This window comes from Peromyscus californicus, unplaced genomic scaffold (genome assembly GCF_007827085.1).
Source record: "Peromyscus californicus insignis strain IS unplaced genomic scaffold, ASM782708v3 Scaffold_1__1_contigs__length_55948999, whole genome shotgun sequence".
Taxonomy (NCBI): domain Eukaryota; kingdom Metazoa; phylum Chordata; class Mammalia; order Rodentia; family Cricetidae; genus Peromyscus; species Peromyscus californicus.
Window position 1 is genome coordinate 51,475,360 of NW_026294492.1, and position 51,245 is coordinate 51,526,604.

The 51,245-nt window shown below is 41.9% G+C and overlaps 1 protein-coding gene across 1 annotated transcript; it reads left to right on the forward strand.

Annotated features, from left to right (window-relative positions):
- Positions 1-1,199: 1,199 nt before the first annotated feature.
- On the forward strand, positions 1,200-20,596 carry LOC128115840 (zinc finger protein 260-like). Its single transcript, XM_052746934.1, has 4 exons — positions 1,200-1,327; positions 16,753-16,879; positions 17,086-17,146; positions 17,698-20,596. Exons 1-4 carry the CDS (start codon positions 1,325-1,327, stop codon positions 19,892-19,894), a joined length of 2,388 nt encoding a protein of 795 aa, XP_052602894.1. The 5' UTR covers positions 1,200-1,324; the 3' UTR covers positions 19,895-20,596.
- Positions 20,597-51,245: the final 30,649 nt, after the last annotated feature.

The following is a 51,245-nucleotide window of genomic DNA, read 5'->3' on the forward strand; positions in this document are numbered from 1 at the left end:
TGGAAGGCCTGCAGGCAGGACACAGGATAAAATTCCTCTACAGAGCAGTGGAGCACAGCAGTAAAGCAGCTGGACAGGAATTCTTCATGCCATTGCCACTGCTGCTGTCTGCTGCTTCAGCACCATCACAGGTTCCAGACAGGGTGTCAAAAAGTGGACAGTGGACTTGGGGCAAAGGCCAGGGTGCCATTGTCCCATATGGACTCCAGGACAAAGACTGACACTAATGGTCTGAAATGCTCGGGTGGCAGAGGCTGTATATGCTTTGTTATTTGCTCTTTGAGATAGGGTCTTGCTCATAACCTATACTTGCCTATATGTCACAGTGGTCTCCCTGCAACAGTGTTCTTAGTGCAGAGTACAGTTGTGTGCCACACCTAGCTTTTATTTATTTCATTAGTAGATGAGCAGAATTAATAGAAGTCAGGCATGGTTGTGCAGGCCTTTAATCTTAGTACTCTGTAGCAGAGGCAAACTGACCTTTAAGATTTTTCATCTATCCTGTTGTACATAGTGAGTCCTTGTCCAGCAGGGCTGCAGAGTGAGACCCTGACAAAGAAAATGAAGCAATAGGAGCATGATGTAAAACTACATATTCTTAATGTGGCTCGCTTATTTTCCCTAATGATGCAGAATTGACATAAAACCAAATCTGTAGACTCCTATGTCAAGTGTGCAGTAAAATATGTATAATTTAGTCATCAGAGTACTGAGGCTCTGTAGTAAATATGGAGTGATAAGTAAAAAGCTCACTCTGATCCTGTATTTACATTGATAGACCTTTCTTACAGGATAATAGTTTAAAGAACTGCATACTTCGGCTGCATTTTTTAAAGCATAATTTCTCTTTATCAAAATGAAAATCATAGCACATTTTCCATAGCGCGTCTAAGGTATTGCTAGCCCAGACCTGTTAGGTTTCCTTTGTCCTTTCTCAGTTTCATAGCAAAACCTCATTAGTGCCCCAGAAAAGATTCCTACTGAGTGCAGGAATAGTTCAGGGAAGACTTTGCAGTCCAGCCCCAAGTTCTGCTGCAAAGCCAATCTCTTCAGGTCTGGGGCAGTTCTGTACCTGGGGTGGAAGCCGCCTGCCAATCATTGTGCTTCCTCACTTAGGGACAGCACTCTGTCCCTAAGGGAGCTGCTTATATGACTGAGGTCTCAGTAGCCAATCAGGACTGCCAGTCAGATGGGGAGGGCACTTCCGGTCTGCAATGCTCCCCGCTAAGCGGCTCTGCGACTGAGTGAGTGGGTACTGTTCTGTGTCCTACCCTGTGACCGGCTGCAGGAACTGTGAGGAGAGCGGGTGAGCTCCATATCCGCCATGGTGAGTGAGGGGCCACCGTCCCCATGTAGGGAGGAGTCACGGGAGCCGGTGCGGGGTTGTGGGAACTGGTTGCTGAATGCTGGATGCTGTTGCTTTGGTTCCCTGAGGTCCCTGCACCTCCCAGGCAGAAGCGGGACCTCTAAATGACTTTGCTCTGCACCAAGCACCTGCGGCAGAGTACGAGGGCTTCTCAGCCCTTGTGGGAAACATCCTTGTCACCTTGCAGCGCATGCACATGCGCTGTTTTTACTGTCGTCAGGGAAGGCACATTTGCTACCTCGCAGAGCCCTGGTCACTTTAGTATCTTCCAGAGGTTCTGCATTTGGCACTGAACATTCTTAGAAGGGTTATGGAAGGTTATATATTAAGGAGGCCTGTAATACAGCCAGAGGAGTTGGCTCCCCTTATTTGAAGGAAATAATTTTTCTCTGTCTTACCCTCTTTCCTTTCTCTGTTTGCCTTAATATCATTCACACCTTTCCTTTAAAGCTCTTTCTTCTTAGATTGTATTCCTGTCATGGTTTATATTTGCTCACAGCTCAGGCTCTAAGGTTTGGTCCCCAATTAGGGGGAGTAATTGTGTAAAATAAGGAGGTATGCCCTTGTGGGAGTAGGTGTGTCAATGTGGGTTGGCTTTGAGGTTTCAAAAGCCCAGTGCAAGGCAAGTGTTTCTTTCTGCCTGCGTATATATCAGGATGTAACACTCAGCCCCATGCCTGCCCACTCTGATTCTTCCTTTCAAGATGATAACGGACTAACCCTCTGTCACTATAATCAATCCACGAATTAAAAGCCTTCCATTATAAGAATTGCCTTGGTCATAGTGCGTCCTCACAGCAAGAGAAGAGTCTGTAAGACAGGTTGTGTAGTAATTTGTTGTATTATATGGTTTGGATTCTCTGTATGTCCTGAGAAATCAAATAAGGCTAAATGAAAGAGTAATGGACTGATCTTACTTTGGGGGATTCTTGGTTTCAAGAAACAGTTATTTCTTTATAGATTTTTATTTATTTTATGCACATGAGTGCTCTATCTGCATGTATGCCTTTATTCTAGACCGGGGCATCAGATCTCACTACAGATGATTGTGAATCACCATGTGGTTGCTGGGAATGGCACTCAGGATCTCTGGAAGAGCTGCCAGTGCTCTTAACTGTTGAGCCATCTCTCCAGCTCCATGGACTGATTCCTTGAGAAAGCTTTCAGTCTTTGGAATGGTTATAACGAGAGAGTCTTTTATTTCTTGATCCATTCTTCATCATTAGAGAGATGTTCAGAGTTTGTAAGCTTTATGATGCTTCTGCTGTTGTTGATGTCCTGCTTTAATCTGTGGTGGTCTGATAGGATGCAGGGAGTTATTTCAATTTTCTTGTATCTGTTGAGATTTTGTGTCTGAGTGTGTGGTCAATTATGGAGAAAGTTCTGTGAGGTGCTTGTTGTGGGGTATTCACCAGAGAAGACTGCTTAGACATGGGTTTAAGCCAATAGAAAGTCTTTATTATCTGCCTACAAGTACACTGGATGTTCTGGATCCCAGTGTAGCCCTGAGCCTATTTCACAATGAGCTTTTTTTTTTTTTTTTTTTGGAGCTGAGGCTTGAACCCAGGGCCTTGTGCTTGCTAGGCAAGCTCTCTACCACTGAGCTAAATCCTCAACCAAGATTTTTTTTTGGGGTTTTTTTTTTTTTGAGACAGGGTTTCTCTGTGTAGCTTTGTGCCTTTCCTGGATCTCGCTCTGTATCTCAGGCTGGCCTCGAACTCAGAGATCCGCCTGGCTCTGCCTCCTGAGTGCTGGGATTAAAGGCACGCGCCACCACTGCCCGGCTCACAATGAGCTTTTAAGTGTGTTCTGGGTTGACATACTTCAGATAAAAAAAAAAAAAAAACAGTTTGCCAGATGCAGAACTACAGTCTAAAAAGCAAGGTTAGTACCTTTAGAGACTTCCTTTTAATATGCACTTGATGGATTAGATATTATTTTCCTTTTAGCTGGTGGTACTTTCTACATGCTGAGTTTTACCATCCTGAATGGCACTTCCATCTTGGAGTCAGCTGTGCTAAGGTCTGGGGTCCTACTAAAGACTTGAGCCTGTTACATTCCCCCTGGACTTAGTGAATGAGTCACATCATGGGCTCATGCTGTTTTAGTTAAGATGCAGGGCCCCACCATTAATCCAATCAGAATGAGAATTAATGGCCCAGTCAGTGCTGATAGCAGAGTAGTTAGGTAGTGGGACAAGGAGAACAGAAACTGGAATCAATTATTTCCCCAACCATGACAATAATTTTTTAAAAATTACTCCTGATAAATTAGCATATGACCAACAAGTTTTTTCCCAAAGCCATACATAGTTTCTTTTATCTCATGAGAAGTAAGTCTGAGCCTTTTCAGTTTTGTAGGACATTTTTATAAGGGAATCTAATTGTTTTAATTCAGAAATGGAACATTTTATTACCATCAGGTCCTGATCAACCTGTCTGCCTAGTTTGGAAAGCATCAGAAGAGACACATTTAGTCAAACCATTGTTACATGTCCACCACATAGTCTCAGGGATTCAGAAATATTATTATTCTGATGAATTAACCCATAAAGCAGAACATTAATTTGGGCTGACCCCTAGTCACAGCAAGTTTTGTCAGTCAATAGGCTGACAGTCTGGTTAGTATAGTATGACAGGGGGCAGGTGTTTAAACATAACCAGCAATCCTGGCCTATTTCTGGCTGGGAATAATTAAGTTCATCCTCAGTGTTCCTTCCTGTAGCATAGGGTCTGATTCTGCAAGTATTTCCTATTTCCCATAGACCAGAATCTTTTTAATGAAGTTTTCTAGGAAACCTCAGTTTCACAAACCCAGTTTTTGTAATGTAAACTCCCTTGTTCCCGGCAACCAGGGGGCCCAGCCACAGGGTATACAGAGAATTGTAAACTCTGTATTTCTATATCAAAAGATAAATCTCCATACCTTTCCTGTCTCTAATACAATCAGACATTTAAAGTGGGCATCAGTGAGCAGATGTCAAGATGAATATGGGTTGCTGCTCTGTACTTACATTAGGTAATACCTTCCCTGTATCTGTCCTGCTTAGTTCCCAGGTCCAGGCCTAAGGGCAGTGGGGGTTGCAGCATGACCCTGTATTCATACCAAATGTAAGGCTCAGGAGGAGGTAGAGGGAGAGCGAGTGGAAGGGCTTGGGGATCAATGAAACCTAATTTTAATGGGTCCATAGTCCAGAGACAGTCCCATTTCGCAGCAAATGTGGCTTCTGCTTTCTTGATCTGGGTATTGTGGATCCAGAGTGTACTGCTAGCTACCTTCACTGCTTTAAGAGTAGAGAGAGTCACCATTTAGGGTTCATTCTAGGGTGGTTCCCGTGTCCCTTGGCTACTTTTTTGACCCAGACAGTATCATTGGACTGGTAGAAAAGGAAACAGGTATTGGACTTGGAGGTCAGCTGGATTTCTAAGATAGTCAAATGAGTAGCCATTATGAAGAACTGGAGTGTCTGGAGTGACTTGAAAAAGTAGTGATTAGACTATTCTGCAAACTGTTGATCGTTGAGCATGGGAATCAGTGGGGGAGGTTTTTCAAACACAATCACATAATGGAGTAAATCTCTCCTTATGTTTTGTCCAGCTGCAATCAAAGCAAAGGAAAGAGGTCTGTCCATTCTTTGGTAGACTTTTTTGAGCATTTTGTTAAAGTTTTTTTTTTTTATGTCCTGTTTATTCTTTTTTACTTGTCCAGAACGCTGAGGTTTGTATGCACAATGAAGTTTTCAATGTGTGTGTAAAGTTTTGTCTATTGAGAGATTTTTGGCAATGAAAGCCAGGGCATTGTTGGTCCCCATTGCTAGGAGGGCCCAAATCATGGGACCAGTTCCTGGAGGAGGTTTTTAAGCTACTGCTGGAGTTGTTATAGTCTGGGTGGGAAACACTTTTACTGACCAGGAAGGGGTATCTATAAAAACTAGCAAGTACTGTTATCTTCCCTGGGCAGGGTGGATCTTGGTGAAGTCATTTTCCCAGCATTCTTGCTCTGTTATTTGGATGCTTTCCTTTGTAAGGGCTCTCTGTTTTAGATTGACTTGAGTACAAACCTGGCATCTGGCTGAGACATCCCTTGCTAGGCTGTCCCATCTAGGTATAATATACCTTGGTCTGATTCAACTCTGAAAGTTTTGTGAACCCACATAAGTAGCCTTTGAAGTTAGTTACCAACAGTCCAGTCAGTTGTTTTGGGGAGAATGATCTTTCCCTCTGGTGTCCTCCATCATCCTGTGGTTTTGAACTTGAACTGTCCATTTCATTTTACCATGGAGTGTCAGGCAGTAAAGGGTCACGGTATATCATCAGAATATCATACCCTCCCCCAATGCCCCATTCCAGAATATTAAGTACCTCCAACTGGTTTGTTAGGCAGCCAGGTCAGAAGCCCAGTAGTTGAGGACAGCAATTTGTAGGGGAAGCCAAATAGCTTCTAGGATGGCCAAGATTTTTTAAAGTCCCTTTTTCCATGTGATGAAAAGCCCTCTTTCTCTACAGATCATACTGTAGACATGCCTGACAGTATAAACATAGTGACTGTCATGTGTATGGTGGAGGACTTTCCTTTTTTCCCACTTGAGACCCTAGGTCAGATCAATCAGTTCTGCTGTCTGGGCTGAGGTACCCGATGTGGGTCCTAATGTTTTCAATTAATGGAACTGCTACAGCTCCCATGTACCTGGTTTCATCTTTCATCTCTTGACAGTCATGGATGAGCACCTGTGTCAACACAGAAAAGGGTAGCCTCAACCATGTCATGGCATAAGGGTAGCCTCAACCATGTCATGGCATACCACGAATATAAGATCTTGACCCAAAGATAACTTGTTTGTTTTCTTTCATTAAACTAGCATTAGCCTGGATTCCCATTAGACAGATGGGACAACCTGTAGCTACAGGGTCCCACCATGTAGAGAGGTACATCACAGGACATTTCCATGGCTCCAAAGCTTGGGTCGAAACCCATTTTGTCTTGTGTTTTGTGGACAAACAGTTGAAATTTTTTTGAGACATCTGGAAATTCTATGGCTGGAGCAGAAATCATAGCTGTTTTTAAAGCCTTAAATGGTTTTTGTTCAGTCTCAGTCCATATTAGGGGCTCAGGGTCCCCTTTGTGCTAGTGTATAGAGGGCTTGCCATTTCCAGAAACACTGGTATCCAGTGATATCAATATCCAGCTGCACCCAGGAACTCTTGAACCTGTCTCTTAGTCTTTTGTGTTGGGATCTGAAGGATAGCAGCAATCCTACTCTGCGACAGGCTTCTTTTGCCTCCCTTCAGCTAGTAGTTAAGATAGGTAGGCTTCTACACAGGTGGACTTTCTTAGCCCACAGTTTGTGGCCAAAGGTCTGTAAACTTCCAGGGGACCATCAGTGGTCCTTTTATAATCTGTTTTCTCAGGAAACCTGTGAAGGAAGGGCAGGAACTCTACATTTAATGTCTTTGACTCCTGGGGCAACCTGGTCCAGGTTAGTTGCCCACTGTAACCCCCTATTGGGTCTGTCCATTTAAAAGCAAAGGTGGTTGACTCACCACTGTCAGTGGGAGACTGAAGAATGCACTTTCAGATCCAAGACAGTGCACACCTGTTTCTCTGGGAGAACCAGACTCATGAGAATTAGAGGTCCCGGGTTTCTTCACAGGCAGGAGAGGCATATTCCAGGGTGACTGGCAGGGCACCAGGATGCCTGTCTCATTAAGCCAGGCAATATGAACTTCATCCCCCCCCCCTTTCCCAAGGGTCGTTTGGTATTATTTATTTTTCATTGGAGGAATAACTTCCATATATTCTTCTGATAGAGGGTAAAATACCAAAATTTTTCTGTGTATCTGTAAGTCTGTGTCTCATTATCAGAGAAGATGAAGATGGATTTGAGTTTGTGCAGAAGTTCTTGTCCCAATCAGTTTTTTGTTGTTAGCAAACACCTTTTTAACTACCTTCAGCAACTGGAAACTTCTTTTACCATTAAAATATTTTAAACTTTTATAACATTTTTCTAATACCATGGCTGACTGGATGACAAATGAAATCTTTTTAGCTGCTGTCTTTAATCTTTCTAAAAAGTACTTAGTGAAATTCCTTAAAGTGCCCTTGGTCAGTGGTGGACAGAAGGGAATGTCTGTTCCTTCCTGGCTGCGTTTCCTGGCAGCAGTTCCCTTGCCCAGCCCAGGGGCAGCGTTTTCACTTTTTGCAAAGAGAAGGGTGGGTTTTACAGATCATTGTTGAAAAGAGACACAAATTATGAAAGAGAAAGTAGTGAAACTTTCTCTTTTTCTTACAACTCAGTCTAGGGGATCTTTTCCATTTCCCTGGAACTGCTTAGAGCAGGCAAAAGTAGAGGGAATGCTCACCTAAGGAAATTATTTCTCCTTGGCTTGTGTGCATTTTGCCTAGATGGCCTTGGGGTTCGGGCCTGGACTAGAGGCCTGCCTGCAAGGGTTGCAGCTCTGGAGGGAAAGATTTTCTGACTTTCCAGAAAGTCAGGCTATACCTGCAGCTGTGAAGGGAAAGCATCCTGGATACTTACAGCTGTGAGGAGAAAGATATCCTGACTTCTCAGGGAAGTCAAGCTATACCTGAAGCTGGGGTCCAGTGGGTTATGGTCTCCTTTCAGCATGTAGCAATCCTGCTCCTCTCAGAGAGAGCCTGCTGAGTTCTGCTCCCAAGGGAGTTTTCCATCAGAGGTATCCATTTCTTTTTCTATCTGCTCCCCTAAGGGAGCTTCCCAGCAGAGGTATCCATTTATTCTTAGCTACTACCTCTTTTGATTCACTCTGATGAGGGGAAAACCCTACAGAAATTTATCAATCTGCTCTGGTTCCAGCTAAAAGTTGTTACTTCTGGTCCACTCCACTGGGAGTTTCCCAGCAGAGGTATCTGTTTCTTCTTCTGCTGTGCCCCCTAAGGGAACTTCCTAACAGAGACTCTGCTCCTTGCCAGTGAAAGATCTTCACCCAGAACTCTTTCAAGAAAGAGATGTATTTGGGAAGGAGGAATCCAGGAGAGTGGCTGCCTCTGTCAGGGTGGAGAAGGACAGCTGATAACTGAGCAGGTAGAGGGGCTTATAGGCTTCTTAGGGGCAGAGTTTTCCAGGGAGAAGATTTTCAGGGAGGCAATTGGTCAGATTTTGATCCCCTTGAGCTTGGACAAGCTCAGATTGCCTAGATTTTGTGCTCAGGTTGTTTTTCTGTTCAACGATTGGTTGGTTTTCCTGCTCAGGGATTGGTTGATTTTGTGTTCAGTTGGTCGGGGCAGATTTGGCTCTGGTTTTAGGGCCAAAGTGGTTTTAGAGACCTGTGGGAGCCCATTTTCAGGTTCCTCGTGGCTTTACCCAGCAGGTCCTCATAGGGAGGATGATTAGGACCATGGGTCTGAGTGCAGGTGTCTGAGATGGTCTGCACTTGGCTGGGCTCGGGGGAAGTCTTTTGCTTCACCCCTTGGCATTTCTATAAATATCCTAGGACAGAGACAGTCAGGGCTCATTGGAATAGGTTCCAGGCCCTCTTGAGGCAATCCTTTATTTTCTATCTTTTTATCTCCACAATCTAAATCCTTCTATCTAATATTTCCTGCTGCTCACACTCAAGAAAACTCTGGGGAACTGTGGGGTTGGTGGGTAAACACCCCGCAAATGGCGCCACGAACAGGGAATAAAAAAAAAAGGGGGATGGGCTAAAGACAAATGAACAGGGACTAAAGACAAAGTAATAGGAACCAAAGACAAAGGAAAATAATAGTTTTATTGCAGAGTTTTTGGCGAAAGTGTGTTGTCAGGTCCTGCCAGTGGGGAAAAAAAGGGGGACATGTCTGGTGTTGTAATGGAATATGAATATTAATAAGGGCAGGGGTTTTATCCTCAAGAGAAAAGGAAAAAATGGACTGGAAGGATGTCCGATGCTGCAGCGCAAAAATCTCTTCTATCAAATTTTCTATCTTCTATCTCTTTATCAATTTCTATCTGTGAAAAATAAGTATAAGGTATAGTGTAGTAATATAGTGTAGGAAAAACTTAGAAGTGTAAGATTGTGTAGAAAAAATTTAAAATAACTAAAAGCAACTAGACAGGAAAACTCTTCAGTTTTCTAACTTTGGGGGCTATGAATGCAAACTGGGGGGGGATCTTTCTTTGAGCTTTACAGGTAGTAAGAAAGCTCTTCTTTGAGCTTATTGGGCAGAAAAAAGTTTCCTATGGAAGCTTTTGGCCTGGGGACAGCTGAAATGCTAAGTCCAAGTGGCAGGAGAAAGTGTTTTCTCCCTGAGGCAAAAATGGTGTAAGAAGCAAAAAAGTTTAAAGTTCAGAAGTTTTGGGAAAAGTTGATCTTTCTCTCTTGGGAAAAAAAAAAATCTTTCTCTTAAACTAAAAAGCTTTTCTTGAAAAATTTTGGGGGAAAATATCTCTGAAAAGCCTTAATCTTTCTCTCTCAAACTAAAAGCTCTCTTAAACTCAAAAAGTAAAGGCTTTAACTTTCTCTCTCAGAAGGACAAAAATTAGAATCACCTGAAGATGTTAGTAGGGGAATCACCTGTGATTAGCTCTAAGAGAAAACAAACCTCTTAAGACAGCAAAACCTAAGTTCTTTTTTTCAAGCTTTAAAAATCCTCCCTGCAATGCAGGAGGCAGTGATGGAGTTCCTAAAAACCTCTTCTAAGCTCTGTTTCTTCAAGCTAGTAAAAGACAGTGGGTCAAAGTCCCCTGAGGGAAATGCTTGGGAGAGTAAATGAGAGAAAGATCTATCAGGGGGAGAAAAATTTCTCTGAAGGAGCTGTGGGAAAGCTCTGTTGTAAATGCTTTTGTTTTTCACTGACTGGCTAAGGCAAACAAAAGCCCAAAGGAAAGTTGCTGTAAGAAATGCCAGGCTCAATGTGCGCTAACAGGCAGGTGCAGTTCTGATTCCGGGCTGGTGTCCGATAGAGCAGAGACACCTGTTGAAGCCAGCTCAGAACAGAAATTTCCTAATGTCCTATAATTGAAAACATAAAACACTTGGTTCAAACCTCCTGGCAAGAACTTTGAAAGCCCAGTAAAAGAGAACCAGAAGTTGACTCTCAGACCCGAAAAGAACTATGGGAAATGAAGTCCATAAGGTAACTTACAACAAAGGACTGATATAAGAGAAATGCATTCTGGGAAAGGTAGTTTTTCCACTAAAGATGACAACAGTGCCTGAAAAACACTTTTCAGCTCAAAAAGACATCCATAGTAAACTTTAAAGTACAGCTTTGAAAATGAAAAGGAAAATCATCTAAGAGTTTGTGAATGTCAGTTCCAATGAAAAATTGAAAGGATACAGAACTAGGAGCTTTGCAGTTTGGGGCTCCATTGATAAAATACTTATTTTCCCTAATAGCTGTACAAAGTTTTTGCGGTAGTTGGATGTCAAAAAACTACCTATAAGAGCAAACAAGCCACTTTAAAATCCTCAAGAAAGCAAGAGAAAGCAGTTTATAGACTGAACATTGTCTTAGATATGAAGAAACTTATGGGAAAATAGAAAAAGTTCTTTGCCTCTTAAACAAACAACCTGCAATGAATGATTCCTTTGCAAATCTAATCAGTGGATAAGAAAACAGACATTTAAAAAGAAATGACTGCTTTATAGATGGGAAACAAACTTCAGAAAATCTGTCTTAAAAAAAGAGTTGCTTCACACCTGAAAGTTCCTTATAAGAAATCCATGCTAAATATCACAGCTCCTAACATCAGGGGTTAAAGCTAATGAAGTGAAAATACTAAATCCTGAAAATGCTTTTCCTCAGAGTAAGCTAATGAAGGATGTGTTTCATGAAAGAACATCTATGTTCTTGACTCCTTTGAATAGTAACAGTTTTGGTGAAAATATTGGGTTAATAAAAATCTATCAGAAACATCAGCATGGTTAAAGAAGTCATGGCAAATACAGCTTTAAAAAATTAATAAGGGGGGAATTGTATCAGAGTTTGAGTGTAAAAAGCAGCTAAATCAATTTTCATGCTATTAAGGTTCCATCTTGCAGTCTGGGGATAGTAGAATAAAGAGGCTTCCAGACTGCTGAGGAGTTTTATACAATTGTAACTAAGTTTCAGCAATGTTTTCAGACCTGCTGAAAGCGGCAGGTCTGGAACCCCACTCCAATTTAGATAACTGTCTTCTCCTGTTGGAAAATTGTCTGTTGGAACAGAATATTCCTTACAAGGTTTTTCTTCTCTTCTCTTTTCTTTCTTTTTGGGTTTGCTGTAAACTGAGATAGCTCTTAATAGAGTTGTTATAAAACATCTGAATTGTTTAACAACACTCACTAAATCTCAGAGTTAAGAAAGCCATTAAAGAAATAGATTCTCGTTTCAAAAGAACTCTCAGAACTATCAAAGCTGATTGTGAGCTCTGAACTTTGGAAATACTTTGCATACTTCCTGTCTAGTTAAGAGAATCTTTCTAATAGAGATAGTGATAATAATTAAGAGTAAGAAGTAGAAAATTGGGGCTGGAGAGATGGCTCAGTGTTTAAGAGCACCGACTGCTCTTCCAGAGGTCCTGAGTTCAATTCCCAGCAACCACATGGTGGCTCACAACCACTTGTAATAAGATCTGGTGCCCTATTCTGGCCTGCAGGGACATATGCAGGCAGAATACTGTACACATAATAAATAAATCTTAAAAAAACAAAAACAAACAAAAAAAGAAGTAGAAAATTATTCTGTCTTGTTAAAAAATGTTAAATATCCTCTAAGTGTTAAAAAAATCTTTAGGTATTTGCTAATGGTAGCCCTATATAAGTTTGTAAAATACATCTATAGAGTTTCTATAAGAATATAAGCTTGCAAGAAGTATCTAAGGTAGTCTTAAGACATGTAGTAATAAGCTTGTAAGAAGTAAAGATGCTAGTTGTAGATGTAAGTTTAAATAAGAAATAAGAAGTAAATAAGAAATAGATTTGCTAAAGTAGTTCTATAGTTTCCTTAAGGAGTATAAAAAAGTAGATGTTAATATGTTATCTGTGAGTTTGTAAAAAGTGTAAATGTTGAATGTGAGTCTAAATGCTTTGTAAGATATGTTATATGTGAGTTTGTAAAAAAAAGTGTAAATGTTAAGCATGAGTATATTCTTAATGTATATGGTGAAAAACCTGAAACACAGAAGATACTGTCATAGTTAGGCTGCAAAGCAGGCAGTCTGAGTTATTTTCAAAAGCTCCAGAAGCCGCTAAGAAGCTACGAATGGTGGACACCCGAACCAACATGAGGCATCCGCAGCTGAGATCCATGGAAAAATGAACACAACACAGAAAAACCTGAGCTAACATAAAAAACGGTACAGTTTAAAATATTACTGTAACTAAAAAGGTCTCTGATTTGAGAATGAAAATTGCAGAGACACTTGTTTGAACTAAAATGGTTAACTGCAAAAAGTTTTGGTTGTCAAACATCTTTTCATGTTTGGAAGTGAAAATCTGATACCAGAATTTAATTTCTTTGAACTTCTTGAACTTAAAGAGATAAAACTACAAAAAGGTTTTGGTTATGGATTTATTCATATTTGGAAGGCTAGTACCAGAATTATTTGAATTTTGGGACTTAAGAAATGAACAATAGTGATTTCATTGCAATGGGACAATTTTGAATTTACCTATAGTAATGACCTAGAAACTGTTTTCTGGAATTATTTGTGTTAAAAATGAAACTGTTTAAATGAAGAAATTTATTGTAGGTAGAACTAGACCCAAGATGCAGTTTTGTGTATGCGTATATGCTGGTGATTCATGACTTGTTTTGTGTTAAAACAGAACTGTTTTATGGAACTGTTTATGAAAAAATGGAATCACTTATGTAACTGGTTTTGTGTTACAAATGGAACTGTTTAAACGGAAAAGTTTGGGTTTTCTAACTAGGCTTGAGATTTTGCTTAAAAAAAATAAAGAAAAGGGAGAGTTAATATTCCTTAGTCTATTTAATTTAAAAATATTTTCTTGTTATTTGAGTGGATTAATGTTATGTTTTGTTAGTTAAGAACACCAAGAGATTCCTTTAAAGTGTAAAGAGTTTTATTAAGAAACTGCTTTTGGATGTTTTGTTAAAAGTTTTCCAAGTATTAATGGTTAGATTGAGAATATTGCTTTTCAATATGGGTTTGTAGGAATTTAAATTTCGGTTTTTCTAACTAGGTTTGAGGTTTTGTTTAAAAAAGTTTATAAAGAAAAGGAGGAATTATGAATGAATTAAGGTTGAATGTGTGTTTCCAGAAATTATGTTAACCTGCTGATAGTAATGCACCCTGGTTTTGTGAAGTTAAGGAAAGATTTAAGTTTGATGTGAAAACATCAGAAGTTTTTCCTATGTTTTGTTAGCAAGAAAATTCAAATGGTTCTATTAAGACTTAAAATTCTAAGATGGAGAAAATTATTAACTATATATAGCACCATTTATGTTAATTCAAATGGTTCTGTTAAGAGTTTGCTTTGAGTTGTAAGATTGAGAGAATTGTGACTATGTATAGCAATATTTATGTTAACCTGTTAATGGTAATGATGAAGCTAAGGGATTCTTTAAGTTTGCAATTACATTAAGTTTTTTGGTTTAGAAAGGGCTTGATGCAGCTAAAGACTGCTATAGTCAGTCACCTTGGACCTAATCCAAAAGAGAAATGTCATCTTTATCATCTTCTACTCCCATACTGGGAAGTTTAATGGCTATGGAGATTGCTGTAAGCTATTAATAATGAGTTAATTTTTATATATTAAGAATGGGGGACCTGTGGGAGCCCATTTTCAGATTCTTCGTGGCTTTACCCAACAGGTCTGCATAGAGAGGATGATTAGGACCACGGGCCTGAGTGCAGGTGTCTGAGATGGTCTGCACTTGGCTGGGCTGGGGGGGAAGTCTTTTGCTTCACCCCTTGGCATTTCTATAAATACCCTAGGGCAGAGACAGTCAGAGCTCATTGGAATAGGTTCCAGGCCCTCTCGAGGCAATCCTTTATTTTCTATCTTTTTGTCTCCACAATCTAAATCCTTCTATCTAATATTTCCTGCTTCTTGCACTCAAGAAAACTCTGGGGAACTGTGGGGCTGGTGGGTAAATGCCCCTCAGGGACCAACACTGAATGTGAGCAGGAATCAAGCACAATTCAAGCAAGTGCTTCTGCTCCTAAAGTTGAACAGGTGGAGGATATTTTTTCACCTCTGGGAAATAGGGTTGAGCCAAAAGCATTTGGGTCCACAACATGGGGGAGCACATGGGTAGAGGAGTGTTTCACATCAGACAAAGCTACTGGTCAATACAGGGAAACAATACTTATAGAAACACATAGAAAGACATGTAGAGACACATATACAGAGAGGCATACATACAATAAAATCAACCAAGGTGGGCATCACGTATTCATACACCTGAACAGAGATATCCAGTTGTGTATGATATAGTTCTCAGACACTGGATCAGAATCCATGTCTGACCTCTGCTATGTGTCTAAACAGAAGGCACCTCAAAAAGGCTTACCTCCAGAAGTGACAGGACAGGTGACTTTGTAATATTTTCCTTTGGGATTGGAGGTGTCAGATTCCCTCTGAAGCACTAGGCAGTAAGTGGTCAAAGGTAGCCCTGATGAGGTTTGAATAGGAATGGCCCCATAGACTCATGTGTTTGAAGACTTGGCCTATGGGAAGGGCACTATTAGGAGTTATGGTCTTGTTGGAATATATGTGGCCTTTTGAAGGAAGTGAGTCCTGTGGCTGTGGGCTTTGCATTCTCAAATGCTCAAGCTAGGACAAGTGTACCTCAGTCTCCTTCTGCTGCCTGCTGGTCAAGATGTAGAACTCTCAGCTTCTCCAGTCTTACCTCTGACTACTGGCTGCCATGCTTCTTCCCATGATGATCATGGACTAAAACATTATCATTAGATGTTTGGTGTTTGCCCTGCATGGTTTCAGACTTGCCTTGGTCCAATCTTTCCTTAATTCCTTGAAAGGGAAATGTATATTCTGTGCCATTGTGTTTGGGTTGATATGACTCATGATTTGTTATTTATTACATGAGGTCATAGTCAAGAGACCTCCTTGCATGTTAGAAGAAACTGTGAACATTCAAACAGTATTGGGACCATTACATAAAATGGGAATCTTTGAAATCAGACTAAATACATTTTGCATCATGATTTGACTGTGAGCCTGTCATGACCTGGGTCAAAATGTTGAGGGTTGAATGAAAAATCTTCCAGGTAGTGTGCTGAGTTGGAGCATTTGTCTTTGATGTGAGCCTTCATTGGTGACTTACAAAACCCTTAGGAGGAAGAAGTTTTCTGGAGGAATATAGTCTCACTACATTTCTTTGTTTTGTTGAAAGTGAACAGCCCCTTTCCTTCTCATGTAGGCATGCCATCACCACCAGTAGAGACTCCAAATAATGTAAGGTATAGTAAAAACAAGAATGCATACATTCATTATATTAATAGTGATCTCCTGAATCACTTAATTGCAGGTGTGTAATATTGTCACTACCTTTGTGTTTTTACATTTTTTGTTTATATTGTTTTTAAATGTCTGAAAAATTTGACTCTGTGTGTGTGTGTGTGTGTGTGTGTGTGTGTGTGTGTGTGTGTGTGTACCACTTTTCTTCCTGTCCCTTACTGAAGCCAGAAGAGAGCATTGGATTCTCTTGACCTGGAATTGGTAATAGTTGCTAACCTCCAGTCAATGTTGGGAACTGATCTAGAACCTCTTCAAAAGCAACAAGTGATTTTTTTATTTGATTTTTAGAGACAGGGTTTCTCTGAGTAATAGTCCTAGCTGTCCTGGAACTCGCTCTGTAGACCAGGCTGGCCGTGAACTCACAGAGATCCACCTACCTGCCTCTGTCTCCTAAGTGCTGTGATTAAAAGCATGCACTACCACCAGACACAACAGATGATCTTGTCTGTTGACCCATCTTCACATACTCCCTCCCTTTTGTTATTGGTGTTTGTCTTACTGTTTTAGGATCAGCATTTACTTTACTAATGTTCTTGAGAAATCATTGATCTGTCAGTCAGTAACTTCTTAAAAATGCTTTCCTTCCTGGGAATTATTAGCCTTACAGTTCAATAGGGGTCACTCCAGTTTATGATAGACAGATGCAGAATTGGAGTGAATGTTTAACTCTATGAAGGAATTTTGAGTGAGCCCTGAATGCTTTCCATTCTTTTGTTAGAGACAGGGTCTCACTATGTACCTTCTGCACAGGAATAGAAGGTGTCATCCTCTTTTTCTGTTTCCTCTTAAAATGAGTTGGTGACTGCATTTGATATTTACTGACCTATGTCATAGAATGTTTTGAACACAGAATTGTATAAATATATTCTCAATGAAGTGTATATTTGGAATTCAGTCACTTTCATGATTTCAATTATGAACATATATGGGACATTTTAGGATGCAGTGACCTATGAGGATGTGCATGTGAACTTCACTCATGAAGAGTGGGCTTTGCTGGATCCTTCCCAGAAGAGTCTCTACAAAGATGTGATGCTGGAAACCTACTGGAACCTCACTTGTATAGGTAAGAATATGAGCTTTCTGTCACTTGTTAACTTAAGGGGACAAGCTTTTCTTGGAGATTGGTGCTCTTCTCTGACTTTGAGTATGAAAGGGGAAGAATCTGGTGAATAAATTAGGCATTGTACTAAGCTTCATGAAAGATAGTGATTTCAAGTGTGCCTAATTTCCAGTAATATACCATGTATATTTTCTGCTACTGTATTTTAGGGTACAAATGGGAAGACTGTAATATTGAAGAACATTGTCAGAGCTCTAGAAGAAATGGAAGGTAATTTTCATGTGCAAGCTGATATATTTGTATGTTTAAAGAAATGTTAATGTACTCTGAACTTTTAATGAAATGCAACTGTGTAAAAAGCATAGCTTTGTGATGATTATTAAATTTACAGAACACCATGTTCTCCAATGTGAGGTAGCTGATCACTGTTTGCAAAGCATTCCATTAAGGACAAGACAAGGAAACAATGCCATGATAGATATCATAGTTTCAATCATAGCCATGTGTGAGGCATGTTGTAGGACCGTCCATCCACTTACTGTCATGCTTTCCATTTATCATATAAGGTATACACATTGATGAGGGGATTAGAGAATGTCCAAGACCTTTTATAAGCAAAGCTTCCATACTAAAGCTCGTGTTCTCCATATATGTGAAATGAGTGATTTATTTAGCATAGTTTAGTAAGAGGAGCATTTTATGAGAGACCAGGAGGTTGTCTTGGTGTAGAAACATGAAGCCCTATTCCACATCTGTATGACACACGTTCAACTATGGGAATGCAATGTGAAAACCCTTTATTTGTTATCTTCCTTTACCAGGTGTGTCATCTGTCACTCTGAATACAAGTCATGTGACCATAAGGGACATGGAAAGAAGCATTGTAGTTCTGTCTCTCTCAGAGCAACTGGAAGATATATGGTAGTCCCCACTATGAGAAGACATGATGACTGTGATACAAGTTTACAATTAATTGGTTTTCCAACTTCAGTGGGAATTCATCAGCAAACTCACGTTGGAGAAAAACCTTATGAGTACCAGGAATATGGAAATTCATCTCTTTCAGTTGGTTCACTGTGCACGTGTAGTGTGCCTCACAGTATAAGAAAATGTTATAAATGCAATCAGTGTGGTCAAACTCTCAGTTCTTCAAGTTCTCTTCAAAGATGTGGAAAAGTTCATGTGGGAAGAAAATATAATAAATGTGAGTCATCTACTAAAAGCTTTAGCCATTACAAGCATCATCAAACACATCAAACACCCAATAATGAAGAGGCTCTTTATGAATGTAATCAACATCATAAAGCCTTTACATATGATTCCTCAATAAAAGGACACCAAAGAACTCATTTAGAAGGAAAACCCTATGAGTCTAATCAGAGTTATAAAGTCTTTGCATGTCACAATCTTCATCAAGTACATAGAATACAAACTAGACAGAAAAGGTATGAATATCATCAATGTGATAAAGCATTTGCATGTCCCACTTATCTTCAGATACATAATAGAAATAATACTGTAGAGAAACCCTATGAATGTAAGCAATGTGGCAAAGCCTTTGCATATAACAGTTATCTTCTCATTCATCTAAGAAGTCATACTTTAGAGAAACCCTATGAATGTAATGAATGTGGTAAAGCCTTTGCACAGAAGAGAAGTCTTCACAGTCATGAAAGAAGTCACAGTGGAGAGAAATCCTATGATTGTAATCAGTGTGGCAAAACCTTTACACGTAACAGTCATCTTCTCACACATCTAAGATGTCACACTGGAGAGAAACCCTATGGATGTAATCAGTGTGGTAGAGCCTTTGCTCAGAAGAGTAGTCTCCATAGTCATGAAAGAAGTCATAGTGGAGAGAAACCCTATGAATGTAATCAATGTGATAAAGCCTTTGCACGGAAGAATAATCTTCTCAGTCATGAAAGAATTCATACTGGAGAGAAACCCTATAAATGTAATGAATGTGGTAAAGCCTTTGCAGAGAAATATAAGCTATTCATTCATGAAAGAATTCATACAGGAGAGAGACCCTATGAATGTAATGAATGTGGTAAAGCTTTTGCAGAGAAGAGTCATCTTCTTGGTCATGAAAGAATTCATACTGGAGAGAAACCCTATGAATGTAATGAATGTGGTAAAGCCTTTGCAAGGAAGTGTCATCTTCTCAGTCATGAAAGAATTCATACTGGAGAGAAACCCTATGAATGTAATGAATGTGGTAAAGCCTTTGCACAGAAGAGTCATCTTCTCACTCATGAAAGAAGTCACAATGGAGAGAAACCCTATGAATGCAATGAATGTGGTAAAGCCTTTGCACAGAAGAGGAATCTTCTCAATCATGAAAGAAGTCATAATGGAGAGAAACCCTATAAATGTAATGAATGTGGTAAAGCTTTTACAGGGAAAAGTACTCTTCACAGTCATAAAAGAAGTCATAGTGGAGAGAAACCCTATGAATGTAATCAATGTGGTAAAGCCTTTGCACTGAGGAAGAATCTTCTCAGTCATGAAAGAATTCATGCTGGAGAGAAACCCTATGAATGTAAACAATGTGGTAAAGCCTTTACACGGAAGAGTCATCTTGAAAGTCATGAAAGAAGTCACAATGGTGAGAAACCTTATGAATGTAATGAATGTGGTAAAGCCTTTGCACAGAAGAAGTATCTTCTCAGTCATGAAAGAATTCATACTGGAGAGAAACCTTATGAATGTATTCAATGTGGTAAAACCTTTACACAAAAGAGTAGTCTTCATATTCATGAAAGAGTTCATAGTGGAGAGAAACCCTATGAATGTAATCAATGTGGCAAAGCCTTTACACAGAAGGGTAGTCTTCATAGTCATGAAAGAATTCATGCTGGACAGAAACCCTATGAATGTAGGCAGTGTGGCAAAGCCTTTGCAATGAAGAATCATCATCATAATCATGAAAGAATTAATTCTGGACAGTACCATAAGGATGTAATCAGTGTGGTAGTTTCAGATGTGAGTGGCCATGTGGGTGCTGGAAACTGAACTGTGTTTTCTACAAGAGGTACTTGCTGGAGTTCAGCTTTATAGGTATTCAGATCCCAGAGTGATTGAGTTATCAGCAAAGGAAGGAGACTGCTGTGATCTGAGGGTGAATGAGGATAGCTGTTGCTTTATTGAAAAAGGACTATACCCTTTATACTCTATAACTGAACATTAGTTTAAACTCAAGCAAAATTGAAAACGTACTTAAAGATTCTTTGATGAAAGCAGCCATCAACCTCATCACAGCAATTTTCCTGAGACAAAAAGCGATAAATTCAGCAAGTATCAAAATGCCTTTTTGAATGTGAGCCCATTGTTTCCTTTATCCTTGGGACCAGGTGTATCCAGTTAGTACATTTTTAAGTTCTTTATTCTTGGTGTAATCAGGAGACACAATGGGGATTCTTGTGTGGGATTAGGCATAATTATCACACTATGTAATTCCACGGTGTTGAAGATTTTTTCCAAGAATTTTGTTTAAAGAGACTGCCATTGTATACATCCTCATCCTCCACTGAACCCACAAATTATTTCCCACAGGAAAAAGCATAAGGAAACTTCAAAACATGTAGTGAGAATTATTAACACTGTAAATAAAAAGATGCTGGAGAATTAAGATCTACAATGTCGAAAAGCTAGAACTTTGTCGATCAGCAGTAGTCATGGTGCAGTCCATGCCAGGTACTAAACTGCTAAACCATCTCTCGTCCCTTTGTATTTTTTTTTAAAGATTTAATTTATTATCCTTGTGTTTGTGAGTACACATGCATAGCAGAGCTTGAAATCAGATGACAGCCTGTAGGACCCTTCCTCCCTTTTTACCATTTGGGTCCTGAAGATCCAATCATCTGTCTTGGCTTTAAGCACCTTTACCTGCTGAACCATGCCATGAGGACCACTGAGCCATGATTTTTTTTTATTAATCTTTTTTTGTGTGTTTTTTTTTTTTTAAACAGGCTCATGAAATTCAGGCTGATCTTGAACTCATGACCTTTCTGCTTCCACCTCCAATTCCTGGGATGACAAGTTTCACTACCATGCCCTGTTTATGCAGAGCTTGTATATGTTGAGACAACATTCTATCCAAAGAGAGCCATCTGATATGAAAACATTGATGTATCCAGGTTGTTCATACACAGGTCCACACTGAGACCCTGTCCCAAAAGTAAACAAAAAGTGCAGACAAAAACTCTTGTTAAAAGAAAAATTGTGTGTGTTTTGCGACAGAGTCTGTCTCAGTTGCCTAGACTGGTCTAGAACTCACACTGTAGCCCTTGAATCTTGCCCCTTGGCCTTAGTACCTGGGGAACTGGGCTTGACTAGTGATTGAGGAAGCCGGAGCACAGAGAGTCTTAACTATGTGTCTGGGGACATACACCTAATAGCCAGAGGTGCATAAGAAGATCATAATGTTCCTGGGGTCAGGTTGGAGTCCAGAACCTTCGTTGAGGTAGAATGCCATCAGTTCAGCATGGAAGGATGGAACAAGGCCCAGGATCTAATCTGCTTTGGAGTCTAAATGTCCTGAGAGTCTTACATGGGCTAGGGTAACAAATTCAGTATGAGGCATTGTTTATGAAGAGATATATAGTACCAAGGCCCCTCTGTTCATGGCTCAACTGCAGTTTCAGTGGCCTCATATAGAGGGCAAGTGAGCACACCAGGGTCAGAGCTGTGCCCAGGAGTCCCTGGAATAGGACATGGAGAATGACAAAAAAGAGGCTTCCCTGTTCACTGTGGAGGCACACTAAGCTGAGATTACACAAAACCAAAGAACCTCTTAGAAGGCAAGATTTTGCAAAGACCTTCCACTTCTCACATGGGAATCTGAGGCACAGACAAGAAAGACCATCTTGGCCAGAAGAATTCTGGATGTTGATGCTCCATCTGGTTATTGTATCCATGGTAACAAGTGTAGTGCATTTACATCTCTCTAAATAACAGGCACAGGGAGGTGAAGCCACTCAGAAAGTCACCAGGCAGTAAATGGATCATAAGCCAGGATTCCCATGTGTACCCTTATAAACTTTTTAAGATTCCATGTATTTGTTAATGTAGGGGTGACGGCATGCATGTGTGGAGGTGAGAGGACAACTTACCTGAATCCATTTTCTCCTTCAACCATGTGGGTCCCAGGGATGGAACTCAGGTTAAAAAAACAAAAACAAAAACAAAAAAAAAAAAACAGGCTTGGTAGCATGTGTCTTTACCACCAGAATCATCTCACTGGCCCCTAGTTGTATCATTTTGTGTGTGTACTCTGTGTGAATGTGCATGTATGGAGCTCATAGGTCAGAGTTGGGCATCCCATAAATTGATATAATCCAAGTTGACTTTATGGGTTATCGAGCATGGCAAGGCAACTCCAGACTCTAGTGTTCTCCAAGATGTACCAACAGAGACCTAAGGACAGGGCAGGCATGGTGGCTTTCTGTGAATGGCCAAATAGACAAAATATTTGCTGACCTATAGGCCAGACAGTGTCTTGTTTCTCTGTGCTGTGAGTAGATAGGGCCTTGAGTCTTTAAAACATAATCTGTGTTTTTCATTGCTGCAACAAATCACATCCCCATAAATTCATCATTATATAATCCACACACTGCTTTAATTTTCCTGTTTGTCATTCTGGCCCTATACACTTGTCCCCCTTTGCAGTTTATTTTACCTGAGATCAAGTTTGAATCCCTAGAAGCTGAATATTTCCCTCCTCAAGAGTCCAACCTGGATGTCAAGATTTGATGAACATCAAAATATGATCTGAAATCCTTTCAAGGGTCACAAAATAATTCTATCTTTGAATTTTTTTTCTTTCCAAACATTTTAATTTCTGAGGAACATTTTCAGCACCTGTGATATACACATACAAATTCTGAGTCGGGTCAGCTCCTGTCCTGAATCTAAGACCTGTACCAAGTGAAGAGGTCCTCCTGGTTTCTCCCTGGCTCAGGATGGCTGGTCATGAATTCCCTGCCCCCTCCAGATTACAGAACTTGCCAAAGAAGTCTTTATGTCAAAGGTGTAACCTTCAAAAGGTGCAGCAGGCTATTTTGGCTAGCTCTTGGAGGAGGAGGCACTGAGAAGCCAAATGACAGTCTTGCTGCAGAGAATCTAGTTACTATTGGCTCTGTGGAACATGGTCAAGTGATGGGACATAGAGCAGGTACTGTACAGAGAGGGATAGCTTGCTGGATCCAGTGTCGGCATGGTGGCTCAGGGACATGTCCCTGCTTCAGCCATCTATGACCACAGAAGGTGTAGTTTGGTTTAGGTGCAGAGGTGTGTGGTTGTGTCTTGCTATAGATGCAGCTGATGTAAGCCCTCGGCTGTTGAGGACAGCGCAGCCATTCAGTCTCCATCATTCACCTCTGCAAGCTGAAGCCTCAGGGACTACCTTCCCTAGCCTGTAGGATGCTGACCTGGACTCACCATACACTGAGAAACCAGCCTGGGATGTTACCAATGGTGCTCAGCCAACCCCATCACACCATGACTCCCTACACTCTTCCTGTGATTCCCATTACTCTGCAGCACCTCACATGTTACAACTTCTGATATGCCGCCTACATAACAAGTATCCACCAGGGAGTGTAAGCTCACTGTGAAAGGGAAACATAACTAGTGTAGAACAAGGGATGATTGGAGGAATGGGGCAGATGGGCTCAATATAGGTTGAGCTTCTGGACCCAAAATTAAGTTATGGCAATAAACACGAGTACAATGCAATATTTAAATAATCCCAGGAATGTGGCTCAGGGGTATAGCCCCTGCATAGAAAAGCCCATGTTTTTTTCTGGAGATAGTTCAAAAATAAGGTCTCAGCCTTCTGGAGTATGCAGAAGGTGTGGCCAAGGCTAGGATTGAACTGATGAATGCAGATTATCAAGGGACAGACAAGGTAACACTTTGTCACTGGGAAATGCCCTGAGTGGCCCTGCCTGAGGCCCCAATATCAAATTCAATACAGTCATTCCCTGTCAGCATCAAGACCCCCAGAGTTAGATTACACAATGCTTTATTAATTTAAATTTTAAATGCTAATGAGAATGAATAATAACTGCAGAGAGACATTGTATAGTACAAAAAACTCCTGAATTAAATCAGTTTGTATATTTTAAATGTGTTAACCTCAGAATGGAAACCAGGATATGTGTTCCATTGGGGAAGAGATTTTTGCCTCTGTTTTCACAGGAGAAGAAAAGCAGTGGATACCAATGAGATTGATAAAAGATTACATTTGAACAGGAGGGACCTGCTTAATAAGGAGAGGTGATCGTTCATCAGACAGCTTGGCCATTCAATCCAAACCTATAAACACAAACAAATGTCTTTCAATTGATCTGGCAAGAAAAAAAGATAGTAAAAATTTTCTAATAATTTACCAAAGGCACACTTGCCTTGCTGGCACGGAATGAAACGTTGGTTTTCTTATACCACAAGTCTTAATTCCACTTTCCAGTGTTAGACTGTAGACTGTCACGTGGCCTACAACATTTTGGACACCAGCTTTTGAGTTTTCTTCTTAAATAAAAAGGATATTTTTATTGTTTGCTGTTAAAATCACAGTTAAGAGATTTAAATTTTTAAAAGTTAACTCAAGTGGTTACTACAGTTCAAACTTGTTTTCTAAATCTGTAAGAATTGGAGTGACTTGGAACAGAGTGGTTGTAGCCCATACTTTTCATCCCTGCTGAGACAGACTTCCATAACTTTCTAAATTCTATATGTGGTGGTGGTTCACACCTTTAATCCCATTACCCAGGGACAAAACACAGATACCGCTCCTAATTGGTATGTTTGTACACTAGAGAAACCAGATACCATATTTACAGAATATTGTAATAAACCCTCTGTAGAATTACTAGAAAAGCAGCTAATTTCCAGTGGGGACAGGAGGAACAGCAGCTTTTGCACCAGCCATTAAGCTCTTCTCTGTGCATGCAACTCTGACCATTATTGAACCAGATGATGTCCTAATGATAGATATCATATTTATTGGTGAATTGGCATCTAGGGACTCCTCATAAAGCCTATATTTACCTTTTGGATTCTATTGCAAATACTTTCCATATAAGTAGAGTAAATATCCTTTCTTTGAGAAACAAATCTGGACATTTTATGAGGCATGGAGAACCTGATAGTGAAGGCCAACTTTCCTATGGTCATCTGGGCACCCCTTACAATGATGGATTGGATCTCTTCAAAGGCAGAGTCCTTAGCATGGATGGAAAGGCATTGCATTGGAAATGGTATATATCAGAATTCCTTAGTGACTGGGATATGGAGCACCAAGGGGTCTGTGTCTTCCCGCAGTGAAGAAATATTTCCATTGCCTAAAGTGCTCACCCCTCCTCCAAGAGAAGCAACTATTGAACTGCAGGGACCAACAGAATGGTCACATCACTTGGCTAAGTCATGGTTTACTGATGGTTCATCAATCATTGAGGGATCCCAAACTAGTGGAAAAATGGCAGCCTCTAGTCTTGGGATGGAATGGCCAAGTCTGAGGAATGCACCACAAAATTAGTGAACCACAATTGGATATAAGACTAACAGCTGAGGAAGATAAAAGGGACATTTATCTTCTCCAATTCATGGTGCATGTGCAGTATATGGTAATAAAAACGGAAAACCACTAACTGGCAGATAAATGGCAAAGCGATCAGGTCATAGGAGGCAGAATGGAAATGGCAACACCCAGCAAAACTTAGCAAAGACATGAAATTTTATGTATCCCATGTAGGTAAGACAGATAAAACATCTGAAAGTAATGAAATAGTGGACAAATTGGCATAATGTTTAATTAAGACTAGAAAATTAAAATTTGCCAGGTAACAAATTCAGAATAAATAATCAAAAATGATAGATTACACATTTGAAAAAATTTGAACATTTACCCTTAACATTAAAATATAAGGAAAATGTAGGACCAAATTAAGCCAGTACAGCCCTATGAGAATAACTATTATAAGAAATCCATAGTGAGGTGGTGATTTACAACTTTAATCCCAACACTTGGGAGGCAAAGGCAGGCACATAAGAATTAAAGTGATTTAAATGTAGAAGCTGCTTGCAAAATGCAGGCTGAAATTCAAAGTGAATGTTGTTGCAGAATATTCCTTTACTGTGAAGATGTGTCACCATGACTGGTTTAATAAAGCGCTTAATGGTCCTTAGATAGAAAGGAAGAAGTTAGCCAGGATGTCTGGGACAGAGAGGTCTCTAGGAAAAAGAAAGGTGGGATCACCAGCCTGTCAAAGAGAGAGCAAGACATGCAGGAGGAGAGGTAAAAGCCAGAAGTGGTGTGGTAGCAACACACAGATGAATAAATATGGGTTAAGGTAAGCTATAAGAGTTAGTTAGAAGCCTAAGGAGTCTCTATGTCAGTTTTTGTGAGCTAGTGGCCCAACAGAATATCTGACAACTGAACATCTTTTGTGATCTAAAAATAAATACACTTAAACTTTGAATTCATATAAAAAGAGAGATGGGAATATAGCCAGGTATATTTATCCACACATACTAAGGTATATTAATTTCAAAAATATTTTCAGTTGAAAGATAATACTTTTTTTTTTTTTTTGCCTGAAACCATTTTGCCCTAGGAACGATATAAGCTGCTGAAAAGGGAATCCCCCAGAGTTAGATTTGGGGCATGGCTTTGCTTTTATCTTTCCAGGAGAAGAAAAGCATCCAACTAGGAAAACCAGAGACCACTAGACAAGTGAAACATCTGAAGAAAAGATGTCCCATGCAAAAGAGTCAATTGTCCAAGTGATGGATGGACCAGGTACCCTTTCCACCATGAGGCAGATGGATAACTCCGCATACACAGTAATGGTCTGTGCATGCTAGAGAGAATGTTCTCAGGAGGAAGAAGCTGAAGTGTCTACTGAGTGCAGGAAAACTGCAGGGCTAACTTTTGGAGGCCAGGTACAAGATCTAGCACAATGCTAATCCCTGCAGGTCTGGGAGAGTCCTGTGGCTGGGGTGGAAGTGCTGTGTCCCTTCACAGCACTCTTGTCTCTAAGGAAGCTGCTCCTGTCACTTAGGTCTCACTAGCCAAGTAGAGCTTCCTGTCAGAATGTTGGAGGGCAATTTTGACCTGACATGCTGTAGTCTGGGATCTCTGGATGAGGTGGGCACTAGTGGTCCTTTGTGCAGCTCTATAACCACTGCAGGGAGCTGGAAGTATGGTTTCTTTTGCTGCAATGAAACTTGTAACCAAAAGCAAGTTGGGGAGGAAATGCTTTATTTGGCTTATACTTCCATATCACTGTTCCTCATCAAAAGAATCAGAACATGAGCTCAAATAGGGCAGGAACCTACAGAGGGAGCTGATGCAGAGGCCATAGAGGGATACTTCTTACTGTACTGCTCCCCATGGTCTACAAAGCCTACTTTCATACAGAACCCAGGACCACTGACCCTGGGATGGCCCCACTCGAATGGACTGAGTCTTCCCCCACCATTCACTAATGATGAAAATGTCTTCTAATCCTGCTTACAACCTGATCATATACAAGCATTTTTCTCTATTGAGATTTCCTCTTCTCAGATGATTTCAGCCTGTATCAAGTTGACACCAAACAACCCAGCCCACTAGACTGGACATGCTTTATACTAAGTTATTGAGAATTGCTTTGAACACCTAAAACTGCCTGTGCCACTCAGTGCTGGGAACATAGGAATGCAGGTCAGCAAGGAGAATGAGACAAGGGAATGAATGTCCTCATAAAGCCCTGACTTTCGTTGTAAAGTTGCAAATGCATAGGGACTTGTGTAAAAATCAGAGTCCACTGTCTACTTGCAAGCTGGTAGAGTCAAGAAAATTAATTTTTGATGAAAAACTTCAAAATGATCTAATTTTATTGATTTTATTTTTTGGCTTAACTCCTTTTGACATCCCAGGAGATTTAAGACACACAGAATTATGCTTTCATTTTTTGACCCTCATATTAGCCAGAAGAACTTTCTTGATTCCTATTTAGTCCTATTTTTGAAATCCATCCTAAACCTGTTTATGTTGTTATTATTAATTTTTGGTTATGTTTTAAAAAATATAAATTTAAAAACTATGTTTTATTAACAAAAGACATGATAAAATTTCTTTTTCTTAAATATTTATTTAGATAACATTTGTTATTTTGGTAATGATCCTATGAATTATTGGATAGATGCATAATTTGATTAAGCAGTCAACTGTTAAGTATACTTGATTTTAGGTAACCTTTTTGTGTTTTTAGTTAATTGCTTTAGGCTTAATTTTGACAGCATATATAGAAAGGCAAAACTTGTCTTTTAAAAATGAATCACAGTTGTATTCAGGATGACTGCAAACTTAATTTTGAGCATATTAGAGAATTTGATCATTTATATTGTAGAGAAAAGGGGCTGGCTAAAGAACCCCACCCTGACCCTGGAGCCCAGAACTAGGAAAGATGGCTCAGATCAGGGCTGAAAGAAACACAGTTTGGCTCAGTCAGATCAGAGCCATCTCTGCCCCTGGCCAACTGACTTGTGAAACCAACCAATCACAGAGCAGGACAGTAGAACCCTGGGCCCCAAGTCAATCCTTGCTTGACTCCACCCCCAAGACTTCCTGTGAAAACTGCCCTGCCTGGTCAGTTAGAAAAAAGGCTGTTCTCTCCACCCTGGTAGAGGCAGCTGCTCTCCTGTACTCCTCCTTCCCAAATAAATCTCTTTCTCAAAAGAGATTTGGGTATGAAGATCTTCATTCACTGGCGTAGAGATCCTTGCTGAGACATCTCAGTGGACAAAACAAAGGAGAGCTAAAAGAACAGAGCAAGGAGGAACTGAACAGAAGATCTTTGCTGAGACATCCCTCAGTGAACAGAACAAGAGGGAGCTGAAAAAGTAACACTTTTTCTCCGGAGCCAGAGGAGATTGCTACATTTCTTCAGGCGATTCCCTTTTTGCAGAGTGAAGCAAAAGAAGCAACATCTTAGGCTGGAGAAGCAGAGCTCTGCTAGCCCCTTAAGTGGGGGCTGAACAGAGCTCAACTGTAGCAGCTCTCCAGAAGAGGAGCAGGATTGCTATATCCTGCAGGAGACCATCCCCCATCACACCAGGTATACCTTGACTTTTCCAAACAGTCAGGATACCCTTCCCTGCTGAAGCAGTTCCATGCCTGACTTTCTCAAGAAGTCAGAAAAATTTCCCTTCCTGGTTTGGGCTGCTTCTTTGCAGTTCTAGCCATCAAAGCTGTGCTAAACAGCTCCAGGTGTCTGGGACACCTTCAGGGCAGAGCTGTTGTTCTGAGTAGCTGGAGGTGTCCAGGATACCTAGCCCTCCAGGGCTGAACTGTGTCCTTGCAGCTTCAGCCATCAAGAGCTGTCCCCAGAGTTGTTGCAACAAGTTTACTTACATTGTTGGTGCTGAAACCCAGGACCAAATCCACAGAATTGCAACCAATTTACTTACATATATCATGATTGGCCATTAATTTACATGTCTTAATTATCTTTAACAATTTACAACAAGCTAGTAGCTTTTAAAAGATTAGGATTTTACAATTGTAGACATACAGCTCTAAGTTAATTTTTGTTAGCTTGAGTATAACTTTGTATCATTAGGAATTTACCTTTGTACAAAAATCCATTCTAATCTAAAATATTTTGGAGATTTGCTGTTGCTTCTAAAGCTTGAAAAGAAGATACAATAATAAACAGAGGATTCATTAGGACTAAGAAATGTCACAGGTACCACCCTTTACCAATAACAGTCATAGCTGCTCCTGGCTTTTCTCCTGTATAGGTTTCTCCTGCTAGTGTTTTCTGGAGATTGAGGTACCAGTGGTTTTATTGTCATGCTTCAATAAGGTTGGATTTATTTATTTATCTATCTATCTATCGATTTATTTATTTATTTGTTATTGTTTTGAAAGCAAGGAAATGAGATGAAGGAGTGCATTAGGTCTCTTTTCCATTTCTTGTGAGTTATTCTTATTAGGGGAAAATAAAAATCATTTCCCATTAAGGGACCTTTAATATTGAGTTATTCCCACTATGAGGGCAAAACAACAGCAAACATTTAAACAAATATTCAGTGAACATACAAAAAAAAATTCGAAGTTCTGGACCATTTGAACTACTATTATTCCTCTAATTGAGAATAAGACCACTACCTCAATTTAAAGCCAAATTTGAAGTAAGCTTAATTTTTATAGGGGTGCACCCAAGAGCTGGCCAGTGACTGTCTGCTAAGTTGAGTTAAAGAGAGCAGTCATGAATCCACCTCTCAGGCCCCCTTTGAGTAGTTTTACAGAAGGGAGACAACGGGGCAATAGGGAAATTTAAAAAAAAAAAAAACTTTAAAAAAATCATGTGGTCACCCACCATGTGATTATTGAGGGCTCAGGGAGCGTCTGGGAAAGTCAGGGTGTTCTGATGGAAGCTCCACCTCAGCTCCCACCATCCATATACCCAAACAGTCTGGAATGTTTTTGTGGAAACTCCACCTCAACACCCCTCTTTCATCTCTCTCTCCACAAACCTTACCTCATCTCAGAAAGCCCTCCAAACACAGCTCCTCCCCCAGAGATGCTCAAGACCACTCCCACAGGATATTTAACCTGCCCCCCCCCCCCCCCCCCCAGAAAACAGACATGTGGTTTTTTCAGTCTCTCTTCCCCATCTCTTCTCTGGGGGGCCAGAAAATCATCCTGGAACATTTCGCCCATTAAACCTGGGCTTTTCCTTAATTTTGTTTGATTCAGTCTGATTTGGATTGCTGCATCGTGAAGAGGTTCATCAGGGGGTGGGAGCTTTTCATACAGTATTCTTAAAAACAAATCAAGGTCATGGGTTGGGGAAGGTCAGGTTCCAAGAAACAGAAAGCAATTCAACTCTCATTCAAATGGAGTCAGGCAGGTTCCTCACTAAGCTCATGCTGCAGCAGTGGGGCCCTCTATGCTCTGGTGGCCCTGGCAGAAAGGGGTGACAGGCAGCTCACAGCCTGAGAGCTCTGAGTTCCAGTCAGATCCTATGTGAGGGCAAGTCCCAAACATACATGACTGGCCTGGAAGCCTAAAGGCTCTGGAGTCCATTCTGCCAGCAGAAAATTCTCTCTCTTTATTAAGAAAAAGCTATTTGACAGGAACTTTATCGCCAGAGTCCAGTTTCAGCAGAGTTCTGTTCCAAAGAGGTGAATCAGATGGCTGCTGCTTTATAATAGAAGGGTACACATTTTATACTCTACCACTGCACAAAGGAGTGAATGTGAGTGTGAGAAAGGGGGCTTGTGCACAGGGGTGGGGCCTGTGAGCAGAGATTGAGGGAGCCAGCATTGACAAGTTAATAGGCACCGCAGTCATATGTTAATAGAAGGGCCTCAGTCATATGTTAATGGAGGGGCCACAAGCTCTTCTTTCCAGAGATAAGGAGAATGATTGCCTTTTTAGCAAGCAGGAAGCTTCTCAAAGCCCTTGTGGAAATGGGGGCTATTGTTTAAATAAATGATCATGGGAAAAGAACTTTTTTGAGGGACCAGACACTCCATTATAGAATATTGCTTAGTTTATCCAAATAGCTAATGCTTAAAGTGAGCAAAAGAGGAAGCTAGAGAAATATTACTGTGAACCTGAGTAGACCTTAGGACTTTACAAATATTGATTATCATAAATTCATAAATATACGCTATTTATGAAACAAATCTTTTGTAAATTTTCTAGCAGCTTGGTGTTAACTTGTGTGGGAGTAGTTAGAGTTTCATGGTATATGGTTGCACAGTGACTGGGATTTATCCAAAGAATTATTTTGTTTAAAGTGGCTCCCATTGTATACATCTTCTTCCTCCACTGAACCCCACACAAAATTTCCCAAAGAAAAAGGCATAAGGGAACTCCCATAACACACAGTGAGAATTATTAAAAATGAAAGTCAAAAGGTGCTGGAGAATTGTGATCCACAATCGAAATGCTGGAACTCTATCAAGCAGCAGCAGCAGTGGCCATGCAGTCCATGCCACTTTATTACCCCCTCACCTGCCCCCCCTTTTCTATCATTTTTTCTTTTGGTTTTTCAAGACAAGGTTTCTCTGTGTAGTTTTGGTGCCTGTCCTGGATCTCACTCTGTAGACCAGGTTGGCCTCATACTCACCAATGGTAATATTTTAATTGTACTGAAATGTGATTTTATTTGTATATTAATAAATAAAGTTGCCTGAGGGTCAGAGCTAATAGCAAGCCATAGCAGAAACTGGGTGGTGGAGGTGCACACCTTTAATCCCAGCTCTTGGGAGGCAGAGCTAGGCAGATCTCTGTGTGTTCAAGGATACAGCCAGCATGGAGACACACACCTTTAATCTCAATACCAACCATAGAAGACCTGGAGGTCTGTACAGACAGGCGGTGATGAGGAGGTCATGTGGTGTTGGGATAACGCCCGCGCTATCACCACCCGTTCACCATGTCCGAGCGAGGGGCTGTGGATTAAAAAATAAGGGACAAGAGACAGTGAGTCATTCGCCACGGCTGAATGCCGAGTGCCAGCCAAATGCCGTTTATTGAAAGAGGGAGGAAACCTTAAATACAGGTTTACAGCACAATGGCAGATCCTGGAGGGCAGAAGTTTGCTACATTTTTGCATCTAAGCTGTTTACACCAAATGCAGGATACAGGAACAAAGAACCTCCGGTAGAACATTAGGTGAGAAAGAAACCGGCAGGGAATCTGAATAGGGAGGACATCTGGTCAAGGTCGGCAAGCAAGGCGGCAGCCACTCACAGTGAGGGGCCAGGGCCCACAGGTCCCCCCTTTTTACTAAAAAATGAACTTCTGACTTAGGTTGCGTGGGACGTCAGCAGGTCACCTTACCCGTCATAGAGACACCTGCCCAGGCCACACAAGTGCTCTGTCTTAGGTTGGTGAGCGCCCCCCAAGCATTACCCGTCTCTGAATACTCATTATCATACAGACTCAACCACGTGAGCTGTAGAGTGACTACTGCCAAAGATCTCAAAGTGGCGCTGGGCTTGCAATCTGTGCGACACAGAAAAGACCAACAGAAGTCCTAACCCACCAATAGCCAGGAGGCTAAAGGTAATTGAGCCATTCCCTTCTTAAACGAGCCTTGTTGCAAATTGGAGTCCTAGTAAGGTGGTATCCCATAAGCAAATAGAACTTGAGGTTTAATAATTTTTACAACTTTCAAAACCAATGTAGAATTAAATTTATCATGCCCAATACAATAAAAGATTAACTAACTGTGGTAGCTACTTTTGTTGCCAGGGTCTCCATTGTGCTAGCTGTAGAACCCAATTATGAAGTAGCAATCCCACAAGCAATAGCAGCAGTGGCCACCACTGCTATAACAGCAACAACGGCAACAGCGATGTCAGATTCTCTTCTGGAGCGTGTGAGCATCATCTGTGTCTAACTGCCATGGTCCACTGGCATGGACGCAGCTCCAGGAACACGAACCACCAAGGCCCATTTTTCTTGATCCCAGCACTACTTAGGCTGGCAGGTCTGCAAAAGAACAACTAAGAACCATAAAGAAAACAAAAACAAAAACAGCAAACAAGGAGCAGAACTAATGGTCTCATTAATGGCTACATTCAGGCTCACAAATTTAAGGTATCTTCAAAAAGGCTAAATGAATTTCAGGAGGCCAATAAATGTTGCACAGAGCCATTCCTGAAAAGTAGGTACTACACCAGCTTGAAGAGGGTTGCAAAATGTGAAAAGGCTTAGCTGGCATGCTACTGTTAACAAATAGAGGTCAGTGACCTTCAGAGTTATCCTTAATCTCCAAGGTGTGACACATTCTCAACATTTTTGAAAAAAGTTACCATACATTACCTTCTGAAGAATCCAACCATATGGCTACAGTTCCTAGGCTTATGTTAATGCTTGTCAAGGCTGGCAGTATTGGGCTCTCAATCCCCATTGGCATCAGAAGGGGAGAGTTTTTTACGAAGGCCCAATAGGTCTCTGCCATGTTGGGATTCAGGAGCAGCCATAGGGTGCACACAGCGCTCAGGAACCCAAAGAGGAACTTCATTGTCCTGCGGAAAGACACACACAGATCCCCGGGCCCACACCAACACCGGATCGGGTCCTCTCCAAGTGCCAGTAGAAAGATCCTTCCATCGCACCAGAGGATGATTTGCAACAGGAGCCCTCCAGTGCTTATCTGCAGCAGATACTCCAGCAGAATCCACTGATAAAAATTTTAAAATATATAAAACAAGGGAAAGAATAGAATGTGGAGAGGAGAGATGAGCCCCTAGCTCCCCCCTTTTTACTTTAGAAATATATGTTTTTAAGGTAAGATGAGCCCCTAGCTCCCCCCTTTTTTTTTCTTAAGTAGCCGGAGGGATAGCTCAGCCGTTAAAGGCTAGGCTCACAACCAAAAATATAAGAGTTCGGTTCCCAGCACCCACGGCTATCCCTCCGGCTACTTAAGAAAAAAAAGGGGGGAGCTAGGGGCTCATCTCTCCTCTCCACATTCTATTCTTTCCCTTGTTTTATATATTTTAAAATTTTTATCGGTCTTGCCCTTTCTTAATTTCGGTGCCTTCCTGCTTCAACAGTCCAATCAACTGACTGTGAGCTAGCTGCACCCATTTCAATTCACCCTTATCTTTTCTTTTTTCTTTAAATTGCTGGCCAGCCTTACCTTTCGGGTGTCCATCAGCTTGTCCCTTCTTTCCCGGATCTCGGTGGAACCTCCATTTGTTGGGATAACGCCCACGCTATCACCACCCGTTCACCATGTCCGAGCGAGGGGCTGTGGATTAAAAAATAAGGGACAAGAGACAGCGAGTCATTCGCCACGGCTGAATGCCGAGTGCCAGCCGAATGCCGTTTATTGAAAGAGGGAGGAAACCTTAAATACAGGCTTACAGCACAATGGCGGATCCCGGAGGGCAGAAGTTTGCTACATTTTTGCATCTAAGCTGTTTACACCAAATGCAGGATACAGGAACAAAGAACCTCCGGTAGAACGTTAGGTGAGAAGGAAACCGGCAGGGAATCTGAATAGGGAGGACATCTGGTCAAGGTCGGCAAGCAAGGCGGCAGCCACTCACAGTGAGGGGCCAGGGCCCACAATGTGGTTGGGTTTACAACCAATGAGAAGGCAGAATAGAAAGTCTATAAAAAAGACAAACAGATAGGAAGTAGGTCTCTTGCTGAGGAAGATAGCAGTGGCAGTGAAGGGTAAGGTTTTTAGCTCTTAGCTATCACTCTGACCTCTTGGATTTTCATCTTTGCATTGGCTCTGTGTTTCTTATTTAATAAGATGGTTACATCTACATACAGAGATCCACCTGGCTCTGCCTCCTGAGTGCTGGGATTAAAGGTGTGCACCACCACCACCCAGCTTTATTATCCCCCCTTTTGATGGGCTCTTATTGCTTTAGTTCCTATGCATTCTAAAGTTGTAGACCTGTAGCTCTGAATATTTTGTTCCTCTGGACCCTAACAAATATTTCAATAATTGCACAAAATGCTTTGTCTCAGAAAACTGAGAAGAGCCCATATTTAGTACTACTCTCTCACTTGAAGGTCATGACTTCTTACCAGGGAAAGGACCCCTTATTTCTATTCATGGTAAACTCTTCTTATCTTTTCCAAGGGTCACGTGCGCCACATTAGGCACCAGTTGTGGGGTCCCTGCAGGATGAGAAGGAAAACCCAGAGTGATTGACTTTGTCAACCTGGAATAGACATTGGGGAGACTATTACCAACTGGATCATTGTCAGCATATTTAAAACATAGTACAATTTGGGAAAAGGTTTCCAGGCAACAGTCCAATTTCAGGTACATAAAGCTTAAGGTGTGATTACATAGGGACTCCTTTACAAAGTACATGTGACCATGAGGGTGGGTTCTGTTGGGTTATTTGCGGCGCTCTTACCCTGCGAGGAAATGTCACAAAACATGACAGAATCCACTAACAAGAGTTTTATTAAGATGAGGGAGAGAGACAGATGTGCACAGGCCTGTGGAAAGACATGTGAGTAAAGTGGGGCTGGGAATCATGGCGCTGGTTTATAAAGGCTGGGTAGCACCTGCGCACACAGGCCCATGTGGCTATTCCACACATGCACGTAGATCACATGGTTGGGCTGTGTGATTTACACAACCATGCAAAGCCATGGGGTCCTGGTCACACGAGACATTTTGACCCAGAAATGACTAGGCAGAAATGACTAGGTCTCGATGGACATGCGTGACCATGCCCAACCATGGGGGTGTATTGTGAATCCATATCATCCCGGACTCTTGTTTTTTTTTTTTTTAATGGTGGATGAGTGGGTATGGGACATTGTTTCTCTCGAAGACTGCTTCTGGCTGAATGGTGGATGTCGGTTGGCTCTTGGGAAGTGGGGAGGGTAGCTTCTGAAGTCCTGGGATGATGGTGGGAGTCCTGGGATGAAGTTCTGCCGTCCCTTGTTCTGCAGCTGTCCATCCTTCGTGGTGTGGCTGGGAACCTTTTGTCTGACAAGATACTGCTGGCATAGAAAAAGCTTAGAGAGAAAAGAATCGTTATTGTTTTATTTTTTTTGAGTTGACATTTATCTGAGGTAGATCTGTCCTGTCCAGATGGAGACATGTTAAGAAGAGGCTGTGAGAGAATTAGTGATTATTATGGGGTTTTAGTACTCTGCTTAATTTTTTACCTGAGAAAAGCTTTATTAGAGGTAGTTCATTTAAGGCACCTGTTCCCTTCATTAGTTTCGCATTCAGGAAACACAGGTGATCAGTTGCTGAGTATTAAAAATGGTAGACTGTTACATTACATTTTTTTCCTTACCACCTGGATATTTTTGATGGTCCTTCTGCCTCCAGCTCTATGTGGCCCTAGCTGGGAAAGGAAGGGGTGATACCTTATTCCTCTGGAATTGGTGACAAGGCAGTGGATCCTGATGTCTTCTGGAGCTTGAGAGAACAAGGCCCTGTTTGTTTTACTGTATATGAAGAGAGATTTTTCTGGAATGGAGGTGAGATAAAAGGTTTTAGATGAGACAGGTGGACCCAGTGGTGAAAGCCCTCGAGTTTAGCAGCTGTAGGAGTCACAAGAATTACCTTGAAGGGTCCTTGCCACTTAGGGGGAAGGGGTAAAGGGCGCTGTCCTGGAAGGAAAAAAAGAACCTGATCCCTAATGTGGATTGGAGGTGGGCAAGGATTGTCACATGGCTGAGGTAATGAACAGTCGGCATACCTCCATAGAATAGACCTTAGGTGACATAGCAGGGGAGTTAACAGGCTATCTGTTATCCAGTTATCCAGGCTAACTGGAACAGTTGGAGGGTTGGATAGAAGACCTGGTGTTAGAACTGTCCTTCCATACATTAGTTCAAATGGAGAAATTGAAAGAGGCAATTTAGGAAGAGCCCTGAGCCTGAGAAGAGCTAGAGGCAATGATCTTATCCAGTCAAGGTGAAGTTCCTTGACATCTTAGTAAGAATAGTTTTTAAAGACCGGTTGGTACACTCCACCTTTCCTGAGGATTGAGGACGGTATGGGATATGAAAATGCCAAGGAATGTTAAGAGCCTTAGCAAGTGTCTGAGAAATCTGAGAGGTGAATTCTGGGTCATTGTCAGACTGAAGAGAAGCAAGAACCCCAAACTGAGGAATAATTTCTCCAAGAAGGAGGTCTGCAACTGTCTGAGCCCACTTATTAGAAACAGGGTATGCCTCCACCCAATTTGAAAATGAGTCCAACTTCAAGAGGAGATATTTAACTTTCCTGATGGTGGGCATATGGGTAAAATCGAGCTGCCAGTCAGTCCCTGGAAGGGAACCTTTAGCCTGGTGGGTGGGAAAAGGCTGACTCCTGTACTTGGTATTGGGATCTGTTTTTTGGCAGATCTCATAAGAGGCAGTAATAGTTCTTAAGAACTGTAAGTCCTCAGAGGTGGGCTGCAGGTGGGCTTTTACAAATTGAGACAGAACAAGATTATTAGAATGAAAGAGCTGGTATAGATAGGACAGAATTTGTCTGGTGTCAGGAGTTCCCTGTGAGAGTGTAAGCTATAACTGGATTCCCTGTGGTGGGTGAGGTGAGACTTGGCCCTGGAGGGCCACTGTCCTGACTACCTGGTCAGCCTGGTTGTTTACCTTAGAGATGATAGAGCTATTAGTCTGATGAGACCAGTAGTGGACAATTCCTATAGCCTTGGGGAGGTGGGAAGCCTCTAGCATGGCCATTATTTGGCCTGAGTTAGATATGGATCCCCCTTTTGCTGTGAGAAGGCCACACTCCCTCCAAATAGCAGCATGGGACAGGAGGATATGAAAAGCATATTTGGAGTGTGTAAACATTTAGAGATTGTCCCTGTGCCAATTGGAAGGCACGGGTGAGAGCTATCAGCTCAGCCTGTTGGTTAGTGGTGTGTGTGGGTAATGCCTGTGCCTCTATTATCTCAGTATCTGACACTATGGCGTAACCAGCTTTACGGGTTCCTTCATAGAAAAAGGAGCTGCCATCTGTGTACCAGGTATAAGTAGCCTGAGGCAATGTGCCCTCCTGTATGTGTGAAGGGTGTTCCTCTAAGGTTTCAGTGCAGGAATGAGAAGGAGAGTTGTCAGCATTAGGTTGAGGGAGGAGGTTTGAAATATTAAGAGCTGGACAGGTCTAGATAGTAAGTGTGGCATCCTCTAGTAATGCCACCTGGAGAGAAAGAACCCAGGAAGGAGGTAAAGTTTGTAAGCCTTTATAAGTTAAGATATGGGACAGGTTATGGTGAGAGAAGACAGTAATGGGTGACCCAAAGCTTAGCTTCTTTGATTCCTGAATAAGGAGCTCAGCAGCTGCTAAGGCACAGATGCAAGGTACCCAGCCCTGACTGGTAAGGTCTAGCTTCTTTGACAGATATGCTACAGGTGCAAAGGAGGGTCCCAGCTGATGCCCTAAAGTTCCCAGGGCAAATCCCTCCTTCTCTGTTACATAGAGGGAGAAGGGACGGGTTAAGTCTGGAAGATGAAGCACTGGGGCCTGGAGAAGAACCTGTTGTAGCTTTTGGAAAGGTTTAGTGACAGGATGGAGGAGGGGCTCATGTGGCAAGCCCTGAGCTGCCTTGTATAAGGGGTGAGCAAGGAGAGAAAAAGATGGAACCCAAGACCATAGAAAGCCAGCTATTCCTAGGAAAGACAGAATCTCCTGTTTAGTAGAAGGGACTGTAAGAGACTGGATTAGATGCTTTCTGTCTACAACAATAGCTTTGTGGGTTGGAGTAATAGTTAGACCCAAATAGGGGACCTGGGGAGTTGACAGCTGAAGTTTAGAAGGAGATACCCTGTAACCTTAGCTGGAAAAGAAATTTAGGAGAGCAGAGGTGTTAGTTTGGCTAACCTGTAAGGATGGGCTACAGAGTAAAATATCATCTACATACTGTATTAGTTTAGAGCCAGGGAGAGACAGAGAAAGCAGGTTAGAGGCCAGAGCCTGACCAAATAGGTGTGGACTGTTCCTGAATCCCTGTGGCAGAACAGTCCAGGTCAGCTGTGTGGACCGGTGAGTGTCAGGGTCAGTCCAGGTGAAAGTAGAGATATTTAGAGACTGAGGACTGAGAGAAATAGAAAAGAAGGCATCTTTGAGATCTAGAACTGAGAAGTGAGAGGTTCCTGAAGGGATAGTGGACAGGAGAGTATAAGGGTTAGGCACTATAGGATGAAGGTGGACCACTGCAGAATTAATGAGCCAGAGGTCTTGAACCAGGCAGTAGGTTCCATTAGACTTTTTAACTGCAAGTATGGGAGTGTTAAAAGGTGAAGAGGTTGGGCGGAGCAGCTTTTTCCTGAGAAGGTCAGAAATGAGGCTCTAGAGTGAGAGATGGTACTGAGCTTGCGTGATATGTCTGGTAGGGTCCTGTAGCTAGATAGTGATAGGCTGATGGTGCCAAGCATTAGAGGGGTTCTGGGTATCCCAGACTTTTGGGTTTACCTGAGAGGGAAAAGAACTGATAGAGTCAGTAGAGTGACTGGCTAGGAGAAGGAAAGGAGCTGCTGGCGCTTCTGGGGTGAGGCGAATGTGGGGAGCGAAGGAAATGGATGCTTCTACCTTAGCTAGAAGGTCCCTTCCCATTAGAGGTACAGGGCAGCTTGACACTGTAGCAATAACACCCACGCTACCACCACCCGTTCACCATATCCCATATCCCATACCCAGAGCGAGGGGCTGTGGATCAAAAAACAGAGACAAAAGACAGCGGGTCATTTGCCTCAGCAGAAAGCCAAATACCGTTTATTGAAAGAGGGAGGAAACCTTAAATACAGGCTTACAGCACAATGGGAGAACCCCCGAGGGCAGAAGTTCATTACTGATGTTTACAATCTTGCATCTAAGCTGTTAACGCCCAATATGCAGGATACACAAACAAGGAACTTCCCTGAAGCACTCAGGAGGGTAGAAACCGGCAGGGAATTAGCATAGGGAGGACATCTGGTCAAGGTCAGCAAGCAGGCAACAGCTTACTCAAACAGGGGCCAGGGCCCTACAGGTCCCCTCTTTTTACTAAAAGCTTCTGACTTAGGTTGCGTGGGACGTCAGCAGGTCACCTTACCCGGCATGGAGACACCTGCCCAGGCCACACAAGTGCTCTGTCTTAGGTTGGTGAGCGCCCCCCAAGCATTACCTTTCTCTGAATACTCATTATCATACAGGCTCAACCACGTAAGCTCTAGAGTTAACTGCTGCCAAAGATCTCAAAGTGGCACTGGACTTGCAATCTGTGCGTTTGACACAGAAAAGACCAACAGAAGTCCTAACCATAGCCAGCAGGCTAAAGGCAATTGAGCCATTCCCTTCCTTCAAGCCTTACTGCAAATTGGAGTCCTCATAAGATGGTATCCCAAAAGCAAATGGAACTTGAGTTTTATAAATTTTATAACTTTCAAAGCCAATCGAAATGTATATAACTACTACTGAATTAAATTTACCATGCCCAATAGAATGAAAGAGTAATTAACTGTGGTAGCTACTTTTGCTGCTAATTATGAAATAGCAATCCCAGAAACAGTGGCAGCAGTGGCCACTACTGCTATAACAGCAACAAGGCAGCAGCAATGTCAAGTTCTCTTCTAGAGCATGTGAGCATTCACTGACATGCACACAACTCCAGGAACACGAACCACCAAGGCCCATATTTCTTGATCCCAGCACAACTTAAGCTGGCAACTCTGCAAAAGAACAACTAAGAACCATAAAGAAAAAAGACAGCACACAAGGAGCAGAACTAATGGTCTCAATAATGGCTACATTCAGGCTCACAAATTTTAAAGGTATCTTCAAAGGAGGCTAGATGAATTTCAGGAGGCCAATAAATGTTGCACAGAGCCATTCCTGAAAAGTAGGTACTACACCAGCTTGAAGAGGGTTGCAAAATGTGAAAAAATGTGAAAAGGCTTAGCTGGCATGCTACTGTTAACAAATGGAGGTCTGGGTGACACGTTCACAAACAAACTTGAAAGACCAGTTACCATACATTACCTTCTGGAGAATCCAACCGCATGGCTACAGTTCCTAGGCTTACATTAATGCTTGCCAAGGCTAGCTGTATTGGGCTCTCAATTCCCATTGGCATCAGAAGTGGAGAGTTCTTCACAAAGGCCCAATAAGTCTCTGCCATGTTGGGATTCAGCAGCAGCCACAGGGCACACACAGTGCTCAGGAACCCAAAGAGGAACCTCATTGTCCTGTGGAAAGACACAAACAGATCCCTGGACCCGCACTAACACTGGATCGGGTCCCCTCCAAGTGCCAGTAGAAAGATCCTTCCATTGCACCAGAGGATGATTTGCAACAGGAGCCCTCCAGTGTTTATCTGCAGCAGATACTCCAGCAGAATCCACCAATAAACAATTTAAAATATATAAAACAAGGGAAAGAATAGAATGTGGAGAGGAAAGATGAACCCTAGCTCCCCCCTTTTTACTTTAGCAAAATATGTTTTTAAGGTACGATGGCAGCATTCTACTATAGCCTGTCCTTGAGGATTATAAGGAATACCAGTCTTATTAACAATAGAGAAGTCTTGGCAGAATTTTGAAAATCCCGCACTGCTGTAGGTGGGACTATTATCAGTCTTTATGCATTTTGGCACTTCCATATAAGCATAGGCATGAAGACAATGATTCTTTACATCTTTAACCTTTCCCCCTGAATGGGCAGAAGCAAAAATTAGAGAGGAATATGTATCAATAGACACATGGACATATTGTAATTTTTCCAAAGGAAGGCACGTGTGTGATGTCCATTTGCCACACATGATTAGGTAAAAGTCCTCGGGGATTAACTCCCAAATGAGGAACAGGTTAAAAATTCAGCACAAATAGGACATGGTTTAACCATCTGGATGGCTTGTTCCTGGGTTATGCCCGTATGATGACGAAGAGATCCAGCATTAAGATGATAAAGTTGATGCAACTAACTAGCCTGTTCAAAGGCAGAACAAACTAATGTGACAGCCATATGAGTGAGTAATGGCATCAGCCCTCTGATTACCTTCACTTAGAGGTCCAGGCAATTGAGTATGAGCTCTAATATGGCCCACATAAAGGTTATGTGAGTGGGACCATATAAGTCCTTGCACTTGCAATAAATATTCATGAATGGGAAAAATGGATGGTATGTAGGCTGCTGTCTCCAAAGGCATAACTGCATGTGCCACATATTGGCTATCTGTAAAGCAAGCAACAGTGCCGGTACCTCTACCATCTGGGCAGAAGTGCCCTGGACTTCCATTCTCTTACCAGAAACTACCACAGCAAAACCACGTGAAGCACCATCAGTAAATACCACACGGGCCTGAGGAATAGGAGTCATCTGTACTATCTTGCGAAATATAACAGGATGCAATTTAAAAAATTGACACACATCATTGGAGGGGTAGTGAGTATCAAACCGACCCTGCATGGAGCATGTCAATATGGCCCAATCATTATCATTAGCTTGCAACCATGCTATTTGAGACTGGGTGTATGGGGTCACCACAATACCTGGCTCCTTACCAAAATTTTGAACACTGATCTTGGTTCCCTTATATATAATCTGAGCAACAGCCTGAGGATAAGGAGTAATGGCCTTTGCTGGAGAAGCTGGGGAATGTACCCATAGAATAGGACCTGTTTGCCAAAACACTCCAGTAGGTGAATGAGAAAAACAAAATATCAAATACAATAAGGAAGAAGAAAGATCTATATATTGCATGTGAGCCTGCTCCAGGGCCTCTTGCACACATTGTAGGGCTGTACACCCTTCAGCTGTTAATTCATGGGGAGATAAAGGGTCAGGGTCGCCCTTTAAGACTTTGTACAAAGGACGAAGTTGACCTGTTGGAATCTTAAAGGTGGACCGAAGCCATTGAATATCTCCCAGAAAGGTTTGGAAATCATGAAGCGTGCATAGCTGATCTGTATGCAGAATAATCTTTTGTGGACATATGCTTGTGCGTAACAATTCATGACCTAAGTAATGATAGGGAAAGGATACCTGTACTTTTCTAGGGGTATTTGTAAATTAGCCAGGCTAAGAAACTCTTGTAATTTAGAAAAGGCATCAAAAACAAGTTTTTATCTTTAGCAGTCATAAAATATCATCCATAAGTCAATCACAATTAAATGCCAATGTTTAGAAATTGCCACAGGGGCAGGCAAGCCAGGCTGTGTTGCTCCCATGAGAAGCATGTTTTTATTTATAGCTCTAAGATCCCGTAATAGCCTCCATGTTCCTGACTTCTAGTGGAGGCCAGTTGGGATCTCAGGATTCTTGTGAAATTATACATATATCCAGCACCAGAATCCAGTAATCTTTCAATCTCAATCCCATATAATTTTATTTTTAATTTTGACTGTTTATCATTGATAATTGTTTGTCAAAACACCTTTTCTCCTGTACTTCCAAAGCCTCCAGTTCTATATATAGGTGCCGTTTTGCATTTAAAATATGAAAGCAATAATAATTGAGCAATTCTATCACCAGCTTCTATTTCTGTGGTCCTTTTTACATATGCCGATTATAAAAGCATTAAATACAATCTCTATAGGATTAGAAGAGGAATTAGCATAGGGAGGACATCTGGTCAAAGTCGGCAAGCAGGCAACAGCTTACTCAAACAGGGACCAGGGCCCTACATGACACCACTAAGAATGTGTGTGTGAGAGGGATGCCTCTGAAAATGCAATTAAGTGGTGGTGTCTGATGAGGTAGATAAGGCTGTCCCCCAACCCTGACAATAGGGAGACGAGAAGGAGAGGTAGGTCCCCAAAACTCTCTCAGGACAGAGTAGGTAGCTCCAGTGTCCAAAAGGAATGAGATGGGGCACCCATTTACTTTTATCACTACCCTTGGTTCCCTGTGTGAGATGGGAGTGGCTGGAGCGGAAACCAGGCAGCATCAGTCCTCGCTGTAAGCCAAGCCTAGAAAGTCAGCTGGAGGGTGGTCTTTGTCTGCCGTTCCTATGTCGCTTGGGACATTAGGACAGTCAGCTGACCAGTGACCCTTTTGGCAACATTTTGGACAAGGCCCTATTGGTGCCCTTTGTGGGGCAGTGGTGCAATCCCTGGCCCTATGGCCTTCTTTCCTGCACTTGAAACAGGGACCAAATGGCTTTCGGGGAGCCGGTCGATAGTGTTCGCCAGCATCTGGCAGCTCCTTTTTGGGCCTTGTCATCTCTCCCATGGTACACCTTAAATGCTATTGCTAGCACATCTGCCTGTGGGGTCAGAGGGCCATTCTCTAAACGTTTAAGTTTATCCCTAATGTCGGGGAAGCTCTGTGATACAAAGTGGGTCATTAGGAGCTGCCTGCCCTCAGTGCTCTCCAGGTCTAAGCTAGTGAACTGAAGTAGAGCCTTGGTGAGGCACTCCAAGAAGTGAGATGGGTTTTTGTCCTTATCTTGAATTATCATTTTTAGTTTTTCATAGTTTACTGGTTTTAGGGCAGCCTTATGGAGGCCTGTCAGGAGACAGGTAATAAACCTATCTCTGGCTAGAGAGCCACCCTGGGTGTTATAGTCCCAGTGTGGCTCTTGGTCAGGAACCGCCTCAGCTCCTGGAGGATGTGAGGGGTTAGTCTGGTGAACCTCATCTGCACGAGTCCTAGCCTGTTCCCATACCCGCCTGCGCTCCTCAGGAAGTAAATTATTAGAAAGTTTCATGTATATATGATGAAAGGTGAGACTATAGGACTGAGTTATATGTTGAAACTGTTTAATAAAGGAAGCAGAATTAGAAGTATAAGAACCCAGCTTAGTTTCTATCTGAGAGAGTTCTTCAAGAAAGAATGGAACATGGACCTTAATCAATCCATCCACACCGGCCACCTCTCACAAAGGGAGAATAGTTGATGGGGTTGGATGGCTGGAATCAGGCACTTTAGTAGTTCGAGAACGAGTGGCAGGAGGAGTGAAGGTTGCAGCTAGGGAAGGGCCTTTGGAAAGGGCCACTGCTAAGGAAGAAACGGCCATTGCCAAGGAAGAAGCGGCTTTAGAGGAAGAAGAATCCAGAAGAGGAGCTGAAGGAATGGAAGACCTAGGAGTAGGGGGTAGGATCTGGAAGTTGGATAGGTGGAGGTTTGTTTGCAGGATCTAGAGTCAGAGAGTCTGGAGTCAGAGAATTTTCCAGTTCAGGCATAACTAGGAGCATATGAGCAAGAGAGAAGGAATCCAGAAGAGATGGTTTAGCACTGAGAAAGAAGAAAGCTATGGCATAGGGCATCTCTTTCCATTTGCCTGTTCACTGGAAGAACTTAAATAATTCCCGTAAAATATCCGGATCTAAAGAGCCGCTTGGCGGTCATTTTTTGTTATTTTCTAAAGCATATTTGGGCCATCTCTTAGTACAGAGACAGATAAGCTTAGGCATCTTTAAGTAAGGCATTAAGCTGAGAGGTTTTTAAAGCCTCAAGAAGACAGCTAAGGGAGAGGCAGGACTTATGGGGTTGGAAGCCTTATTTCCCATGTCTGCAGCAGAGAGGCAGAAAATAAAAAAATAAAAAACCAAACGTGATCCGGAACCAAGGCCCCAGGTATCCCTAAGGCCAAGGACAGATCTTCACCAGGCACAGGCTGCCAGACAGCTCATCAGCAGGGGCCTACACTGTGTGAAGCAAGGATTGCCTGGGAATCCAGAACAACATCTACTGCTTCTTCAAGCCGGAAAAATGTGCTGCTTTTACACAGCCTCAGGACGCACCCGAGGGCAGTGGTCTAACCATGAGGAATATCTCAAACTGCAGACGTGGGAGATGGCTAGAAATTTAAGCCTGTGATAGGGGCCGACCATAGCCAATAAAGACCATGGTCGGGGGTTCCCTTGGTTTCAAGAATACTCAGTGAGATGCTGGACGCTCAATGGTCATTCCCACAGATTCAGGAAACCGTTTGTGCTGGCTGAAAAGTGGGGGACTCATCAATTGAAGCAGTGGTGTTGCATGCAGAATCCTGAAGCCAGGCAAATGGACAGTGGTCTGTCGTGGATGGAGCAGACTCCCTAGTTTACAGGTTTCTGGGCGCAGAGCACCGGAAGCGCCTGTGTAGTCACGGTACCAGATGTTGGGTTATTTGCGGTGCTCTTACCCTGCGAGGAAACGTCACAAAACATGACAGAATCCACTAACAAGAGTTTTATTAAGATAAGGGAGAGAGACAGATGTGCACAGGCCTGTGGAAAGACACGTGCATAAAGAAGGAAGCCGGGAATATGGCACCAGCTTATAAAGGCTGGGCCGCACCTGCCCACACAGGCCCATGTGGCTATTCCACATATGCACGTAGATCACATGGTTGCACTGCGTGCTTTACACAACCATGCAAAGCCACAGTGTCCTGGTCACGTGAGACGTTTTGACCCAGAAATGACTAGGAGGAAGTGACTAGGTCCCGCCAGGCATCCGTGACCATGTCCAACCATGGGGGCATGTTGTGAATCCGTATCTGGTTCTATAGCTAAAAGGCCTAGAATCTAGTGTGATCTCTGTCCAGGACAGCATAGAGGTCTGCAGACCATAGAGTACATGTGACATCTCCCCTCAAATGCTTAATGAACTAGGGAGAGAAGACTCTGGGATAATTATTCTAGGGAATATTGGTGAGGTCTGCCTCTATAGCAAAAGGTGGGTGATGTCTGCTCCACAGATATCAAAAAAGTTTGCCAGGTCATTAACAAAATCCACATTTGGCCTTCTGGATGGAATGAACTTCCTTGATTTGTATCTCCTTCATTGATCAGACACCTCTGGATGATTAACATTCCCAATTCTATTACTGCTTCTCTGTGAATACAAGGACCTCTGTGCCCCCAACTTCTAGCCATTCTATAATCAGCATTAGCATGTGACTCCACCTGCTATTTTCCAAGTTCAGGTAGAAATAAGTAGCCCTGGGAAAGTAGATTACTGATCCAAAAATCATATGGTGAGTCAGACTGAACATGTCAGTCAAGTGTTCGTGTGGCTTTAAAGAACCCTCAGTGGAAGGCCTGCAGACAGGACACAGGATAAAATTCCTCCACAGAGCAGTGGAGCACAGCAGTAAAGCACCTGGACAGGGATTCTTCATGCCATTGCCACTGTTGCTGGTTGCTGCTTCAGCACCGTCACAGATTCCAGACAGGCTGTCAAAAAGTGGACAGTGGACTTGGTTACTGATCAAGGTGTCTTAGTCCCATGTGGACTCCAGGACAAAGACTGACACTAATGGTCCTAAAAGCTGGGGTGGCAGAGGCTGCATGTGCTTTGCCATTTGCTCTTTTGAGATAGGGTCTCCCTTATAACCCAGGCTTGCATCAATCTCACAGTGATCCTCCTGCCATAATGTCCTCAGTACAGAGTACAATTTTGTCACAAAGGAGCTCAGCAATGAGCAGATGGCAGTAGAGCAGACTCAGTCTTCAGTCTGGATGCTGTGTAAGCACTGTCTGAGCACACCTGAGACAAAGTCCATACCCAGAGACAGACCCTCCCTGTATTCATAATTCTTACTCACTTTATTACAAATTTCCCATTTCTGTCTTTTCTTTGTTTCTCTTTTCTTTGCCAATTCAAAGAAGAGTTATTTGTTTAACCCAAAAGAGAGTGCCTAAGAGATAAGAAGTTCCATGGAAAATGCTTCAGTTGTTCTTGTTTTCCCCTAAGTCAGCCATGCAGCGATAACTTGGTAACATGGTGGGAAGTTAACTGTGAATGGTTTGCTTCCTGTTGTCATGCTGACAGTGTAACAAAGGAGTTCTATTGTGGTCAATGGTTGGACCAATGCATAGCTAGCTAATCTGTTGGATTGTTTTAATATTGGTGCTTTTTTTTTTTCCTTATTTTGACTTTTCTTTTTAAAATTCTGAATTTGTACTATTGAGACATGTGTGAACACAGATGCCACAGCACATGTATGAAGGTCAGATGACAAGTTGGAGGCATGGGTTCTCTCCTGGGTATTGACCTCAGGCCCTCAGACTTGGTTGTAAGTGTCTACTCATTGAGCCACCTAGCTGGTCAATGTTAACCACCCCTACTTTTAATTTTTTTGGGTGTGTGTGTGTAGGGTTTCTCAGTGTAGCCTTGGCTTCCTGGAATTCACTATTTGGACTAAGCTGACCTCAAACCACAAAGATCCACCTGTTTCTACCTCCTAAGTGCTGGCATCATAGGCCAGTGCCACCATAGAAAGCTGGGGAAGTGTTATAGCTTTGGTTACCAATGTCCAGCTTAGAGATTCTTGAGCAATCCTAGATGTGTCTTTTTAAAATTGCTGATGCTTGGTGAATATCAACCGGGTTGTTTAAATTTGACCTAGGTGGACTGGTTGTCCTTTCAGCTATGAGGCAGGGGGATCACACCACTGGACACGTTTAATGATATCTGTATGCAAGAGACCCTGTGCCCAGATGGAGGAGAATTGCTTAGTGAGTGCAAGAATAGTGCAGTGGTATATTCTTCAATTTCTTTCTTCAAACACTTAAAGTTCTTGTCACATAGGCCTTTCATTTGTTTGGTCAGAGTTACCCCTAGATATTCTATATTATTTGTGGCTATTGTAAAGGGTGATGTTTCTCTGATTTCTTTCTCAGTTAATTTTTCACTTATCTATAGGAGAGCTATTGATTTTTTTTGAGTTAATGTTGTATCCCACCACATTCCTGAAGGTGTTTATCAACTGTTGGAGTTCTCTGGTAGAGTTTTTGGGGTGACTTATGTAGACTATCATATTATCTGCAAAAAGTGAAAGTTTGACTTCTTTCTTGATTGCCTTTTGTTGTCTTATTGCTCAAGCTAGAATGTCAAGCACTATATTGAATAAATATGGAGAGAATGGACAGCCTTGTCTTGTTCCTGATTTTAGTGGAAAGGCTTTGAGTTTCTCTCCATTTAATTTGATGTTGGCTGTTGGCTTGGTGTAAATTGCCTTTATTATGTTTAGATATGTTCCTTGTATTTTGTTGAAGGCTTTTTCAGCATCTAATAAAATGATCATGTGGTTTTTTTCTTTCAGTTTGTTTATATGGTGGATTACATTGACAGATTTTCAATATATTGAAACATTCCTGCATCTCTGGGATGAAGCCTACTTGATCATGGTGGATGATTTGTGTGTGTGTGTGTGTGTGTGTGTGTGTGTGTGTGTGTGTGTGTGTGTGTGTGTAATCTTGGATAGGTAGGAACAACATAGCAAAATGGCAATCTTACCAAAAGCAATTTACAGATTCAATGCAATCCCCATCAAAATCCAAACACAATTCTTCACAGACCTTGAAAGTACAATATTCAACTTCATATGGAAAAACAAAAAACCCAGGATAGCCAAAACAATCCAATTCAATAAAGGAACTTCTGGAAGTATCACCATCCCTGACTTCAAGGTCTACTATAGAGCTATAGCAATAAAAACAGCTTGGTATTGGCATAAAAATAGATATGTGGACCAATGGAATTGAATTGAAGATGCTGACATAAATCCACACACCTATGAACACCTGATTTTTGACAAAGAAGCCAAAATATTAATGGAAAAAAGAAAGCATCTACAACAAATGGTGCTGGCATAACTGGTTGTTGACATGTAGAAGATTGCAAATAGATCCATATCTCCATCCATGCACAAAACTCAAATCCAAGTGGATCAAAGACCTCAACATAAATCCAGTTACACTGAACCTGATAGAAGAGAAAGTGGAAAATAGCCTTGAACACCTTGGCACAGGAGACTACTTCCTGAATATAACACTAGTAGTACAGACACTGAGAGTAACATTTTAAAAAATGGGACCTCCTGAAACTGAAAATCTTTTGTAAGGCAAAGGACATAGTCAATAAGACAAAACAGCAGCCTATGGAATGGGAAAAGATCTTCACCAACCCCACATCTGAGAGAAGGCTAATCTCCAAAATATATAAAGAACTCAAGAAACTAGACATCAAAATACCAAATAACCAAATTAAAAATGGGACAAGAAATAAACAGAGAATTCTCAACAGAAGAATCTCAAATGGCTGAAAGAAATTTAAGGAATTGCTCAACCTCCTTAGTCATTAGGGAAATGGAAATCAAAATGAATCTGAGATACCATCTTATACTTGTCAAAAACACTGATGACAGTTTATGTTGGAGAGGATGTGGAGTAAGGAGAACACTCTTTCACTGCTGGTGGAAGTGCAAACTTGTACAGCCACTTTGAAAATCAGTATGGCTGTTTCTCAGAAAATTGGAAATCATTCTACCTCAAGACCCAGCAGTACCACTCTTAGGCATATACCCAAGGAATGCTCAATCATACCACAAGGACACTTGCTCAACTATGTTCATAGCAGCACTATTTGTAATAGCCAGAACCTGGAAACAGCCTAGATACCCCTAACCCGAAGAATGGGTAAAGAAAATGTGGTGGTACATTTACACAGTGGAGTATTATTCAGCTGTAAACAACAATGACATCATGAAATTTGCAGGCAAATGGATGGAACTAGAAAAAAAAAATCATCCTGAGTTAGGTAACCCAGACTCAGAAAGACAAACATGGTATGAACTTACTCATATGTGGATGTTAGATGTGAAGCAGAGGATAACCAGGCTACAATCCACAGCCCCAGAGAAGCTAGGTAACAAGGGGGACTCTAAGGGGGATGCATGGATCGTCCTGGGGAAATAGATGAGATCTCCTGGGTAAACTGGGGGCAGGATGGGGGGTAGAGGGGAGGGGATGGAGGATGGAAACATGGGTGAATGAGATGGTTGAGTTGGGAGAGGAACGGAGAGGGAGAGCAATGAAAGAGATATGTTGATAGAAGCCGTTATGGGGTTAAGGAGAAACCTGGTTCCAGGGAAATTCTCGGGAATCTACGAGGATGACCCCAGCTAAGACTCCTAGCAACAGTGGAGAGGGTGCCTGAAC

Excerpts from the sequence above, each read along its gene's own strand:
- LOC128115840 (XM_052746934.1), top strand. Across the intron at positions 16,880-17,085 it reads CTGGAACCTCACTTGTATAG|GGTACAAATGGGAAGACTGT; the intron begins GTAAGAATATGA and ends ACTGTATTTTAG. Across the intron at positions 17,147-17,697 it reads AGCTCTAGAAGAAATGGAAG|GTGTGTCATCTGTCACTCTG; the intron begins GTAATTTTCATG and ends TTCCTTTACCAG.